The following is a 71,444-nucleotide window of genomic DNA, read 5'->3' on the forward strand; positions in this document are numbered from 1 at the left end:
AGAGTATGCTGGAAACGAGAGAGGAGAAGAAAGACATGGGTGTATTTGTCATCCCAGGATGACTGTGAGTCACGGATGTGATGCGGCTGTGAACAAGGCGCATGAGGTCCTAGAATGTGTTAGGCAAGATAGGGAATTATTAATATCACTATACAAGGCACTGGTGAGACCTCCTCTGGCAAACTGTGTAAAATTCTGGTCTCTCCTATGCTAGAAAGAAGAATTCATGCTGGAACAGGTGCAAAGATGGGCTGCTAGGATGGTCAGGGCAATGGAGGGCCTGGCTTATGAGGAGACTGAAGGAGCTTGGCTGGTTTAGCCCATCACAAGGCAGGCTGAGCACAGATCGGATTGCTCTATAAATACATCAGGGGAGTAAAAACCAAGTGGGGAGAGGAGCTCCAAAAGCTAAAGGTCAGTGATGGCACAAGAACAAATGGGGACAAGCTGGCCAGGAGCAAACTGAGGCTGGAAAGGAGAAGGAGGTTTTTGACCATCCGAGCAGGGAGGTTCCGGAACAGCCGCCCAACAGCAGCCGTGTGGGGCAAACAAGCCAGCTGGTTTTAACATGGAGCTTGACAGGTGCATGAACCAGGCAATATGCCAGGGTCATCTGCAATAGCAGGGAACTGGGCTCATGGATGGACTTCCAGACCTATTTCCCTATGGGTCACATTCACCCATTTTCACAGAATCATAGAATCATAGGACTAGAAGGGACCTTGAGAGGTCATCAAATCCAGTCCGCTGCACTCATGGCAGGACCAAGCACCATCTAGTCCATCCCTGACAAGTGTTTGTCTAACCTGCTCTTAAAAAGCTCCAATGATGGAGATTCCACAACCTTCCTAAGCAATTTATTCCAGTGGTTGACCACCCCGACAGTTAGGAAGTATTTCCTAATGTCCAACCTAAACCTCCCTTGCTGCAATTTAAGCCCATTGGTTCTTGTCCTATCATCACAGGTTAAGGAGAACAATTTTTCACCCTCCTCCTTGTAAAACCTTTTAGGTACTTCCAAACTGTTATGTCCCCTCTCAGTCTTCTCTTTTCCAGACTAAACAAACCCAGTTCTTTCAATCTTCCCTGATAGGTCATGTTTTGTAAATCTTTAATAATTTTTGTTGCTCTTCTCTGGACTTTTTCCAATTTGTCCACATCTTTCCTGAAATGTGGCGCCCAGAACTGGACACCATACTCCAGTTTAGGCCTAATCAGCACAGAGTAGAGTGCAAGAATTAGTTCTCATGTCTTGCTTAAAACACTCCTACTAATACATCCCAGAATGATGTTTGTTTTTTTTGCAACAGTGTTACACTGTTGACTCATATTTAGCTCATGGTCCACTATGACCCCCAGATCCCTTTCCGCAGTACTCCTTCCTAGACAGTCATTTCCCATTCTGTATGTGTTCAACTGATTGTTCCTTCCTGAGTGGAGTACTTTGCTTTTGTCCTTATTGAATGCCATCCTATTTACCTCAGACCATTTCTCCAGTTTGTCCAGATCATTTTGAATTGTAATCCTATCTTCCAAAGCACTTGCAACCCCTCCCAGCTTAGTATCATCCACAAACTTTATAAGTGTACTTTCTATGCCATTGTCTAAATCATTGATGAAGATATTGAAAAGAACCAGACCCAGAACTGATCCCCGCGGAACCCCACTTGTTATGCTCTTCCAGCGTGACTGTGAACCATTGATAACTACTTTCTGGGAATGGTTATCCAACCAATTATGCACCCACATCTACCGCTTCCCCCCATCCACAAGGCATGTTACACTCTCAAAGAAAGCTATCAGGTTGGTTTGACATGATTTGTTCTTGAAAAATCCATAATTACTATTGCTTATCATCTTATTATCTTCTAGATGTTTGCAAATTGATTCCTTAATTATTTGCTCCATTATCTTACCTGGTGCAGAAGTTAAGCTGACTGGTCTGTAATTGCCTGGGTTGCCGTTATTTCCCTTTTTATAGATAGGCACTATATGTGCTCTTTTCCAGTCTTCTGGAATTTTTCCCGTCTTTCATGACTTTTCAAAGATAATCGCTAATGGCTCAGATATCTCCTCAGTCAGTTCCTTGAGTATTCTAGGATGCATTTCATCAGGCCGTGGCAACTTGAAAACACCTAACTTGTTTAAGTAATTTTAAACTTGTTCTTACTCTATTTTAGCTTCTGAACCTACCCCATTTTCAGTGGCATTCACTATGTTAGGCATCCAAACACCACCAACCTTCTTGGTGAAAACCAAAACAAAGTCGTTAAGCACCTCTGCCATTTCCACATTTTCTGTTATTGTTTTTCCCTCTTCATTGAGTAATGGGCCTACCCTGTCCTTGGTCTTCCTCTTGCTTCTAATGTATTCGTAGAATGTTTTCTTGTTACCTTTTATGTCTCTAGCTAGTTTGACCTCATTTTATGCCTTGGCCTTTCTAATTTTGCCCCTACATACAAGTGTTATTTGTTTAAATTCATACTTTGTAATTTGACCTTGTTTCCACTTTTTGTAGGACTCTGTTTTGATTTTTCAATCATTGAAGATCTCCTGGTTAAGCCAAAGTGATCTTTTGCCATATTTCCTATCTTTCCTGCACAATGGAATAGTTTGCTCTTGTGCCCTTAATAATGTCTCATTGAAAAACTGTCTCCAACTGTCTTCAATTGTTTTTCCTCTTAGACTTGCTTTCCATGGGATTTTACCTACCAACTCCCTGAGTTTGCTGAAGTTTGCCTTCTTCAAATCCATTGTCTTTATTTTGTTGTTCTCCCTCCTACCATTCCTTGGACTCATGAATTCTACCATTTCATGATCACTTTCCCCCAAGCTGCCTTCCACTTTCAAATTCTCAGCCAGTTCCTCCCTATATGTCAAAATCAAGTCTAGAACAGCCTCTCCCTAGTAGCTTTCTCCACTTCTTATTTACAATGTCACCTGAAAGTGAGAGCAAGTGTTCTCCGGCATTGCAAGGTATTTACGTGCCCGATATGCTAAACATTCATATGTCCCTTCATGCTTCAGTCCCCATTCCAGAGGACATGCTTCCATGCTGAATTACATTTCTGACTGAACTCCTTAGGGGAGAATTGCATGTCTCCTGCTCTGTTTTACCTGCATTTTGCCATATATTTCATGTTATAGCAATCTCGGATGATGACCCAGCACGTTTTTCAATTTAAGAACACTTTCACTGCAGATTTGACAAAATGCAAAGAAGGTACCAATGTGAGATAGCTACAACACTCGACCCCAGGTTTAAGAATCTGAAGTGCCTTCCAACGTCTGAGAGGGATGAGGTGTGAAGCATGCTTTCAGAAGTCTTAAAAGAGCAACACTCTGATGTGGAAACTAGAGAACCTGAACCATCAAAAAAGAAAATCAACCTTCTGCTGGTAGCATCTGACTCAGATGATGAAAATGAACATGTGTCGGTCCGCACTGCTTTGAATTGTTATTGAGCAGAAACCGTCATCAGCATGGAAACATGTCCTTTGGAATAGAATCATAGAAGATTAGGGTTGGAAGAGACCTCAGGTGGTCATCTAGTCCAACCCCCTGCTCAAAGGCATGGTGGGAGAAGCATGAAAGGATACATTAATCTTTAATACAGCTGGCATATAAATATCTTGCAACACCTTGACTACAAAAATGCCATGCAAACACCTGTTTTCACTTTAAGGTGACATTGTAAACAAGAAACAGGCAGCATTATCTCCCATAAATGTAAACAAACTTGTTTGTCTGAGTGACTGGCTGAACAAGAAGTAGGACTGAGTGGACTTGTAAAACTCTAAAGTTTTACACTGTTTTATTTTTGAGTGCAGTTATTTTTTCTATATAATTCTATATTAGGTGAATTGTAAAATTAAGTGAACTAAAATACTATTTCCTTTGTGTCTTTTTTACAGTGCACATGTTTATAATAAAAATAAATATAAAGTGAGTACTGTAAACTTTGTATTCTGTGTTGTAATTGAAATCAATATGTTTGAAATTTTTCAGAGGGGCAGCCGTGTTAATCTGGTTCAGCAAAAACAATGAGGAGTCCTGTGGCACCTTAAAGACTAACAAATTTATTTGGGCATAAGCTTTTGTGGGCTGGAACCACTTCTGACTACCATGGCTATCCCTCTGAAACTTGTCACCATGCAAGGTACTGAATTTAGCCATATGAATTGGAAATCCATCAGCTTCATGAAAAAACTCGCAAAGTGGGTTCCAGCCCACAAAAGCTTACCCCCAAATAAATGTGTTAGTCTTTAAGGTGCCACAGGACTCCTCGTTATATTTGAAAATGTAGAAAACATCCAAAAATATTTAAATAAATGGTATTCTATTATGGTTTAACAGCACAATTAATCACGATTAATTTTTTAATCGCTTCACAGCCCTATTTAAACTCCTCTTATTCTCCCATGTTACACTTTATTCCCATTGTTCGGATTAAACAGTGTTTTGGTTCAAGGAGGCTGGCTGGTCACTCATCTCACCACTAGTCACAGCCTCCCAGAGGGAAGAACGACAGGTGCTGAACCCACTCGGACCTGCTGGGCAAGCACAGTCAACCTGCAGTGTGCTGGAGCCCAGGGCACAGTCTGAGGGTGAGAGGATCATGGGATTCCATCCCATGAGAAGGAAGGGTAGAGGTCACCAAATGAAGTTAATAGGTAGCAAGTTTGAAACAAACAAAAGAAAGTACTTTTTCACACAATGAACAGTCAGCCTGTGGAACTCATTGCCAAAGGATGTTGTGAAGGCCAAAAGTATAACTGGTTCGAGAAAAAAAAATAGATAAGTTCCTGGAGGTTAAGTCCATCAGTGGTGATCAGCCAAGATGGGCAGAGACGTAGCTCCATGCTCTGGGTTTCTCTGAGCCTCTGACTGCGAGAAGCTGGGAGCAGACAACAGCAGATGGATCACTCGATAATTGCCCAGTTCTCTTCATTTCCTCTGAAGCGTCTGCACCGAACACTGTCAGAAGACAGGACACTGGGCTACATGGACAATTGGTCTGACCCAATATGGCCTTTGTTATGTTCTTCATTTGTGCCACTGATACATGAGCTGCTGCAGATAAGCCGTTTCCAGCGCCACCCTCTGTTATAGAGCTGGCGTAGCCACCCTAGCAGATGTCCAGGGGCTGCTCAGTGTGGGAGACCGATGTGGGGCGAGTGATGCCATGGAGGGGTGTGGTCCTGTAGCACCAGGCACAGAGGCTCATGGTTTCAGTTATAGCTGGGCTGGAAAACAGAGTTTTTTTCCCCATGAAAAATTGTGACCCAAACTGAAATGTTTCCTTTTCATCCATGTTTCGGGCTGAGTTTTCATAGAAAATGGATCACTTTTCTTCGTATGCTCAGCTGCCATGATGCTGCCCAGCTGCAGCTGCCTGGATCACCAAGAGAAACTGGAGGCTTTTCATCTGCCTCTGCCTCGTAACGTAAATGAAGGTTGCACTCACGGAGTCTATGGCTGCACTCTGGGTATGGAAAGGTTGAAACCTCCCTACCAGTCTATGGCTGGGGTATTGTGCCCATCAACTACTCTAACCAGCCCTCCCATCTCTGTGCAGCCCCCTCCACCCTGTACAACTCACCCTTCAGCAGATCCTACGGACAGTGGTTGCTTTGACAGGCCCTGGTAGCAAATCTCTGATGAGCCTGTGCTAGCAAGGAGCTGGAGAGGGCCCTAGAGAAGTTGTGGAGAACCAGAGGTTGGGGGTGGGGGGCCTAGGTACCAGTGAATCACTGAGATCTGTGGATAACTTTGGGAATCCAGGGATCCTGGGTTCCTCTTTTCATTCCTCAGGGAGAAGTGAAGGGACCTCCCCTCATGGAACGATCCAAGGCAAGTTTCCATGTAGGGAGCCTTGTGGAATCTCCCTTCCCTGGCCTGCACCCTCGGTTTGTAATGCAGGAAAGGGGGCTGCCGGGGAGAAATCTGGTCCTATATTATTATTATATTATATTTTATTTTATTTCAGCAAGACCACAGCTGTGATAGCATCATCGTTACCCTCAGTGACCCTCGAGGTAGCCCTGTGACTAATCAGAACAATAGGAACAATGATGACAAGCCCGGATTCCAAAAATAGAGCCTGTAGCAGGGCTTGAGCTACAGTCCACTTGGGCAGCATCACCACACATCCCTGTGATTTGGCCTCGTGCAGTTTGCCATTGGTCGTGACGCGGGTTAAAGCTAGTGTACACTAAGCCAAGCAGCTGAGGTTCCCTGATGGCCAAGTGGCCCCCAAGGGAATGTGCAGGCATGCTTCATAAAGACAGTTGCCTCCCTATCTGAACAGATACTGTCTGCTGCCTGCACTACCTCTCGGATGGCTCCTTGTCCTTTAGGGTGAAGACCTCTGGTGTCAGTGACTCCCCTTCTAGCAGGAACTGAGTACGTTGGCAGGTTTCAGTATCTTTAAAATGCAAAGTGAAGGGGAAAGGCTGCAAGCTGTTTCCTTTTGCAGATGCTTTGTGCAGCGGCAGAGGACTCAGCTGGACTGTCAGTGTGACTCAGTGACGGGGCTGGAGGACAGGCAGCGCTAGGTAACTTGGGAACCCCTCCCCTACATCTGCCCATGCTTCATGGTGGGTTGTTCAAACTACACAGAAACCTGACATTCAAAGCGAGCTCAGAGTGTTAAAACCCTGATGTCCTGAGTCAGGATTTCTCAAGGGCTCCCATTTCTAGAGGTGAGCTCAATTGTGAACACAGGAATTCAGAGCTGTGTTGCTCTCTGGTAACAGGTCCAATAGGGAATATTTCTGTTTCCTGACTGGCTGAGGGCTCCAGAATTTCTGCCCTGTAGATACCAGGGCTACTGGCATCTCTACCCCCATCTGGTCTCTGAGTGCCAGAGGTCAGGCCTTGTAGCCTTCCCTCTCATGGGGTGGAGTCCCGCGATCCTCCCACCCTCAGACTGGGCTCTGGGCTACAGCACAGTGTGAGTCGAATGTGCTCGCTGAGCAGGTCTGAGTGGGTTCGGCTCCTGTGTGTCTTCCCTTTGGGAGTCCGTGAATAGTGGTGAGACGAGTGACCAGCCAGCCTTCTTGAACAAAATACTGTTTAATCTGAACAGTCGGAATAAAGAGTAACATGGGAGAATAATCATTTACAAAGTACGGAACTACAACCTAGATGAAGCTACTATAAGGTGGGTACATAACTGGCTGGAAAACCATTCCCAGAGCGTAGTTATCAATGGTTCACAGTCAGGATGGAAAGGCATAACGAGCGGGGTTCCGCAGGGATCAGTTCTAGGTTTTGTTCAATATCTTCATCAGCGATTTAGTTGATGGCATAGAGAGGACACTTATAAAGTTTACTGATTATACCAAGCTGGGAGGGGTTGCAAATGCTTTGGAGGATAGGATTATAATTCAAAATGATCCAGACAAACTGGAGAAATGGTCTGAGGTAAATAGGATGAAATTCAATAAGTGTTTAGGAAATGACTGCCTAGGAAGGAGTACTGTAAAAAGGGATTTGGGGGTCATAGTGGACCACAAGCTAAATATGAGTTAACAGTGTAACACTATTGCAAAAAAAAAAAACAAACCCATCCTTCTGGGATGTATTAGCAGGAGTGTTGAAAGCAAGACATGAGAAGTAATTCTTGCGCTCTACTCCGTGCTGATTAGGCCTCAAATGGAGTATTGTGTCCAGTTCTGGGCACCACTGTTCAGGAAAGATTTGGATAAAACTGGAAAAATTCCAGGGGAGAGCAACAAAAATGATTACAGTTCTAGAAAACATGACCTATGAGGAAAAATTGAAAGAACTGGGTTTGTTTAGTCTGGAAAGAGAAGACAGAGACGGGACATACCATGAGTGCAGGGCACTGGACTTGATGACCTCTTGAGGATCCTTCCAGACCTATGCTTCTATGATTCTATGAATAAGAGGGTTTTCAAACAACAGTCTGTACATGTCTCTGACCCCAAGCCTTCCCATTCTGACAGGGACCCAGGCAAGCCAAGGTCCTTCAGACTTCCCCAGTGCTGTCTGTGCTTCTCTGAAGAGCTTCTCAGCAACAAGTGCCCCATCTCTGGACAGACTCCCAGCACTGGCAAAACAAGCTGTGTAACGAGGCTGGAGCCCGGAAATAGGCTCTTCGCAGCTTGTAGCTCCAGTGTTGTCTCTGAGCTTCCCTGAAGTGGTTACTGAGAGATGACTACTTTCCTGTGGGAAATGAAGTTCCATTTCCATGAGTACTCATGCATTTGACTTTGAAATCCACTTCCTGCAAACCCTCATCGTGCCTGAATAACAGGTGCTGGGGTTACTATGTACTAGAGAGTGAGAGCTCCGGGAATGAATATTTTCTATACTGATCCCAATGCCTGTTACCAGCTACAGACTGACAGAACAGAACCTGAGGAGAACCAGTCAGCTACTAACCCAGGGACAGGGGACCTACTAGACTTTCGTTTGCTGACAAGTGACTGGACTGAGGTCTGAGATGCTGGGATCTTTTCAGGTTCCAAAGAAATCCAGATGACAGAGGCTACATTTTAAGTCCCACTCTAACCTGAGAAATCATCTCTGAAAGATGAGGCAAAATAATGGGTTCGCATCTGTGCACTAGAGTACAAATGTGTAAATGATATGCCAGAACTTTTCATTGTAATACAAATATTACAAACTAAACTTTCATGAATTGCTTGGATATCAAAAGCCAGCAGCAGAAGTCCTGGAATCTCTTCCGGAGGGAGCAGTGGTAACTTTACTTCTTAAAGGCTTTTGCTTTAGAAAGTATTTCAGAAGTACTCAAAATACTGTGTGCAATGGGTTTTGGCTATTAACTCTTTGTTCAGTGAACAGTATGATACTGTATCCTGGTAACTGACTAAAAGCTGTTTCGAAAATTTACATTCAGGGTCATGCATTCAATAAATCTTCAATACATGTGCAAGATTTACCAAAAAGTCTTAAGAGAACAGAAGCGCTGGTCTGTGTTTCAGCAAAGAGAAGAGCTGAGGTTCAGCAAAGGGGAGTGGTAGAGTGGATGATGTATATAATTTTCGCCCATCACCTGTTACGTGAGCATGGTTGTAGTAACTTGCACACTCAACTGTATATTAGTGAAAATATGCTGTTTGCACTATTCACCCATTTCTGACACTAACCCCTCCCCTGCCCAGCTGTAGTAATTGTCTCTGTTAGCTTGTAAATTGCCAAATATCTACAGACACTTCCATGGGGAGAGGATACAGGTCCTGTGAGGTCCTGTGAGGATGAAGAGAAGCCGGTAGAATGACCGAACTCTCTAGATTCAGTCAACTCTGGGCAGGCAAAGCACTTCAGCTTCTCTTGGAGGGATTCCTGGGTGTCAGAGTGTATCACCGGGAGCATTTGGTAAGGGAAACTTAATAGAGCCTGGTTCTGATCAAATTTACACATGTAAATCTGGAGTGACGCTGTTGAAGTCAATTTTATAACTCTCAGGAGTGGAGAAAATAAGTATCTATCTATCTATATATCTAATGAGGCAATGAAACATGTTTATAAATAGCTTCAATGGGGGAAAGATAAATGCAATGACCGTTTTCACCATGCTCTTGCAATGTGATTACCCACATGTCATGATACTGTGGGCCAAACTCAGAAGTGGAGGGCTAGAAAGGTGTGGGAAGGTCACAACTGTAAAATCACACAGTGCTCAAGTAGTCTGTGGAACTCCCAGCCACAAGGTATCCAGAGTGCAAGCGCTTAGCAGGATTCAAAGAGGGCCTGGATGTTTATATGGGTAACCAGAAAATCCAGTTACAGTAATGAGGATATTTTTGAAAAAGTCTTGAAGGGCTGTAAAGCTTCCCGATTTACAGCACAAAATACATCTAACTAGTGGGTGTCAGGGGGAAACTTTCCCTAGGAGCAGGTTATCTCATAGGTGCCCATCTTCCTATCGGTGATGTAAATCCAAGACTAGGTTTTTGCTCATCTTCCTTGAGCTCCTGGGAGTCTCTAGACTTGCACTGAGAGCAGAAAGTTGTCTTGTTAAATATCAGCTCATCTCCTTTTCTTTCTCCTTTCAGGAAGGAGAATTCTGAACTCCTGGGACCTGCCCAGTACATTATGTCAGCTGTCAATGACACCAACTTCAACTCTGCAGTGTTCCTTCTCACCGGGATACCTGGGCAGGAAGACGTCCATCTCTGGATCTCTATCCCCTTCTGCTTAGTTTATGTTATTTCGATAGTAGGAAATTCAGTCATTCTGTTCATTGTAAAAACAGATCCAAGCCTCCATGAGCCCATGTACATTTTCCTTTCCATGTTGGCCGTCACAGACCTTGGCTTATCAATAGCCACCATACCGACAATACTGGGCGTATTCTTGTTTAACTCTAGGAGAATCAGCCTTGATGCCTGTTTTGCCCAGCTCTTCTTCATCCACTCACTTTCATTCATTGAATCCTCTGTGCTCTTGTTGATGGCCTTTGACCGCTTTGTCGCGATCCGTGACCCGCTGAGATATGCTTCTGTCTTAACTCCACCGAGAATAGCTAAAATGGGACTGGTGTTTATGTTAAGATCAGTGGCCCTAATATTCCCACTCCCCTTTCTCCTGAAACGGTTCCGATACTGTCGAGCCAATGTCCTCTCCCATTCCTACTGCCTGCACCAGGAGGTCATGAAGATGGCTTGTTCGGACATCACAGTCAACAGTGTCTATGGCTTGTTCATAATTGTCTTCACAGTGGGGTTGGACTCATTGCTCATTTTTCTCTCTTATGTGATGATCCTCAAAACAGTGCTGAGCATCGCGTCCCGCGCAGAGCGCCTCAGGGCCCTAAACACCTGCGTCTCCCACCTCTGCGCCGTCCTGGTCTTCTATACATCATTGATCAGCCTGGCTGTGATACACAGGTTTGGAAATAGCTCTTCTCACTTGCTTCAGATTTTCGTGGGCTACGTCTACATGCTGGTCCCGCCCCTGATTAATCCAATTGTGTACAGCATGAAAAGCAAACACCTTCGTGCGAGGATTATCAGGGTGTTCATCAAGTGATGGATCAGTTCATCACCTGGCTCCAGCGCTGGTGATATGGGAGATGAAAAACACAAGGAATGGCAACAGCCACTTATTCCATCCTGGATCCTATTCCCCTGAGGCCTCTCCCTCATCCCCATCTCCTCCCTGCATCCCTACCTCTACTACTCCCCTTTACCCAAGGCTCTGCCCCCTCTGCAGGCGGGAAACCCAACCCTGACCCCAGGAAGCAGGGCAGTGGGGGGGTTCCCGAGTAAGGGATGAGAATGGGACCAGAGAGTAGGAAAGCCTGTGCTTTGGAGAAGAATGAATAAATGCGGCCCCACAAAGATGGCTTTTGTTTTAAGTATCCCAGGCTGAGAGTAAGTCTTTGCAAGAACCTTACAGGGAAGGGCAGCATCTCTCTGAGCCTCTTCACAGGTCAATAATAGCCCTGCCCTGACTCACAGTGGTGGCGGCGGGAGGATAAATACATGCAAGGTGCACAAATACTCTGAGACCCTAAGATCAGGGCTGTGTCAGGGTTCCACAGAGCAACACCTCTAACCTTAGCCTATAAAAGGGTTCTTACCACAGCCTCCTGTGACAGCTGGCTTCTGGGAAGCCCCATGACTCCGATCCCTTGGTGTCTCTGGCAGATGTGGGGGTGCTCGGGGTGACAGTGAGGGATAGGTTGTGGATTTCTGAGGGAGTGTTGGAGCATCACGGGATTGCTGGGAGTTTCAGTTCAGTCACCGGACCAGTGTTTGCCAGCCATTGAGGCTGAATGAGTCTAACTGCCAAACTATGGATCAACAGCCATGGGGGCCTCACCTTAGATGGTCTGGCTGGGAGAAAGCAGTCTGAGGACAATGGTCAGCTTCACACATTGGCCCTGTAACACAGACACAGCTAAGCACTATGGTGACTGGGTCCAGGCTCACACAGGTTTCAGCAAAGGCTGCTTCCACAAGAAAGGGGCAAACAGAGGGGAAGATGCTCTGAGAAACACAGGAAAACTAGGATGGATTCAAAGAGCTCCTTGGCTTCTCAAAAGAATGTAAGTTGGGCCAGTTCTGTTCCTGTATCTCCAGAGCAAAACCTGTCTAACTTAGCTTGTAGTGAGACGTGAGATGGATGAGCGTAGATGTCTGACAGCTGTTTGGTATTTAAAAAATATTTTCTCTAATCCTTTGTGCTGTTTGCTAATGAACTTTGTTTTAAGGAGGTCTGGTCACAAGCACCCAAAGGGAAGAGACTGATGTGTCCTGTCAGACCTGCTTGGTGATAAGCATTTAGCATAGATGGGGTGTTGTTCCCAGCTCAAAGTGTGGGACAATTGTGAGATTTCCCCCAAGACAAGAAAGGACCTGGTTTAGAGGGTAGAGAGACCATATATCCCAGTTTTACTGTGATGATCCAATTCTTCTTGTCCAGCGTCTATCCTTGTTGAGTGTCTATCAACATTCAGAGGAGCAACTTGTTCAAGTTGCAGCCAAGATAATGATTTAAGGCCAGAAAGAGACATTACATAAACTAGTCCAGAGGTTCTCACTTGGGGGGAGGGTTCTCACCCCTCCGGGGGTGAGAAATGTATTTGTGGAGGTGTGTGAGAAGCTTTAGGGAAAAAACTTTACTGTGCACATTTTCCACACAGCAACGAATAATTAGCAAATCTGGTTGCTCCAGACAGATCCAGTCATCAGATGGTGCTGCGGATTTGACTAGGTGGCACTGTGCATTTTCATGGTTTTCTACTTCAGCTTGAACAGCATTATACAAAGTTTTTGCCATCGGTACGTGGCTCCGTTTGCTGCGGCGCGGTGTGCACATTTCATTGTAAGCACGGATCACAAATGCATTTCTGCTTTTGCTCTTATTCCAGTGGATCATTGGATCGTTCATGCAACAGAAAAAATCCAACTCCACTGAATGAAGTGAAGCATTACCATGGCATAGACTAGTATATGCATTTGTATGGTGGGGCGGGGAATGGGGACATAAACTCTCACAGACACAAAGAGAAGAGGGCATGATCAAAGAAGTTTGAGAATCATTGATCTAGTCTGACCTCCTGTATATCACAGGCTGCAGAAATACATCCATTTATCCCCACATTGAAATTTTTCCACTGGTTAAGTGCCCTCGCTGTTAAAAATGTGTGCCTCATTTCCAATTTTCATTTGTCCGGCTTCAATTTCCAGCCAAAGGTTCTTGTTATACCTTTCCCTGATAGATTAAAGAGCCCATCAGTAGCTGTTTTTTTTGTTCCTGTGAAAGTGCTTGTCCACTGTCATCAAGTCAGCTCTAAGTCTTCCCCACTTCTACCCACTACACCTGTTTGTAGAGCCAAGGGTAAGCTGTAAATGACAGGTTTCAGAGTAGCAGCCGTGTTAGTCTGTATCCGCAAAAAGAAGAACAGGAGTACTTGTGGCACCTTAGAGACTAACAAATTTATTAGAGCATAAGCTTTCGTGGACTACAGCCCACTTCTTCGGATGCATTCTTTCTGTAAATGACAGAGGAGGAGAAAGACCTTTGTGTATTAGTCAGTCCCATGATGGCTGTGAGCCACTGATGTGATGCTGCTGTGAACAAGGCAGATGAGATCCTAAAATGTCTCAAGAGAGATAGGGAAGTTGTTAATATCCTTATACCAGGCCCTGGTGAGACCTTCTCTGGCAAACTGTAAAATTCTGGTCACGTGTATTCCAGAAAGAAGAATTCAGGCTGGGACAGGTGCGGAGAAGGGCTGCTAGGATGTTCAGGGCAATGGAGGGTCTGGCTGATGAGGAGACTGAAAGAGCTTGGCTAGTTTATCCTAATACAAGGCAGTCTGAGTGGAGTCAGATTGCTGTCTGAATACATCATGGGGAGGGTAAACACCAGGGAAGGAGATGAGGTCCTGAAGCTGAAGCACAGTGTTGGCAAAAGAAAAAACAGGGAGAAACTGTCCAGTAGTAAACTAAGGCTGGAAAGGAGAAGGAAGTTTCTGACCATCCAAGGAGGGAGGTTCTTGAACAGCCTCCCAACAGGAGCAGTGCAGGGTGGGGCAAACAATCCAGCTCATTTTAAATTGGAGCATACACAGGCTTACATAACGGATGATATCCCGTGGTCACAGTTGCCTGCCATAGCAGGGGACTGGGCTCATTGACCAAGGATGTTCCTTCCAGGCCTATGTGCCTGTGAGCAGTCTGAATGAGCTCTCTCCTGACATCTGGTGGTGAGCTGTGGAAAAGGACTTCAGGGGCTGATCTCATTTGCATGGGCACACCCACCCTGCCTTGGTGCTCAGCATGATGGGATTGGTGGCCTCAATGGTCACTTTGGCTGCTGTGGGATCCCCAGTCTCTTTTGTTATTGGGGCAGGGATAATAAAGCATCGTCATACTGGTTGTGTGAACGAAGGACAATAGAACTGTACTTGGCATTTTTCAATTGAGGGACTCACCGTCAACTGAACAGCACTCACTAGACAGGGGATATGGGTTCCAAAGACACAGTGAGTTACATTCCACTGTATAATAAAAAAGCTAATTTAGAGTCTGTTAAAAAGCAACAGAGAGTCAGATGAAGTGGGTATTTACCCATAAAAGCTTATGCTCTGATACATCTGTTAGTCTTAAAGGTGCTACAGGACTCTTGGTTGCTTTTTACAGGTCTAGACTAACATGGCTACTCCTCTCATACTTAGATTCTATTGAAAGTCTTGTTACATGGTGCACAGCAGCAATCACTGACATCTAAGTCTAAGTACTAGATCTGCTTTGGGACAGTATCTCTGATGCAAGAGACTTCCCCACTAACAGCTGAAATCACTGAGAGCTGTGATAAAGTGGGGGCCCTGAAGACATCTTGGTGCAGCCAGCAGGATGGCTGGCTGAGAGGCATAGCCAGCAGGTGGAGAGACATGGCAATTAGGCATTGGTGCAGTGACTGAGGGCCCAGGCAGCAGAGTGTGTAAGGTGTCTCCTTATTCCCCCACCCCTTCCGCCCAGGCTAGGAGGTGACTCTGAGGATGCACTTCTGAACTCTAGGTATGCATGATCCAACAACAGCAGCTGTGAGTGAGGTGCAGGGAAAGGATGGGCACATTAATGGGACTTTTGAGTAGCTGGACGACTTTGCTCATGATTTATGTTTATGCATCCTGTTTGTGGTGTTTCCCCAAAGTAATGCCACATTGTTTCCCTCCTTCATTAAAAGGTTTTTTGCTACACTCAGACTCTGTGCTTGCGAGAGGGGAAGTATTGCCACTTAGAGGCGCCCGGGGCTGGTGTGTAATTGTCCCAGGTCACTGGGTGGGGGCTCGAGCTGGTTTTTCATTGTGTTATTGTAAAGGAACCCCTACCTACAGAACCTGGCCCTTTTTGCTGACGGGCAGAAGTGTTACATGCCTATGGGTCACATTTCCCATTTTGTGTCTCGCTGGGAGCTCATGTGGAGTTGCTTGTCCACTGTGACCCTGCTCTGGGCCCTGGCCAATGGATTTGTCCCTCAATAGATTCAGGAGAAAGCACGACTTAGCATTATCTGGAAAAGGAATTGTTCTTGGGTTTCTGATTAGTGATGTCACAGGTGTTTAATTCCCTGAGTTTCTGGTAATCTCAGCATGCTGAGCTGCCAGCTGCCCCCTCTCCAACCCCTAGCTCCAGAGAGGAAGGATGGTTCAGTGGTAAAGTTCTGGCCTGGGGTTCAGAGGAACTGGCTTCAGTTCCAGGCACTTCCACAGACTTCTTCTGTGAGCTTGGGCAACTCGCTTAGTCCCTCTGTGCCTCAGCTACATGTGGTTTAATGCGGCTCAATGTGAATATGTACATCTAGGAAGAAGGGACGCAGACCAACCTTACTGGGTGGGGGACCCAATCATGGGAAGCAGTGACTGAAAAAGATTTGGGGGTGATACTAGATAATCAGTTGAACATGAACACCATGGCCGATAAAGCTAGTGCAATACAGCTTGTACAGGGGAATCTCAAATAGGACCAGAGAAGTTATTTTACCTCTGTACTTGACGCTGGTGTGAGCGCTGCAGGAATCCTGGGTCCGGTTCTGGTGTCTACAGTTCAAGAAGGACGTGGATAAATTTGAGAGGACTCAGAGAAGAGCCACAAGAATGATGAAAGGATTAGAAAACCTGCCTCCCAGTGATAGACTCACAGATCTCAATCTATTTAGCTTAACGAAGAGAAGGTGAAGGGGTGACTTGATCACAAGCTGTAAATACCCGTGTGAGGAACAAACGTTTAACGATGGGCTCTTCAATCTATCAGAGAAAGTTATAACATGATCCACTGGCTGGCAGATGAAGCTACACACATTAAGATCGGAATTAATGTATAATTTTTTTTAACAGTGAGGGTAATTAACCATTGGAACAATTTACCAAGGGCTGTGGTAGATTCTCTATCACTGACAATTGTTAAATGAAGGCAGGATGTAGTTCTAACATCTCTGCTTTAGGACTTATTTTTTGGCAGGTCTCTGGCCTGTGCTAGGCAGGGGTCAGACTAGGTGATCACAGTGGTGCCTTCTGGCCTTGGGATCTGCCCAGTGGTGTGCATATCACTGCCCTACTACACAGCATGTTGTACTGATAAATATGTTACATATTGCGAGGTGCTCGGACTCTACAATAAGTTGGGATATTGCTTAGTGCCTTAGAGGGATTTCAGTTCTGTGTGCCTTATAAGAGCAATTTGGGGCACTGGGTGGAGAACCTGAACTCTTCCCAACACCCCTTGTTGACGAGGGAGTTCTGGGCCCCTCCTGCAGCTCGGCAGGAAGAGGGGGAATCAGGAGGTGCTTTCAGAGAGCGAAGGATCTGGAGAGCATTGTCTGGTCAAACAGAGCCCTGCTGGGCTGCCCTTTGGTCTGATCCTGACCCCACCCTCTGCATGAGCACTGAGAGCCACTCTAGTGCTGGAGATAGACCTCACACCCTGCATCCAAAGCTTCAACATCATCAAGTTTGGGGGTAGCTGGATCTGGCAGAGAGGGTTGTTTGGATCCAAGAGAGAGCTAGCAGCAGACATTTGGAGCTGGGCTTGGGTCACACCCCTTTCTATTAAGAAAGTTTAAGGCCTTGCTTACGTGGCATGTGCATGTCTCATGCCTGAGTAAGGGAAGGAGACCCTCTGATCTATGACTGAGGTACCCGTGACTCCGCAGTCCCATCATTGTTCTGTCGGGATGTCTGTAATCTAACCCTGTTCCTTACGACTGGGGGCTCTGTAGCCTCTGTGATTAGTGTGCATAAGTCTTGTCAAGTAGTGTCAGGCTAAGCACTGTTAGGCCTCAACCTTCCGGAAGTTGTAAGAAGCGAGTACAGTTGAATCCTGCAAGCATAAGCATAATCTAGCTAGGAAGCTTTATAGACTAAAAAGGAAACTCTGTAAAGATAAAGCAACAGAGGGTCCTGTGGCACCTTTGAGACTAACAGAAGTACTGGGAGCATAAGCTTTCGTGGGTAAAAACCTCACTTCTTCAGATGCAAGACATCTGAAGAAGTGAGGTTCTTACCCACGAAACTTATGCTCCCAGTACTTCTGTTAGTCTCAAAGGTGCCACAGGACCCTCTGTTGCTTTTTACAGATTCAGACTAACACGGCTACCCCTCTGATCTGTAAAGATAGATACAGACTTGTGGTTACTATGCTCTGCAGCCAAATACCTAACTAAGTTTAAGCTAACTCGAGTATTTCTGAGGCTAGCAAATTGACCACAATTAGCCGCATAGAGAAGAGATGAGCTGAGCACAGGTACACAGTTCATAAGATCAAAACAACCGCAAATACTACACTGAAACATTTGGCCACCTTCATTGGTTGACCTGTTTTGAAACACGGCCAGCAAATACCATATAAAAAAGGTGCAAAGATGCAAGTGTGTGTGTGTGTGTGTGTGTTGACCTAAAAGAGATCACTTTTTGTCAGGCTCACATACACCCCCTGAACCAAAGGGACTTGCGCTTCACCGACTATCTGTGCCTGGCCAGTGCAGGAAACGGTCGACTGAAGGTAATGTATCTTTGGAAGAACGCAGGGTAAGGTTTCAGAGTGAAGAGGTCTGGTTGTGCTCGAGTTAGTTAATCTTAAGTCTGTATTAATACTATAGTTTAATTATATTAGTAAATTGTTTAAGTTGTTTAAAAAATGGTAGTAGTCAATAGTTAATCAATATATAGTAACTGAATATGTTTTGTGCCTTGCTGGAAGCGGGTACAGCGCTGGTGAAGTTAGTAGTTTATAAATCATAATAGCTTTACAAGTTGCTGTGCCTGTCTTCAGTATAAGTTACCATCAAGTTTATCATAAAAGTCAATAAAAGTTTATAAGTTGTTATATAAGGTTATAGGTAGGTTAAGATTAGTAAAATATCGTTAATCACTGTATTAGTATTGCCTATAGAATTGTATTTGTTGAGGGTGGTTACAGTACATGTGAAGTTGCTAGGCAATCAGTAATAGTAGCGTTGCATGTGCTTGTGACTATTTTCAATATTATTTACCTTTTATAGGTGCACTTATAGGAATAGGTAGTTAATGCATAATATTACTTGTACTTGTGCTTGTCTCCAGTATAACTTGCCATTTGTATTAATCCTCACTCAATGCTGGTCTTTAATTCTGTTTTTCTTATTCTGTCTGTGTTGCCTTTATAGTCGTAAGTCATTAAAAACCTTTCTTGAGGAATAATTAGTTGTTTAGTTTCTCTTTTGCGGACACTGCTCAACCTCATTACATCTGTGTTGGGTGGTGGGAAGTAGCAATCACCCAGAGCCCCCCTAGGACCCTGACATGAGCCCCCCTAGGGATCTGACGTGTGTCTCCTCCTTCCCGAGCAGAGGGAAAATGATATCTGCCACTGATGGACTGTGTGACCAGAAATGTCCACTAACCCACCCTCAGTACCTTCATTTGTGGGTGCTCCCCTTGAGATACATCCAGCAGCGCCCCCTCGTGGGATTTTATTGGGAGTCTCGCACTATTTCCTGTCTCTCTTAAAGCCCCAACTTCTGGGATCAAGACACTGCGTGGGAATCTCAGCTTTCAGTTTGCCTAAGAAAGATTTTTATAAAAGTGCGTTGCAGAAAGGCTAGAAAACCCAAAGCAAGTGCACCCACTGGCTCAGACACCAAAGGCAAATGAAAACGAACTCCACATTAGTATATTTTAAAATCTCATTATTTTTAAAGTAACTCATGACTTTTGCGGAGGGGTGACATAATTTTTGAATGGGGCTCGGCGATACTGGTACTTACTTCAAGAGATCTGAAGAGCAAGTAGCAAAAGACAAAAATTAAGAGCAATGTTTTACAAAGTACATCAGAAGCAGGAAGGCTGCCAAACAATGAGCAGTGTCGCTGGATGACTGAGGTGCTAAAGGTGCACTGGAGGAAGATGAGGCTGCTGCAGAGAGGCTAAGTTAGTTCTTTGCATTGGTCTTCACTGTAGAGGAAGGGAGAGAGAGATTCCCACACCTGAGCCATTCTATTTAGGTGATAAATCTGAGGAACTGTCCCACACTGAGGTATCAGCAGAGGAGGCTTTGGAACAAACTGATACATTAAACAGTAATAGGTCACCAGGACCAGATGGGATTCACCCAGGAGTTCTGAAGGAACTCAAATACCAAATTGCAGAACTACCAACTGTGGTATGTTTCAGAGTAGCAGCCGTGTTAGTCTGTATCCGCAAAAAGAAGAACAGGAGTACTTGTGGCACCTTAGAGACTAACAAATTTATTAGAGCATAAGCTTTCGTGGACTACAGCCCACTTCTTCGGATGCATATATGCATCCGAAGAAGTGGGCTGTAGTCCCATATATGCATCCGAAGAAGTGGGCTGTAGTCCACGAAAGCTTATGCTCTAATAAATTTGTTAGTCTCTAAGGTGCCACAAGTACTCCTGTTCTTCTTTCAACTGTGGCATGTAACCTATCACTTAAACCAGATGACTGGCAGAGAGCTAATGTGATGCTGATTTTTAAACAAGGCTCCAGTGGCAAGCAATACAGGCCAGTAAGCCTATCTTCAGTACTAGGCAAATTCGTTGATACTATAGTAAAGAACAGACACATAGATGAATACACTTTGCTTGGGCAGAATCAGCCCAGCTTTTCAAAGGGAAATCATGTCTCACCAATCTATTGAAATTCTTTGAGCCAGTCAAACATGTGGGCAAGAGTGATCCAGGGCATATAGTGTACTTGGACTTTCAGAAAGTCTTTGACAAGGTCCCTCACCCAAGGCTCTTAAGAAAACTAAGCAGTCATGGGAGAAGAAGAAAGGTCCTTTCTTGGATCAGTAACTGGTTAAAAGACAGGAAACAAAGGTAGCAGTAAAGGGTGAGTTTTCAGAAAAGAGCTAAATAATTGCATCCTCAGGTCTGTACTGGGATCAGTGCTGTTCACATAGTCATAAATTATCTGGAGCAAGGAGTAAAGAGTGAGGCAGCAAAATTTGTAGATGAGACACAATTATTCAATATATTTCAATCCAAAGCAGATTATGAAGAGTGACAAAGGGATCTCACAAAACTGGGTGACTGGCAACAAAATGGTAGATGAAATGTAATGTTGATGAATGCCAAGTAATGCACGTTGGAAAACATAATCCCAGCTATACATTCAAAATGATAGGATCTAAATTGGCTGTTACCACTGAAGAAAGAGATCTTGGAGTCATCCGAAAACACCCACTCGATGTACAGAAGCAGTAAACAAAAGGAAAACAGAATGTTAGGAACCATTAGGAAATGGACAGATAATGTGGCAAATGGCCCCACACTTCCCCTTGGTGAGGTGGGTCAGGGTGCTGCTCCTTGCCCTTATTCTTGGGTGTTGCACGCTCTGCTTGTGCCCAGGTGGGAGAGAGGGGGGAGTGGAGAAGGGATCTGGGTCTGAGCCCCCACCTCTCTCAACCTTTGCAGGTTTCTTATCCTCTTCCTCCCCCCGCCCGTGTAGGGTTAACCTCATTCCTTGACGCTGAGGCAGGGTCTTCCTTCCTCCAGTCCTCTGGCCTTTCAAATCACAGTGCGCACACACCTCCAAGCTCCAGTCCTCTCTCCTTTCTCACTCCACCCTCTCTGCCTGAAGCAGGGGACTTTTATTAGATTCCTGACAGGGCCTTAATTGACTACAGGTGCTTCAATTAGCCTGTAGTAGCCTTCCCTAGTTTACAGGGAACCACGCCTTAACTAGCCTAGGGCTTATATATCTCCCCTCAATGACTCTTATGCTGCTCTGTGGCCCTGCTGTATCACAATAATAAGACATATAAATTCATGTTACACCCGCACCTCTAATACTTCATGCAATTTGGTCACCCCATTTCAAAAAAAGATATATTAGAACTGGAAAAAGTACAGAGAAGGGAGACAAAAATGTTTACGGGTGTGGGAACAGCTTCCATATGAGAAGAGATTAAAAAAGACTGGGAATTTTCTGCTTGGAAAAGAGATGACTAAGGGGAAATGTGATAGTCTATAAAATTATGACTGGTGTGGAGAAAGTAAATAGGGAAGTGTTATTTACCCTCCCCCCCCCAAGATAACACAGCAACCAGGAGTCACCCATGAAGTTAATGAGAATTCACACAACAAACAGTCAGCCTGTGGAACGCATTGCCAGGGGATGTTGTGAAGGCCAAAAGTATAACTGGGTCCAAAGAAGAACTAGTTAAGTTCCTGGAGGACAGGTCCATCAATGGCTATAAGTCAAGATGGTGAGGGATGTAGCCCATGCTCTGGGTGTCTGTAAGCATCTGACTGCCAGAAGATAGGAGCAGACGAGGGAGGATGGATCACTCAATAATTCTGTTGCTTTCTTCATTCCCTCTGAAGCATCTGCACTGCCCACGGTCAGAAGACTAGACAGGACTCTGGGCTACATGGGCCATTGGTCTGAATCCATATGGACATTCTTAAGTTCTTAAATTGTTCCTCTGATGGCTGGGCTGCTGCAGACGAGCCATTTCCAGGGGCTCCCTCTGTTATAGGGCTGCTGTAGCCACCTAGAAGACGTCCATGGAAGGGTGACCATATGTCTAGTTTTGGCCAGGACAGTCCCTTTTATAAGCCCTCTCTCAGCTGTCCCGACTTTTTTTGTCAAAAGGAGGCATTTGTCCTGTTTGCTCTTGCTGACTTGATCAGTTGGCAGCAGCCAGCGAGACTAATGCGCATTTCTGCCACAAAAGCGGGGAAGTGGTGAACAGAGGAATGGTCGGGGGAGGTGAGTGGAGACACCAGCCTCCCTGTATGGGGTGAGGCAGAGCTGGGGGAGGGAGGGGGCAGCATTCCAGCCACAGGTGACAGCCTCCTGAGACCTGAGGGGGCCCTATAGGATTCCAATGATGTGCGACAGCCTCTCACAGGGGTGGTGGGGGACTCAGTAAAGCAGCTGGGGGGTCTCCTGTTTTCTCTTTGGGAAATATGGTCACCCTAAGAGGAGGCTCAATATGGGAGGCCGATGGGGGGTGAGCAGGGCCAGCTCTAGACTTTTTGCCGCCCCAAGCAAAAAAATTTTTGGCTGCCCCCCACCCTAACCCTGGGCTCTCCCCCCCCACCCGTGCCCTCCCCCACCCGCACCCCCTGCCACCCCAACCTTGGGCTCTCTCTTCCCACCCCCACCCCCTGCCGCCCCAGCCCTGGGCTCCCCCCTCCAAACGTGACCTCCTCGTTCACCACAGCAATCCCCATTTACACTTGCAGTGGGGATCAAACCATTTCTCCTATTTTTATTTCACTTTAGTATAAATCTTGCCCCCCCCATCCCCCGCAACCCCATCTTTAGTGCTCCAAATGCACATGGAAGGCATAGGGACTAACCCTCAAACCTTGTACCCAGAAAGGGATGGGGAGCTAGTAAAGAGGGTTCAGGCAGAGGAGTGGGTGTGGGGGTGCCTGGGGGCTCTACACTGGCAGAGAAGCGGGGTGTGATGTACTCGCGGAGCAGGGTGGAGGAGGAGAGGGGGTATCAGGAGGGTTGTGGGAGAAGAGGTGTAGGGGAAGGGGGAGGTGTGGGAGGAGAGGGCTGGGGGAGGGAGAAGTGTGGGTGAAGGGAGAGTACAAGGGAAGGGGGTGCGGCGAAGGAGTGATCGGGGGAGGTACAAGTGGAGGGGCTGCAAGCGGGATGGGGGGTGCAAGGGCTGAGAGGGGCAGGCGCTGACAGCTGCTTCCACAGCCCTGTGCAGGCAGAGCTGAGAGGATGGACACTGACCTCCAGGTGCCCGAGCAGCAGGGGTCTCCCTGCATCCTGGGCCCCGCTTCCCTCCCTCCCTGGCTCCTCACACACTCCGGGAACCCCTCTCGCTGCTGCAGCCTGGGCTCGGCTCCAGGGGCCGGTGCTCTGGCTCTCCAGCGGCAGGGCTCTGGCCAGGGCCGACTCACGGCTTTTTCCCGCCCCAAACAAAAAAAAGTAATAAAAAGGGGGCCGGAGTGCCGCCCCTTGAAAAGTGCTGCCCCAAGCACATGCTTGGAGCGCTGGTGCCTAGAGCCAGCCCTGGGGGTTAGTGCTGCCACCTAGGGGTGAGGTCCTGTAGCATGAGGGACAGAGGCTCATGGGTTGAGTGAGAGCTGGGCTGGAAAACAAGAGTTTTTTCCCCTTACAAACAATTTTGACCCAAATTAAATTGTTTCTTTTCCATCCATGTTTTGGGGTGAGTTTTCATAGAAAATGGATCATTTTTCTCTGAAAGCTCAGCTGCCATGATGCTGCCCAGCTGCAGCTGCCTGGATCCCCAAGAGAAATTGGAGGCTTTTCATCTGCCTCGTCCTCATAACGTAAATGAAGGTGGCACTAACGGAGTCTATGGCTGCACTCTGGGTATGGAAAGGTCAAAACCTCCCAACCAGTCTATGGCTGGGGTATTGTGCCCATCCGCTACTCTAACCAGCCCTCCCATCTCTGTGCAGCCCCCTCCACCCTGTACAACGCCCCTTCATCAGATCCTGCGGGCAGTGGCTGCTGTGACAGGCCCTGGTAGCACTTCTCTGATGAACCTGTGCTAGCAGGGAGCTGGAGACAGTCCCAGAGCAGTTGTGGAGGCCCAGAGATTGTGTGTGGGGGGCCTAGCTACCAATGGATCACTGAGATCTGTGCCTAACTTTGGGGATCCAGGGATCTTGGCTCCCTTTTCATTCCTCGGGGAGATGGAATCTAGCCACCTGGAACGATTCAAGGGAAATTTCCATGTAGGGAGCCTTGTTGAATCTCCCTTCCCTGGTCTGGACCCTGGGTTTGTAATACAGGACAGGGCACTGCCGAGGAGAAATCTGGTCCTGTGTTATTATTATTCTATGTTTTAAATTTTATTTCAGCCTGATCACAGCTGTGACAGCCTCACCGTTACCACTCGGCCGCCCCTGAGGTATCCCAGTGACTAATCGGAACCATATGAACAGTGATGATGAGCCCGGATTCCAGGAGTAGAGCCTGCAGCAGGGCTGGGGCTGCAGTCCAGTTATGTAGCATCACCCCACGTCCCCTGTGATTTGGCCTCCTCCAGTTTGCCATTGGCCGTGATGGGGTTAAAGCTGGTGCACACTAAGCCAAGCAGCTGAGGTTCCCTGATGGCCAAGTGGCCCCCAAGGGAATGTGCAGACATGCTTCATAAACACAGTTGCCTCCCTGTCTGAACAGATACTGCTGGCTGCCTGTGCAACCTCTCCGATGACTCCTTGTCCTTTACAGTGAAGACCTCTGGTGTCAGCGGCTCCCCTTCTAGCAGGAATTGGGTATGTTGGCAGGGGAAAGGTTGCAAGCTGTTTTCATTTGAAGGCAGGCAGGGCTGGTAGCTTGAGAACCCCTCCCCTACATCTGCCCATGTTCCATGGTGGGTTATTCAAGTTGCACAAAAATTTGACATTCAAAGTGCTCTGGGCCCTATCCTGTCAGTGGCTGAGTGAGAGGAGACACCACAGAATATCAGTGATTACTTCCCCAGTCGCCTCAGGTTTATTTGCTAACAGCTCCAATATTTCTGTTTCCTGAGTGGCTGAGGGCTCCAGCCATTCTGCCCTGTAGACACCCCTCTGAGTTACAGGGCTACCTGCATCTCTGCCCCCTCGCAGGTCTCTGAGTGGCAGATGTCAGGCCTCGTACCCTGCCCATTCATAGGGTGGAATCCTACAATCCTTCCACCCTCAGACTGGGCCCTCGGCTACAGCACACAGCGGGTTGACTGTGCTTACCTAAGTGGCATGTTCAGCTCCATGTCTGTCCCAATGCCACTCCCGGGTACTACAGATTTTATGAATACAGGACAGAGACAGTCAGAGAGAGAGCGAGCAATAGACTACTTTTGTGTGTGAGATGAAGTTCCATTTCCATGAATACTCATGCATTTGACTTTGAAATCCACTTCCTGCGAATCCTCATCGTGGCTAAATAACAGGTGCTGCGGTTACTATGTACTAGAGAGTGAGAGCTCAGGGAATGGATATTTTCTCTACTGTCCCCAAGGCCTGTTATCACTCCAGATACAGGCTACAGACTGACAGAACCGAACCTGAGGAGAACCAGTCAGCATTTAACCCAGGGACAGGGGAGCTTAAAGGCTTTTGCTTTAGAAAGTATTAGAGAAGTACTCAAAATACTGATTGCAATGGGTTTGTATTATTACCTCTTTGTTCAGTGAACAGTTGTATGATACTGTCTCCTGGTAACTGACCAGAAGCTGTTGCTCACAGTTACATTCAGGGTCCTGCATTCAACCATTCTGCAATACCTGTGCAAGGCTTTCCAAAACATCCTGAGGGAATAGAACCGCTGGTCTGTGTTTCAGGAAAGAGTACAGCTGAGGTGCCAGAAAGGGGAGTGGTTTAGTGGTTGTATGTTATTTATGCCCATCAACTTTTACATGAGCATGGCTGAAGTAATTTGGATATTAGTGGAAACCTAATATTATCACTATTCACCCATTTGAGATGCCAACCCCTCCCCCGCCCAGTTGAAGTAACTTGCATGGGGAGAGGATGCAGGTCCTGTGAGGATGAAGAGAAGCCGGTAGGATGAGAAAACTCTTTGGACTCAGTCAACGCTGGGCAGGCAAAGCACTTCAGCTCTTCTTGGTGGGATTCTTGGCGGTCAGAGTGTATCTCCGGGAGCATTTGGTAAGGGAAACTTCATATGGCCCAGTTCTGATCGAATTTACACATGTAAATCTGGAGTGATGCTGTTGAAGTCAATGTTATTGAATTCAGAACCTGGCCCTGAGAATTTATGCCACCTGCTGGAAAGAGACAGTAGCATAATTTGAGCTCTTAGGGGTGGAGAAAAAAAAGTACATATATAAGGCAATGAAACACGTTTATAAATCGCTTCAATGCAGGGCAGATAAATACAATGACCATTTTCACCATGCACTTGCCATGTGTTTACACACACGTTACAGTACATTGGGCCACACTCAGAAGTGGAAGCCCAGAATGGGTGTTGGTGTGAGCATCCTAATTGTAAAATCCCACAGTGTTCAAGCAGGCTGCAGAACTCCCAGCCACAAGCTATCAATGGGACAAGAGCTTAGCAGGATTCAGAGGGGGACTGGATGTTTGTATTGGTAACCAGAAAATCAATTACAGTATTTAAAACAAAAAACTCTTGGAAGGGCTCTAAACCTTCCTGATTAACAGCACAAAATATGTCTAACTAGTGAGTGTCAGGGGGAAACTTTTCCTGGGAGCAGGTTATTCATAGCGGCCTATTGCAGGGCTTCTTCCACCTTCCTCTGAAGCATCAGGAATTGGCCACTGAATACTGAGCTAAATGGACTACAGGTCTGATCCAGTCTGGCAGTGCCTATCTTCCTATCGGTGGTGTAAATCCAAGACTAGGTTTTTGCTGATTTTCTTTGAGCTCATGGGAGTCTCTAGACTTGCACTGAGAGCAGAAAGATGTCTAGCTATTTATAATCTAGTCTCCTGTTCTTTTTCCTTTCAGGAAGGAAAGCTCAAAACTCCTCGGACCTGCCCAGGACATTATGTCAGCTGTCAATGACACCAGATTCATATCTGCAGTGTTCCTTCTCACCGGGATACCTGGGCAGGAAACCATCCATCTCTGGATCTCTATCCCCTTCTGCTTAATGTATGTCATTTCGATAGTAGGAAATTCAGTCATTCTGTTCATTATAAAAACAGATCCAAGCCTCCATGAGCCCATGTACATTTTCCTTTCCATGTTGGCCATCACAGACCTTGGCTTATCAATATCCACCATACCAACGATATTGGGCGTATACTTGTTTAAATATAGGGAGATCAGCCTCAATGCCTGTTTTGCCCAGCTGTTCTTCATCCACGCGTTTCAATTCACTGAATCCTCCATACTCTTGTTGATGGCCTTTGACCGCTTTGTCGCAATCTGGGACCCGCTGAGATATGCTTCCACTTTAACCGTGCCAAGAACAGCCATGATGGGACTGGTGTTTGTTCTAAGAGGAGTGGCCGTAGTATTCCCATTCCCCTTTCTCCTGAAACGGTTCCAATACTGTCGAGACAATGTCCTCTCCCATTCCTACTGCCTGCATCAGGAAGTCATGAGGCTGGCTTGTGCGGATATCACAGTCAACAACGTCTATGGTTTGTCTGTTACACTCTTAACTGTGGGGTTGGACTCACTGTTCATCTTCCTCTCTTATGTGATGATCCTCAAAACAGTGCTGAGCATCGCGTCCCACGTAGAGTGCCTCAGGGCCCTGAACACCTGCGTCTCCCACCTCTGCGCTGTCCTGCTCTTCTACACACCAGAGATTGGCCTGACTGTGATACACAGATTTGGGAAGAACTCACCTCCCTTGCTTCAGGTTCTCCTGGGATACATTTCCCTGCTGGTCCCACCACTGATGAACCCAATTGTGTACAGCGTGAAAAGCAAACACCTTCGTGCAAGGATAATCAGGGCGTTCGTGAAGTGAAGGGTCAGTTCATCATCTGGCTTCAGCACTGGTGGCACCAGAGATGAAAAACACGGGCCATGGACACAGCCACCTATTCCATCCTGGATCCTCTTCCTCCGAGGTCCCTCCCTCTGCTCCATCTCTTCTCCCCAAACCCCACCCCCTGCTCCTCCTTTTCCCTGAGGCATCACCCCCTGTCCATGCTGCAATCCAGGGCCAGGCCATGATGAGAGCTTCCTAGTGAGTCAGCGTCACTCTGAGGAGCCCAAATCCTCCACTTTTCCCCCTCCGCCCCAGATGTAGAACCCAGGGAAGGTGGAGAGTCCGAGAATCCCCACAGCAGCCTGGGGTCCCAGGGCTGCTTTTACCATGGCTTGACCCTAGCCTGGCTGGGGGGTGGAGCCTGGGGGGAAGTGGAGGAGCAGGGGGCTGGACCTCAGGGGAAACATAGGAGCAGGGGATGTGGTAAATCTTAACAAGGATGATGGTCGGGGGTTCCTAAGTAAAGGAGGAAGATGGGGCTTGAGGGACAGAGAACCTGTGTTTTGGAGGAGACTGAATTAATGTGACCCCACAAAGGGGGCTCTTAAGTATTCCAGGATGAGCCTAAGTCATTGCTATGACCTTAGAAGGAAGGACAGGGTGTGTGCAGGGCTACCTCAGGCCACCAGGGGGCACTCTGGGGTGGCAACTATCCGCAGGGATGTGGTGAGAGTGGGCTGTGTTCTTGGAAGCTGTTACCAATGGGTGGAGGTCAGCCCAGCCCCCAGGCTGCTCTAAACTCCGCTGTGGCAGGGGGACAGCAGGCCAGAGAATCAAACTCCTGTAACTGGCTCCTTGCCATCCCCGCTTTCTGCAGCACTGGGGGGAGCACTATGGTGACTGGGCCCAGGCTCACACTGCTTTAGTTCCGCAAAGGCTGCTTCCACAAGAAAGAGCCAAACAGATGGGAAGATGCTCTCAGAGACACAGGGAAACTTGGCTTGGACCCCAGAGCTCCTTGGCTTCCCAAAAGAATTTAAGTTGGGCCAGTTCTCTTTCTCTATCTCCAGACCGAAGCCTGTCTAACTTAGCTTGTAGTGATACGTGAGTTAGATGAGTGTAGACATGTGACAGCTGCCTGGTATTTTCAAACAATTTTCTCCAATGCTTTGTGCTGTTTGCTAATAAATCTACTAGTTTTAAAGAGACTTTTTTAAAGGAGGCTGGGGATGACTGTGTAGCCCTGGTCACAAGCACCCGAAGGGAAGAGACTGAGGTGTCCTGTCAGACCTGCTTGGTGATAAGCGTTTAGCATAGATGGGGTGTTGTTCCCAGTTCGAAGAGTGGGACAATTTTGAAACTCCCCCCCAAGACAGGAAAGGACCTGGTTAAGAGGGTAAAGAGACCATATATCCCGGTTTTACTGTCGCGGTCCCGATTCTTCTTGGCCAGTGTCTGTCTTTGTTGAAGGCCTGTCAGCATTCAAAGTAGCAACTTGTTCAAGTTGCATCTAAGATAACGACCCACTCAAGACAATGATTCATAGAGTCATAGAATTTAAGGCCAGAAGGAGCCATTAGATCATCTAGTCCAGAGGTTCTCAAACTCGGGGCCGGGCCATCTTGGGGGTTTGGAATGTATTTGGAGAGGGGGGCATGAAACGCTTAGGGAACAAACCTTCCTGTGCACATTTTACCCACAGCAATGAATAATTAGAAAAATGGATTCTTCCAGACAGCTCCGGTCCTCAGCTGATGCTGTGCATTTGACTCTAGACGTTGCTGTGCATTTTGCTGGATTTCTGTTAAGCTCGCACAGCACGGTACCAAGTCGTTGCCCTCTGTACATGGATCCATTTGCTACAGCGAGGTGTGCACATTTCACTGTAAACAGGGGCCACAACTGCAGTTTTGCTTTTGCTCTTACGTCAATGCACTGTTGGCTCATTCGTGGAACACATAAAAAACTCAAGTGAAAAACAAAGAAGCCGAAACTGATTCAGTTGAAGCCCTGCCCCCGCATAGATCAGTATATGTGTTTGTGTGGCGACAGAGTGTGTGTGTGTGTGTGTGTGTGTCTGTGTGTGTTAACTCTTACAGACATAAATAAGGGGGGGGGGGTGATCAAAAATGTTGAAGAACCACTGATCCAGTCTGACATCCTATATAGGCTGCAGAATTTCACCCATTTACCCCTGTATTGAGCCCAATGACTTGTGTGTGACTAACGCATCACTTGTGCTCCTCTAAAGCATATCTTCCAGGAAGGCATCCAATCCACTGGTTAAGCACCCTCGCTGTTAAAAAATGTGTGGCTCATTTCCAAATTTAATTTGTCTGGCTTCAGTTTCCAGCCATTGGTTCTTGTTACATCTTTCCCTGCTAGATTAAAGAGCCCATCAGTAGCTGGTATTTTGTCCCTTTGAAAGTGCTCGTACGCTGTCATCAAGTCAGCTCTCAGTCTTCCCTAGTCACTACTCCTCTTCACTATGCTCCTGTTTCCAGCCAAGGGAAAGGGTTGAAGTGCTGGCCTGGGACTCAGAAGAACTGGCTTCAGTTCCAGGCTCTTCCACAGACTTCTTCTGTGACCTTGGGCAATTCACTTAGTCCCTCTATTCCTAAGCCATATGCATTTTAATGTGGCTCAATGTGAACGTGTACATCTAGGAAGAAGGGACCCAATTCTGGGAAGCAGTGAGTTGGAAAAAGACCTGTGGGTTCTAGTGGATAATCATCTGAACACGAGCTCCAAGTACAACACTGCAGCCGAAAAAGCGAGTGTAATCCGGGCTGTACATGCAGCGGAATCTCGAGTAGGAGCAGAGAGGTTATTTTACCTCTGTATTTGGTACTGGTGCGAGCACTGCTGGAATATTCAGTCCAGTTCTGGGCTGCTTCCCCCCAGAGCGCTGCTTTCGCAGCTCCCATTGGCTGGGAACCAATGTGGCCACTTTCGGGGAGCCCCCCAGTTAAGTGCTTCTCAGGACTCACCTCCCCTCATCCCATGCCCCAACCCCCTACCCCACCCAAACTCTGCTGCTGCTGGGAGGGGGAGGCGTAGAGCCATTATGGAGCCAACCCCTCCCCCCAGCACCAGCAGGGGTCCCGGGCAGCGCACCACTCCCCCCCCAAGCAACCTGGTCGCCCTCCCCCATCACCCACAGAGCCCACAAGAAGCTCCCGCCCCAAGTTTTATTCACTGGTATTTTTATTAAAAGTCATGGACAGGTCATGGGTCATGAATTTTTGTTTACGGCCTGTGACCTGTCCCTGCGTTAATTATCAGAATTTTTTAAAAAACAACATTAGAAGCACTAAGCCTGCCAAACAATGAGTGGGGCCACTGGAAGATCCAGGGGTTAAAGGAGCACTCAAGGAAGATGAGGCTGTTGCGTTGAGGCTAAATGAATTCTTTGCATCGGTCTTCACTGCAGAGGATGTGAGGGAGATTCCCACACCTGAGCCATTCTTTGTAGGTGACAAATCTGAAGAACTGTTCCACACTGAAGTATAAATGGAGGAGGTTGTGAGGCTGCACCCCATATTCAACATATTGGCATGATGAATATGGCCCTGGGCAGCACAGCATGGGGAGGAGATGACCAGCCCTCTGTGGAGAAAGAAGTGGTTCAGGACTATTTAGAAAAGCTGGACGGGCACAAGTCCCTGGGGCTGGATGTGCTGCATCCGAGGGTGCTAAAGGAGTTGGCGGATGTGATTGCAGAGCTATTGGCCATTATCTTTGAAAACTCATGGCGATCGGGGGAGGTCCCGGATGACTGGAAAAAGGCTAATGTAGTGCCCATCTTTAAAAAAGGGAAGAAGGAGGATCCGGGGAACTACAGGCCAGTCAGCCTCACCTCAGTCCCTGGAAAAATCATGGAGCAGGTCCTCAAGGAATCAATTCTGAAGCACTTAGAGGAGAGGAAAGTGATCAGGAACAGTCAGCATGGATTCACCAAGGGCAAGTCATGCCTGACTTACCTAATTGCCTTCTATGATGAGATAACTGGCGCTGTGGATGAGGGGAAAACAGTGGACATGTTATTCTTGGACTTTAACAAAGCTTTTGATACGGTCTCCCACAGTATTCTTGCTAGCAAGTTAAAGAAGTATGGGATGGATGGATGGACTTTAGGGTGGATAGAAAGCTGACTAGATCGTCGGGCTCAATGGGTAGTGATCAATGGCTCCATGTCTAGTTGGCAGCCGGTTTCAAGCGGAGTGCCCCAAGGGTTGGTCCTGGGGCCGGTTCTGTTTAATATCTTCATTAATGATCTGGAGGATGGCGTGGACTGCACTCTCAGTAAGTTTGCAGATGACACTAAACTGGGAGGAGTGGTAGATACGCTGGAGGGTAGGGATTGGATACAGAGGGACCTAGACAAATTGGAAGATTGGGCCAATAGAAACCTGATGAGGTTCAACAAGGACAAGTGCAGAGTCCTGCACTTAGGACGGAAGAATCCTGTGCACCGCAACAGGCTGGGGACCACCTGGCTAAGCGGCAGTTCTGCAGAAAATGACCTGGGTATTACAGTGGACGAGAAGCTGGATATGAGTCAACAGTGTGCCCTTGTTGCCAAGAAGGCCAATGGCATATTGGGCTGCATTAGTAGGAGCATTGCCAGCAGATCAAGGGAAGTGATTATTCCCCTCTATTCAGCACTGGTGAGGCCACATCTGCGGTATTGCATCCAGTTTTGGTCCCCCCACTACAGAAGGGATGTGGACAAATTGGAGAGAGTCCAGCAGAGGGCAACAAAAATGATTAGGGGGCTGGGGCACATGACTTACAAGGGGAGGCTGAGGGAATTGGTATTGTTTAGTCTGCAGAAGAGAAGAGTGAGGGGGGATTTGACAGCAGCCTTCAACTACCTGAAGGGGGGTTCCAAAGATGATGGCGCTCGGCTGTTCTCAGTGGTGGCAGATGACAGAACAAGGAGCAATGGTCTCAAGTTGCAGTGGGGGAGGTCTAGGTTGGATATTAGGAAACACTATTTCACTAGGAGGGTGGTGAATCACTGGAATGGGTTACCTAGGGAGGTGGTGGTATGTCCATCCTTAGAGGTTTTTAAGGCCTGGATTGACAAAGCCCTGGCTGGGATGATTTAGTTGGGGTTGGTCCTGCTTTGAGCAGGGGATTGGACTAGATGACCTCCTGAGGTCTCTTCCAACCCTAATCTTCTATGATTCTATCCTCCATGAATTTATCTAGTTCTTTTTGAACCCCATTATACTTTTGGCCTTCACAACATCCCCTGGCAATGAGTTCCACAGGTTGACTCTGTGTTGTGTATAATACTTCCTTTTCTTTGTTTTAAACCTGCTGCCTGTTAATTTCCTTTGATAATTTCCTTTCTTGTGTTATGTGATGTAGTAAACAAGACTTCTGTATTTACTTTCTCCACACCATTCACGATTTTATAGATCTCTACCATATCCCCTCTTTGTCGTCTATTTTCCAACCTGAAAAGTCCCAGTCTTTTTAATCTCTCCTCAGCTGGAAACTGTTCCACACTCCTAATAATTCTGTTGCCCTTCTATGTACCTTTTTCATTTCTAATATATCTGTTTTGAGATGAGGCGATCAGAACTGAACGCAGAACCCATACCAGGGGATTAAATAGTGGCATTATTATACTTTCTTTCTTCCTATCTATCCCTTTCCTTATGGTTCCTAACATTCTGGTAGCTTTTTGTTTTTTCCCTGCTGCGGCACACTGAACTGATATTTTCTGAGAATTATCTATGATGACTCCAAGATCTCTTTCTTGAGTGGTAAAAGCTATTTTAGAGCCCATCATTTTGTATGTTTTCTAATGTGCTTTACTTCTATCATTTGAATCTTTTAAAAGCCTAGGAGCGGATCCTCCTCAAAACCTCATTGTTACCCTGTACCCCATATTCTTCAGAATTGTATGATTATCACATAATTATGATACATTTTGTACAAGTAATGTCTTGTCAGGTGTCATAGGATAATCCTTTTCAGTGTGCATGTATCATTTTTTGCATCTGAGGTTATGAATATAGACTATGTATCTGTATTTCAAATGTAGTTATAACCGGGTGACACCCACTAGGCAAAATGCTTCCAGGCTAGATTGCTGGATGTGAAGGGCCTATAAAGGGTAATGGGCCATTAGGGGACACAATAGGAGGAGCAGCTTATCAGGAAAATTCCATGGCTGTTTCCTCGAAAAATGTGGGGTACTATGTGAGATGAATTCCAGGTCATTTTACCATGGGGAGAGCTGAAGGAATCACACAGTGAGTGGAGAAGTCCCATTGTACTAGTTCTGACCAAGGATATCCTAACCCTTTTCTGCATCAGTTTGTGAAAGATCAACACAGTAGTGAAATTTGATGTATTGAACTTTAGACCTCACAAAGGCACACTGGCAAATACCGTTGATGCCAGAATCCTAGGAGAAGAAAGCCTTTTACATGCCCTTCGGCTTGCATAAATTCAGGATCACGTAATTTGGCCTTTCCGGGGTGGCACTGATTTTTCAGAGGCTAATGGAATGGATATTACAACTGCATGGGTGGTGTGCAGCAATATACTGCTACAATCAATTCAAAATTATTTTTGGTCCTACTTCTGGCAGCAGTCCTACTCAGAGTGCCGATGGCAGTCCATTACACACAGAAAAGAAAGCTATCATCAATTGCTAGTCAGAATAGTTTGCAAGATGCAGTTTGCCCTGAAAATCTGAGTCCCCGTTAACAGCGAATCATTTCTTCACTCCTGGGGGTGGCTCTCCAGGGTCTATTTTCTGCTCTTCTCGCTGCTCACAGAGTCCGGGGAATTGTACGGGAGTCCTGGCCAACCTGAGAGTCCACAGGGACTGTTCAGGGGAATCATAAAGGTCGCTGTGCAGCTCGCCAAGTGTCAGACATGTGACAGTCATACACTGATTCTCAAAACTCTGCCTTGCTGTCGCAGTAAAGAGATTTCCTTTGTCTGCTGAGCGGGATTTCGGTGAGTTGCCTCTTTCCGCATTAAAGATAGTGCTGAGGGCTCAGGAAGGGCTCCAGGGTTCAAGTCAAGAACCATCTGGGCAGGAATTTGCCACCACGGTGACTTGAATTGTTTAGGACTGTCAGAAACACCAAGGGATTTACCTGGTAAAGTTGAAATTACAAATATATTGGAAATACTTTAGACAAATATCTGTTTTTAAGTTCAGTTCCCTTTCTCTTACTGTGTCCTTCTGTCTGTCTCAGTAGCTTCCTTTTCTGTGCTGTGTGGTTTTTTCTGTGGTTCACTCAAGTTTTCCAGTTCAGCAACTTCACTGCCCTGTTAGGTAGTACAGCCAAAGCCTCTGCAGTGGGTATCTGTGTTACCAGAGGGTTCACAACAAGAATGGGTCACACACTGGCCAGATTCTGCTCTCACATTCTGCCTTCACTGGGTCACTCCAGATTAACACTGGCCTCCCTGAGAGTAAAATCAGGGCCCCTGTGTTTTGAAATTCCCAACTTTCATTCCCGGTCTCAGAACACCACATGAACTGGGGGTTTCCTAGCCTCTTTCAGCACCATAACAGAATAGTGCTCTCTGCAACAGGACCCAAAGCCGTGATTTTCACAGCCGGGAGCCGAAAGTTAAACACTGAGGGTGAATCTGGTCCCCTTGAGATCAAAGGCAAAATTCTCAACAGAGCCAGGAGTTCCCCCTAAATCCACATGTAGGGACTTAAATAAATGCCTTGATTTACATCGGCCATGAGTCTCCATCTGGAGTCGTCCCGTGGCCTCTAAGGACGGGTGAGCTTCTTCGGACCCAAGAAGAACTGACCGGAGAGTTGCTGAAATCTCAAACTCATAGTCTTAAACCTTCAAAACAATTAGGATAACCATTTTTTTTCAAGGTGGGAGAGGGGTCTGCTCTCTCTGAGCCCCTGCATCTGTTTCTGGAGAGGATGAGAAGCACAAAAGGCAGTAAAATTAAAAGCATGTTTCTGGCTTAGAGGTGGTGTTGCAAATGTCACCAGGGGAGGTGCAGAAACACACAGTGTGTGGGGGTTGGGGACAGAACAGCGGGACATGCAGTATCCAGATCACAGTGACTCGGAGTCCTGAAACTATGCAACATGGGGAATGGACGTCCTCCCCGATGCACAGACCAAAGAGGTGTCATGAGGCCTCCTGGGTCTGGGAGGTGTCTCAGAGTGCAATGTAAAGTGGACCACACTGTAGCAGATTGTCTCTGACACCATCCCCCATCCGGACCTCCTTCCTCCTGTGAGAAAGCCCTCTACAGTTTCGTGGCAACGTCAGCAATTGCCAACATGGAAAAGCAGCCTCAGGAAGGGGTTTCTGGGTTTCTAACTGGCCGCAATACATCAAAGGTTTGTGTCTTTTTGAAGAAGAGTTACTCGCACTGGCTCCTTTTAGTCCCATGTCCTCTCTTCCTCCTGCTGGGTCTGTCCCTGCACAGGCTGAGCTGCTGCCGGGGTTCCCTTTGCCCCCAGAAAAACAGTTCAGTCTCATCTCCCCCTTTTCCCCGGTGCAGGCAGACGCTGAGTTTAACCTCCTCTGAGGAGGTATTTCTGTGAGATGTCACTGTGGTGTCTGGCACCTGGTTTTGGTTCTGGGTGAGGGGTGTCCCTATGTGGCAGGGATGGAAGTTCTGGGGGTGGGGGATCTACATGGACCGGTGACCAGCACCAGGTGTTGTGGGGCAGGAAGAGGGGTGTACACAGGCAGGCTGGCAGTGCTGCAGGCTGTGGGGGCAGGTAGGGGGTGTACACAGAGAATTGGGCCCTGCTGAGGGATGTGGAGGAAGGCAGGGGGTGTGCAGTGACAGGCGAGTTGCACTGCGGCTTTGTGGGTGCTGTGACATTCTATACCTTGGGGGAGCTTACTGTAACCCCCATATTCCTCATTTTCAGATAATTGTGATCTTACATATAGAGCAGGGATGGGCAAACTTTTTGGCCCGAGGGCCACATCAGGATTGAGCAACTGTATGGAGGGCCAGGTAGGGAAGGCTGTGCCTCCCCAAACATCCTGGCTCCTGCCCCGTATCCGCCCCCTCCCACTACCCACCCCCTGACTGCCCCCATCAGAACCGCCAACCCATCCAACTTCCCTCGGCTCCTTGTCCCCTGACCGCCCCCTCCCGGGACCCCTGCCCCTAACTGCCCCCAGGACTCCAGCCCCTTATCCAACCTCCCCTGTCCATTAATTTCATTTGGTGGCCCCTAGTTCTTGTATTATGGGAATAAGTAAATAACTTTTCCTTATCTACTTTTTCCACATCACTCATGATTTTATATACCTCTATCATATCCCCCCTTAGTCTCCTCTTTTCCAAGCTGAAAAGTCCTAGCCTCTTTAATCTCTCCTCATATGGGACCCGTTTATGTTCTTCTATGTGTCTGACAATTTTATTCTTTACTATTGTTTCAACTAATTTGCCCGGTACTGACGTTAGACTTACCGGTCTGTAATTGCCGGGATCACCTCTAGAGCCCTTTTTAAATATTGGCGTCACATTAGCTATCTTCCAGTCATTGTAGCTATCGTCCAGTCCTTATATTTTATTTTATTTTTGGTAACCACTTTGACTTTTTGGCTATTATGTAATATCAATCTTTGTAGTTAATAAATCTGTTTGTTTGTTCTACCTGAAGCAGTGCGCTTAGTTTGAAGCATGTCAGAGACTCCCCTTGGGATAACAAGCCTGGTGCATATCAATTTCTTTGTTAAACTGATGAACTCATATAAGCTTGCAGCGTTCAGCGGGCATAACCGGACACTGCAAGACGGAGGTTCCTAGGGTTGTGTCTGGGACCGGAGATATTGGCTAGTGTTATTCGGTTGCACAATCCAAGGAGCAGCTTACATGCCAGAGGCTGTGCGTGAACAGCCCGGGAGTGGGGGTTCTCACAGCAGAGCAGGGTCAGGCTGGCTCCTGGAGTCAAGGATTGGAGTGACCTAGCAGATCACCGGTCCGGATAACACCAGGGGAACGTCACAGGGTCACAGAGCGGCATGTAGACAGACAAGTGGGCAGTGCTGCTGAAATAATTTTTTTCTCTGTGATTGTTGGTCCAAGGCCAGCTTTGGGACCTTTCCTGGTACAGAGTGCGTTTGGGGAGTTTCAGGGTCTCTTTGCCCTGGCAAGCCACAGAACTGCAGTCTGGGTGACACAACCTTTACTCAGTTTTGCTTCCAATTGTTCTTGTTATGTAACTTCAGGCATTTCACTGGTAGAAATAACCATTGATATTTTTGTGACACTGTACTCCATATTGTTCATAGGGATATTACTATGATATGATTATAGGTTATAGCATAATTATGATACATTTTATGCAAGACGGGTCATGTACTATGTCACTGGAAAAGTTATGACTTTCTGAATATGATTATCCTATTTATATGAATGTATGATTTTTGTCTGAAGTTATGAATATTGACTACTTATCTGTATTTCAAATGTAGTTACAACTGGGTAACGCCCACTAGGCAAGATGTTTTCAGTCTAGATAGCTGGTTGGGAAGGGCCTCTTCAGGGCAATGAGCCATTGGGGGAAACAATAGGCCATAAGAGAAACTGATCTCCCATCTGAGAATGCATCAGACAGCCTATAAGTCATGGATGGAATTATAAGATCATCTAGTCTGACGTCCTGCATAATTTCACCCAGTTACCTCTATATTGAGCCCAATGACTTGTGATCGACTAATGCATTTCTTGAATTAATCTAAAACTTATCTTCCAGGAAGGCATCCAGTCTTGATATGCAGGTGTCTGTAGAATCCACCACCTCCCTTGGGAGTTTGTTCCACTGGTTAAGCACCCTCACTGTTAAAAAAGTCTGCCTCAATTCCAAATTTATTTTTTTCTGGCTTCAGTTACCAGCCATTGGTTTCTGTTATACCTTTCCCTGCTAGATTAAAGAACCTGTTAATAGTTGGTATTTCATCCCTGTGAAAGTGCTTGTACACAGTCATCAGTTCAGCTTTCAATCTTCCCTATTCTATTTACGGTCCTATTTATATAGTGTCATAACTATAAAGGGAAGGGTAACAGCCCTCCTGTGTACAATACTATAAAATCCCTCCTGGCCAGAGACTCCAAAATCCTTTTACCTGTAAAGGGTTAAGAAGCTCAGGTAACCTGGCTGATACCTGACCCAAAGGACCAATAAGGTGACAAGATACTTTCAAATCTGGGGGTGGGGGGGGCGGAAGGCTTTTGTTTGTGCTCTTTGTTTTGTGGGTTGTTCGCTCTTGGGACTAAGAAGGACCAGACATCAATCCATGCTCTCCAAATCTTCTGAACAAGTCTCTCATATTTCAAACTTGTAAGTAACAGCCAGGCAAGGTGTGTTAGGTTTATCTTTGTTTTCTCAACTTGTAAATGTTCCTTTTGCTAGAGAGTTTACCTCTGTTTGCTGTAACTTTGAACCTAAGGCTAGAGGGGGTTCCTCTGGGCTCTTTGAATCTGATTACCCTGTAAAGTTATTTTCCATCCTGATTTTACAGAGATGATTTTTACCTTTCTTTCTTTAATTAAAAGCCTTCTTTTTAAGAACCTGATTGATTTTTCCCTGTGTTAAGATCCAAGGGGATTGGATCTGGACTCACAAGGAATTGGTGGGGGGAATGGGAGGGGAATGATTAATTCCTCCTTGTTTTAAGATCCAAGAGGTTTGGATCGGTGTTCACCAGGGAATTGGTGGAGGAGTCTCTCAAGGCTACCCAGGGAGGGAAAGGTTTTTTTGGGGGGGAAGACAGAGTTTCCCAAATAACTCATAAATCATTTGGACGGTGGCAGCAAAAGCAGATTTAAGCTGGTAGTTAAGCTTAGAGGTTTTCATGGAAGTGCACACATCTGTACTCTAAAGTTCAGAGTGGGGAAGGAACCTTGACAGATGCTATGACTCTACAAGGGCATGTGACCTGGCCCCATAACTCTGGACTCCATCTTGGGGAGTCTGTAATTTTCCCACAAACTGGTCTGGGAACCAAGTTTTGAAACAAAGGGTTCCCGCCCTATGCTAAAGCTATATAAAGCAGGAAGTGACATCATCGGTGGTTCTTCACTCCACACTCAAGAGGACTCCTAGATTGTTAATAACGATAAAATATTTACCATACTATTTGTTATAAAGCATGTAACCCCCCTAGCTGTGCTTCTCTCCCTTCACAGGCACCTTGAGCATTTCTGAGTCAAATCAACGCATCAACCACCTCATGGCAGCTTTCAACCTCACCCCCTCTGACCCTTCAACATTCATCTTAATGGGCATCCCTGGGCTAGAAGCTGCTCACATCTGGATTTCCATCCCTTTCTCTACATTCTACATTATCAGCCTCTTGGGAAATTTCACACTTCTGTCTATTGTAGGTAAGGAGCAGACCCTGCACAAGCCGATGTACCTGCTGCTCAGCATGCTGGCGCTCACAGACATCGCCACACCTACTTTCGTCGTGCCAAAGGCACTGTGTATATTTTGGTTCAATTTGAAAGGCATTACTGCAGTTGGCTGCCTCACCCAGATGTTCTTCCTCCACATGGTTTCTGTTATGCACTCAGGCACCCTCGTGACAATGGCCTTTGATCGCTACATTGCCATATGTAATCCTCTGAGATACGCCACCATCCTCAGCAGTGCACGACTAGCTAAGCTAGGGCTTGTAGGTTTGATAAGAGCTATTCTCTTCATTCTGCCCCTACCCCTGCTCATAAGTCAGCAGCCATTCTGTGCCAACCGCATTATCCCCCACACGCAGTGCGAGTACATAGCTGTGGTGAAGATGGTGTGTGGGGACATCACAGTCATCAGGATATATGCCATGGTGCTAATGTTTGTAATCAATGGGTTTGACCTGACGCTTATTGCCCTGTCCTACGGTCTGATCATCAGGGCAGTCCTCAGAATCTCCTCTGAGAACGGCCACCAGAAAGCCCTCAACACCTGCACAGCCCACATCTGTGTGATGCTGACATATTATATCCCTGGCCTCTTCTCCAATCTCACCAACCGGTTTGGTCAAGGCATCGCTCCCCATGTTCATATCATCTTGGCCGACCTCTATCTCCTCATCCCTCCCATGCTCAACCCTATAATTTATGGGGTCAGAACCAAAGAGCTTCGTGACAAAGTAGTAAAATCCACCTGCAGAAGGTGATTGCCTGTGGCCACTGACTTTAAACCTGTGTGACAAGAGGGGGGGAGCATATCTCCTCATTAATCAAGGGCACCCTGTCTCAGTTTGGTTGAGCTAAGCATTGTGGAAGTTCATAGTCTGAGAAGTTCCTCCCACACAATATCTTATCACTCCATCACTAAGCACTGCTCTTTCTATTGCTGAGTTCCCTCTCTTTGACCATCACCTGACCTCTTTCATTGTCACCCATCAGCCTCCATCCCCACACACCCTGTTACTCAGCCTTTCCGTAACTGTAAGGCTATGTCTACACTACCGTGGTAAGTGAACCTACTCTCCGCAACTCCAGCTACGTGAATAACGTAGCTGGAGTCGACATACCTTAGATCAAGCTACCGCAGGGTCTACACCACAGGGCAGTCGATGGGAGAAAATCTCCCGTCGACTTATCTTACTCTTCTCATTGGGGGTCTGCAGTCGATTTGGTGGGTCTTTACTAGACCCGCTAAATCAACCGCCGGTGGATCAATCTCAGAGCGACGATCCCATCTGTAGCGTATACCTGCCCAAAGACTACCATAAAATACTGTAGCATTTTGATGCAAAGTGGTTTTCCATTAGTCCCTATGCGGTCATGGTTCTTGTTCAGTTTTACAAACAGAAGCTACACTATCAGATAGCCAAAGAGAAAAAGAAAGAAACGGCAATGCTGAACTTCTTTATCATATGAACAGTGATCCTGTGAGCAAAATTTGCCTGATTTTTCTACGCCGAATCCATCAGGAAACCTGGAGGATAATCCTAATGTTTCAGGTGGAAAGACCTAATACAGGAAAGCTGCTGTAGGAATTGAGGACATTCTACTAGAACTTACTGGTGAGAGTTGTGAAACCGTGTGTTTTTGAGAACTGGACTGCTGTATTTAACTACTACATCATCTTTGAGTACAAATAACTTACTGCTTTGCACAGTTGATTTTGGAGTGGAACAGACTATGAACTTTCCTTACGTCCCAGAGAGGGCTCTTTGTGATATCCCCATGCCCACAGAGCGGGGTTTCTTGTTTTCATGAACCTTTCCCATTCTTTTGTTCATTGTTCTTACAGTTGATGTTTAATACATTATATTTGGTTTGAACTTAATTTAGTGATCAGTGGGTCAGGGAAGCGTCCGGTGAGAGTACCCTGGAGTGGGGACACCCTAGCCCCTGTCCTAAGTGACCACGATGAGACTGGGGGTTTAGCCTCCCAGGAACCTTGGGTCCAGCCGTGTCACCATTATGAGGATTCTACCACACAGGAGAGTCCTTGAGGTCAGACAGGCCTGTGGGAAAAGGGAGTGGGGCCTCAGACCTTTTCCTCAGCGAATTCCCCTGGGGTAATGCAGAAGCCAGGAAAGTTCCCAACAATAGTTCCCCACTTACATTAGGGAACTGGGACAAACAGATGGGTTGGATTTTAGTGATGTGTAAAGAGATGTGTAACTTGTGAAATCTTCATATAAATGATAAAATCTGAAATGTGTAACTTTGCGGGGCACACTTTCTGAGTAAGGTGAATGTAACATCACTGCACAAAGCAACAGAGGGTCCTGTGGCACCTTTGAGACTAACTGAAGTATTGGGAGCATATACTCCCAATTCTTCAGTTAGTCTCAAAGGTGCCACAGGACCCTCTGTTGCTTTTTACAGATTCAGACTAACACGGCTACCCCTCTGATACATCACTGCACAAGACGGCTTCCCAGAGACTGGTATCGGATAAAAGCGTTTTCCTGTACTGTTTTATTATGGGGCTAGAACAGTAAACCTGACATTGTTTATTTGGCCTCTTGAACATTTGAATATTTCATAACAAATGAAAGCTTGGTCAAGCAATTGACTACACAATTGATCAATAACCAGTATCAATCACTCCTTCCTCTCAGATTCAGTATTTAGACCCAATGAAGGCACCCATGGAAATAATTCTCCTGAGCAAAAATCCCGATGAAGTTTATGAGCCTCCAGCATTAAAGAAATTAATAGAAAAAATGAGTTTTGTTTTTCTCATCGTGCTCCAAAGAAAGATTCTGGATACGGTAAATGCTGGTTCAAAATGGCTACGATCTAAAGACAGAGATGTATACGAAGCAGCAGGATTACTTCCCAATGTCAATGAGTTTGTAGCTATATTTCAAATTGAGTTAAAAGAAGCCAAACGTTCAGCAAGTAAATTAACAGGCAAATGGGAAAGAGAAATCACGTCTGACGAGAAGTGCTTGAGAAGGGCAAAAAGTCAGGGGAGCAGCTTGTTTTATGGTAGACCAGGGAGGAGAGCAGTCCTGCTCCCAGCAGCTCCAGGGGAGATGAGCTGAGGGAAGGCAGAATCTCCCCCTGAAAAACTGCCCAAAGGTCCCTCTCTGAGGGAAGGGAGGGCCTGCTTCAGGGACAGCCTGAGAGGGAAGCACTAATCTCTCATATGAATGCGGGACTTGATTGATCCCCTTGATTGAGGACTGAGCTGGCCCTCGGAGGTTAGGCCGTACCACAGGAAGAGGCAGTTGCTGCCTGAGAAGAAAGGAGTAAGACCTTGTTACATGCAACCACGAGAAGGTTCCTTGGGGTGAGCAGACACCCTTCATGCTGCTTTACCCCAGATGGAGACCTTGGGATATTGGCAGGGAAGTGGTAGCAAGTGGCCTGGGTAGGCAGCAGGTCTAATAGGCCAGGGTAGGTTAAATCTCCCTAGGCCATGCAGCCCCCAACCTTTGAGAGAGGAGAAACCTGGTCCGTGGTGTCCTGGCCTGCGCTCCACCTCCGATGTCCCCTCCTGCTTTTTCCTATGGCCCCTCCCACACTCCACCTCTTCTTGTCCCTGCTCCACCCCTCTGCCGAGGCCCCCTTTGCTTATCACTGAATCCTTCCTCTCCTCCCCCAAGAGGCCCCCACAGCCCACCACTCACCAACCTCTCCCCTCCTCCACTGGCCCGTGGGGTCCTCCGTTCCCCATGGTGTTGGCTCTAGTCCAGACTCCCTCCTGTCCTCCACCCCCTCCTCCATGGCCCCACTACCTGCAGCTCACTGAGTCCCTCCTGTCCTCCATCCCCCTCCCTCATGCTCCCCTCACCTGCCATTAGCTGTGTCCTTCCTCTCCTCCACTCCCCGGCTCACTAAATATCTCCTCTCCTCCACTCTCCTTTTCCCATGCCCCTTTGCCCACTGTTTGCTGAGTCCCTCCTCTCCTACAGACCAGCCTCCCCTCCCCTGAGGCCCCTACCATCTGTTGTTTGCCAGTGAAAAACTGAACCACGTTTCAAAGTGGGCCCTGGCCCCCCGTGTTCCAGCCCCCTTAGCTGAGTTGCTCCAGCATCAGCAGACATAACAGCAGGAGGAATCTCACAGCTGGGGCAGGTATAGGAGCCAGACATCAACCAAAGAGCAGAGGCATGCAAATGCCATAGGTGAGTAAGTGGCACAAAGTCCAAAGAAGGAAAAAAAGTGAACTAGGGACACTAGAATAAGCAAATTTATGTCTTGGTCTTTCTCATTTATATCGGAATATTCCAAGACATGGTCATTTTTACATTACAGTGAACCGGCAGATGCAGGTTTCTGCTTTACTTACAGATTTCCAGTGGTTTGAGAGACCCTGCATTCACTGAAAATGGAGTAAAATACAGGGAAAATATAGGAAAAAAGCTTCTCTCATAAATATAAAGGGAAGGGTAACAACATTTATTTATGCAGTAACATCAAATCCCTCCTGGACAGAGGTACAGAATCACTTACCTGTAAGGGGTTAATCAGTTCAATTAACCTAGTTGGCACCTGACCAGAAGGACCAATGGGGAAATCTGGAAGGGGGGGGGGGGTTGTTTGTGCTCTTCGTTTTGTTCCCTCTCTGGACAAAGAGAGAGACCAAGCAGGTAACCCAGCTCCTAAAAAGATCATGAACTGATACATCTAAAATTACAGAAATTGTAAGTAATAGCAAGGAAATGCATTAGATTATCTTTTGTTTTAGCTTGTGAATTTTCCCTATGCTAAGAGGGAGTTTTATTGCTGTTTTTTTTGTAACTTTGAAGCTAAGCCTAGACGGGAATCCTCTGTGTTTTAAATCTTTTGATTTACGCTGTAAAGTTACCTTCCATCCTGATTTTACATAGGTGCTTCTTTCACTTTTTTCTTTATAATAAAGTTCTTTTAAGAACCTGATAATTTTTAATGTCTAAAAATAAATGGTCTGGTCTGTACTTTTATTAAAGGCAATTGGTTGGTATATTATTCTCAAGCATCCCCAGGAAAGGGGTGGGGAAGGGGCTTGGGGGGATATTTTGGGGAAATAGGAACTCCAAATGGTCCTTTTCCTGAATCTTTGTCTAAATCACTTGGTGGTGGCAGCAATACCGTCCAATAACAAGGAAAGGATTTGTGCCTTGGGGAAGTTTTTAACCTAAGCTGGTAGAAATAAGCTTAGGGGGTCTTTCATGTGGGTCCCCACATCTGTACCCCAGAGTTCAGAGTGAGGAGGGAACCCTGACAGCTTCATAAACATATACAATCTGCCTGCAGGGCATTTTGGCCCTGAGAGTGGTGAAGGAATCACACAGTGAATAGAGAAGTCCCATGGTTCTAGTTCTGATGCAGGATAGCACAACCCATTTCTGCATCAATTTCTGAAAGATCAACACAGTATTGAAATTCGATACTTACCCGAACTGGTCACCCTTGCAGGGAAGTGGCACTATATTTAAAAGAATGCATAGAATCAACTGAAGAAAAAACCTTACACGAACCAAACTATACCATAGAATAATAATAAGAAATTAGCAGTATGGATATCACCTGACCAGGATGGTGATACTGACTGTGAAAACCTCAGGGAGTTTAGAGAGGCTATACAAATAAAAAACTCAGTAATAGTGTGTGTGTGTGTGGGGGGGGTGTTCAGCTATCCCTATATTGATGGGGTACATGTCACCTCAGCACGGGATGCAGCGACAAAGTTTCTTGACACCTTAAATGACTGGTTCTTGGAGCAGCTAGTCCTGGAACCCATAAGAGGAGAGGCAATTCTTGATTTAGCCCTAAGTGGAGCACAGGATCTGGTCTAAGGGATGAATATAGCTGGACCACTTTGTAATAGTGACCGAACATCATAAAATTTTACATCCTGTTTGGGGTGGCACATCCCAGCAGCCCACCATGGTAGCATTTAATTTCAGGGGCCTACACAAAATTGAGGAAGTTAGTTAAACAGAAATGAAAAGGCACAATGCCAAAAGTGAAATCCCTGCAAGCTGCATGGAAACTTTTTAAAGACATCATAATAGATGCTCAATTGAAATGTATACCACACATTAAAAAATACAGTAAGAAGACCAAAAAAGGCCGTTGCGGAGAAAATTAATGAATTCTTTGCATCGGTCTTCATGGCTTGGAATGTGAGGGAGATTCCCAAACCTGAGCCATTCTTTTTAGGTGACAAATCTGAGGAACTGTCCCAGATTGAGGTATCATTAGAAGAGGTTTTGGAACAAATAGATAAATTAAACTGTAGTAAGTCACCAGGACCAGATGGTATACTGAGGCAACTACTGTTTAGCATATTCTTAAATGATCTGGAGAAAGGGGTTAAAAGTGAGGTGGCAAGGTTTGCAGATGATACAAAATTACTCAAGATATTTATGTCCTAAGTAACTGCGAAGAGTTACAAAGGTATCCTGCAAAACTGGGTGACTGGGCAATAAAATGGCAGGTGAAATTCAGTGTTGAGAAATACAAAGTAATGAACATTGGAAAACATAATCTCAACTACACATATATAATGATGGGGTTGAAAATAGCTGTTACCATTCAAAAAAGAGTTCTCAGAGTCATTGCGGATAGTTCTCTGAAAACATCCACAAAATGTCTAGCAGCACTCAAAAAAGCTAGCAGAATGTTGGGAATCATTAGGACAAGGATAGGTAATGAAATAGAAAATAGCATATTGCCTCTATATAAAGCAATGGTACACCCACATCTTGAATCTGCATTCAGATGTGGGCACCCCATCTCAAAAAAGATAGATTAGAATTGGAAAAGGTACAGAGAAGGGCAACAGAAATGATTAGGAGTATGGAACACATATCATATGAGGAGAGATTAATAAGACTGGGATTTTTCAGCTTGGAAAAGATACAACTGAGGGGGGATGCGATAGAGGTCTATAAAATTATGACTGATGTGGAGAAGGTAAATAAGAAGCTGTTAATTATTCTTTCTCATAACACAAGAACTAGGGGTCACCAAACTAAATTAATAGGCAGCAGGTTTAAAATGAACAAAAGGAGGTATTTCTTCACACAACACACAGTCAACCTGTGGAACTCTTTGCCAGAGGATGTTGTGAAGGCTAAGACTACAACAGGGTTCAAAAAGGAACTAGATACATTCATGGAGGATAGGTCCATAAGTGGCTATTAGCCAGGATGGGCAGGGATACAAAACCATGCTCTCAAGTGTCCCTAGCTTCTGTTTTCCAGAACCCGGGAAGGGGCAACAGGGGTGGATCACTTGATGATTACCTGTTCTGTTCATTCCCTCTGAAGCACCAGGCATTGACCACTGTCACAGGACAGGATACAGGGCTAGATGGGCCATTGATCTGACAGAGGATGGCCATTCTTATGTTCTTATAAAGAGTAATTTCTTAAGGGTTCCTTTGTCAGAGGTTTTCCTTACCCCTCTGGAGTCACGCCATGATGGGAATGTATTTCCTGATCCTGAGCTGGATATTTAGCTAATGCATATCACTGTATGGTTGCTAGAATGTAACATATAAGTGTGTATCTGCTTGTAATTGTATTTTCGATGAAATCAGCACCAAGTTCCCTTTGGACTAATAAAGGAATCCTTGTGTGGAAACTTATTTGTGCTAAACCTGAATATATTTAGTAGGGAAATTATTTCCAATATCTGGCTTTCTGGTCATATTGCGCAGGGACTGGAACCACTTTAAGGAAGTTCTGAAGGAACGGGGAGAATGGCTGACCGAGAAGATGGAGGCTGACACCCCGGTGACAGTATGCGTAGAACCAGCAGAGTTGGTAGGAACAGGGGAGGAAAAAGATGATGCTGTGGAGGACACTTCCAGCCAGTTCACTGGGCGTGCGACAACCACAGCCCTTGATAGCATCCAGAATGCATTCACACAGGGAGTGGCTATCCTGACCTGCAACACAATTGAGGAACGAGGGGCAGACCAGATGATCAGTCATGACTAAGGTTAAGATTTTGTCAGAGTTATTTTTACTTAAAGTCACGGACAAATTGCGGGCAATAAAGAAAAAATCATGGATGTCCGTGACCTGTCTGTGACTTTTACTACAAATAAGGCAGGGGGACTTACAGAAGGATTATTAAAGCCCGATCACGAGGATGAGAACCCGAGCCTCATTTCTGGAGGTGGGAAGGTCCAGCACATGTGGCCGCCACAGCTAACAGCACTGTGGCCCCCGCAGCAGCCCCAGCAACACAGAGATCCGGGGCCCCAGAGAGCTGAAAGCTGTTGGCTCCTTGGCCACCCATGAGATCTGAGAGATCGGGGGCCCCGCCGGCTGACAGCTCTGGCACCGCCGCCCCGGGGATAAAGTGGAAAATGTCCTGGAGGTCTCTGAAAGTCACAGAATCCGTGACTTCCATTACATAATGTTATCCTTAGCCAGGCCTATGAATAACTCTCTGTGGTGGAACCCCAGTGACTGGGGCAGTGGCCACACGTTTGGCAGGAGGTACAACAGATCCAGACAGTAAAGCTGTTCACCCCTGGGCTCAGAGTGTCAGCTGGCTGCTGTTAAGTGCTGAAGGCTGGAAAGTTGTTGCCTCCGTAACGCTGTTCAGGCTGTTCAGAGCTTCTGTCCTTGGAGCTCCAGTGTAATCAGGATGCACAGATAGGGCAGCCAGCTAATTCAGCAGACATCGATGTTACTCATAAAGAAAGACCGCAGGCACGGTTCGGTGACAAAGGCACTTGGCCAGGTTTATTGCCCTCTAGGCATAGTCCTAGCACCCTGGCTATGAGCCAAATGAGCAAATAAGCTTATGGAATTCCTTTCCCGGGTGGTAATATTCCAAGAAATCCTTACTGATCAAAGACCTAACTCCACTATACAACTAATGAAAGAACTGTGCAATCTACGAAGGGTAAAGACATTAAGAACGTCGATCTACCATCCCCAAAGTGATGGGTTGGTAGAGTGATTTCACATAAGTTTGATTGCGACATTAAAGAAGTTCGTAGCCCTGGATTGCAAAGACTGGGACCAACTCTTCCCCCACCTTATTTTGCTATCAGGAAGGTGCCTCGAGCCTCCAAGTTTTCTCTTTGAACTGTTGAATGGTAAGAAAATTGCTCAAGGCTTTGTGAGCATTCGCTAGAAGAATTTTGCTAAATGTATAACAGGTACAAGAGAAGGCCTAGAACAAAGGGGTTCAGCTGCGAGTGTTGAGACTGGGGGACTGAATGTTGTTACTATCAAGTTTGCTGTTCAAACTACTGGTTCAGTGGCAGGGACTGTTTGAGGTAGTGGGGCATGTGGGCCCCGTTGATTATGAGGGCCAGCAACCAGAGAAGAAAAAAGAGACTGAGATAAGAACATAAGATTGGCCATAGTGGGTCAGACAAATGGTCCATCTAGTCCAGTATCATGACAGAGGCCAATGCAAGGGGCTTCAGAGGGAAAGAACAGAACAGGGTTATTACCGAGGGATCCATCTCCTGTCGTCCAGTCCCATCATCTGGAAATCAGAGGCTAGGACTCCCAGAACATGGGGTTGCGTCCCTGAACATCTTGGCTAACAGCCATTGATTGACCTATCCTCCATGAACTTATCTAGTTGATTTTGAACCCCATTATATTTTTGGCCTTCACAACATCCCTTGGCAATGAGTTCCACAGGTTGACTGTGTGTTGTGTGTAGTATTTCCTTTCTTTGTTTTAAACCTGCTGCCTATTAATTTCCTTGGGTGACTCCTGGTTCTTGTGTTAAGTGAAGGATAAACAAGACTTCTGTATTCACTTCTTCCACACCATTCATGAATTTATAGACCACTATCTTATCCCCTCTTATCGTCTCTTTTCCAAGCTGAAAAGACCCAGTCTTTTAAATCTCTCCTCAGATGGAAGCTGATCATTTTTGTTCCCCTTCTCTATACATTTTCCATTTCTAATATGTCTGTTTTGAGATGAGGAGAACAGAATTGCACGCAGTACCCATGGTGGGGGACTAAATAGAGGCATTATTATACTTTCTATCTTCCTATCTATCCCTTTCCTAATGGTTCCTAACATTCTGTTAGCATTCTTGACTGCTGCTGCACACTAAGTACAGATGCCCCCCGGGTTATGCAAAACCCGATTTACGCAAATCTGCAAGCTAGAAATAGTTTTTTTTTTTTGCGTAATGGTTGGGTATATGTTTCCGACTTATGCAAAATTCAAATTACGCAAGGCATTCTGGAACGGAACACTTGCATAAGTCGAGGAGTGTCTGTAGATGTTTTCAGAGAACTATCTATGACGACCCCAAGATCCCTTTCTTGAGTTGCAAGAGCTAATTTAGACCCTATCGTTTTATATGTATAGTAGGGATTATGTTTTCTAATGCACATTACAGATATCATTTGAATATTTAAAAAGCCTAGGAGGGGATCCTCCTCATAAGCTCATTGTGACACTGTTCCCCCTATTCTTTATAGTTTTATGATTATGATATAATTATAACATAATTATGATTGATTTTGTCCAAGGTATGTCTTGTCAGTGTCACTGGAAAAGTTTTGATTTGCAGAAAAGGATTATTCTATTTCTGTGCATATATCATTTTTGTATCTGAGGTTATGAATATTGACTATGTATCTGTATTTCAAATGTAGTTACACCTGGGTGACACCCACTAGGCAAAATGCCTCCAGTCAGGACAGCTGGTTGTGAAGGGCCAATTCCGGGTACTGGGCCATTAGGGGAAACAAGAAACCTTAAGGGGAAGCTTATCCCCCACCTGGTGAACCTTCCTGAGAGCGCTCCAGACAGCCTATGGGTAATGGCTGCTATGACTCAGAAGGGCATGCAAGGGCATGTGACCAGACCACATGATACTGAACTCCATTTTGGTGCCTGTATTTTTCCACAAACTGGACTGGGAACTGTTTATGGAACAAAGGATTCCAGGCCAGAGGTTAAAGCTATAAAAGGTGGGGTGTGACATCACTTAGTGGCCTCACTCCCCACACAAGAGAACTCCTGGCAACACATGAGGAAGAAAGACCGAACTGGGGAAAGTGCTTGTCCCAGGCTAAAAACATTTCTAGCCTGTATATGGAAACCTGGTGGACTGCTTGTATCACCAGCCAGGGTGAGAAATTGTTAATTCATATCCAAACTAACCAGCATTTTAGGCTTAGTTTGTGTTTTTGTTGATTTGCTAGCTAATCTGCTTTGATCTGTTTGCTATCACTTATAATCACTTAAAATCTATCTTTTTGTAGAGGGTCCTGTGGCACCTTTAAGACTAACAGATGTATTGGAGCAATGTATTGCTCCAATACATCTGTTAGTCTTAAAGGTGCCACAGAACCCTCTGTTGCTTTTTACAGATCCAGACTAACACGGCTACCCCTCTGATACTTATCTTTTTGTAGTTAAACTTGTTTTTTTCTTTCTCTAAACCAGTGTGCCTTTGAGTGAAGTGTCTGGGAAAAATCTCTGCGTGGTTAACACAGGTGCTTGTTGAATATCTTTCCCTCATCAAGGGGAGGGCAAACTCTGGTGATGAGTTTATACTGTACAGATCTCTATGTAGTGCAAGATAGTATAATTTTGGGTTTATACTCTACCGGGAGGGGGGCAGTGAGCCTGAGACACTGGGAAATTGGCTGGTGTCTGCTGTTTGTATTTGGGTGGCCTAGGTAGGTCCGTTTGGGATTATGGTGTCATCCGCTAAATACTAACCAGTATTTTAGGCTTAGTTTGCATTTTTGTTGATTTGCTAGATAATCTGCTTTGATCTGTTTGGTATCATAATTGCCTAAAATCTTTCTGTAGATAAACTTGTTTTTTTGCTTCACCTAAACCAGTGTGCCTTTGAGTGAAATGTTTGGGGAATATCTCAGCTTGGTTAACACATGCTTGTGGCATATCCTTCCCACATCGAGGGACAGATGAACTCATAAGAACAGAAGAACAGAAGAATGGCCATGCTGGATTGGACCAAAGGTCCATCTAGCCTAGTATCCTGTCTTCCGACAGTGGCCAGTACCAGGTGCCCCAAGAAGGAATGAACAGAACAAGTAATCATCAAGTGATCAATCCCCTGTCGCCCATTCCCAGCTTCTGGCAAACAGAGGCCAGGGACACCATTTCTGCCCATTCTGGCTAATAGCCATTGATGGACCTATGCTCCATGAATTTATCTAGTTCTTTTTTGAACCGTGTTATAGTCTTGGCCTTCACAACATCCTATGGCAGGGAGTTCCACAGGTTGACTGTGCATTGTGTGAAAAAATACTTCCTCTTATTTGTTTTAAACCTACTGCCTATTAATGGAATGGATATTACAACTGCATGGGCGGTATGCAGAGGTACACTACTACGATCAATTAAGAATGGTTTTTGGTCCCGTAACTTGTGGCAGCATTTCCACACAGAATGCAGATGGTGGGAGCCTCTGGTATCAGCGAATCATTTCTTCACTCCCAGAGGAAGGCTCTCAAACTGAAGATCTCCAAGGGTTTCTGCATGCGGCTGACCATGGGAATATTATCCTCAGTAAGGTCTAGCCTGCCATTGAGACACCTCCAGCGAGCTTTCAAACGGCCAAAGGCACATTCAACTACCATACGGCACCTGCTCAGCCTGTTGTTAAAACGCTCCTTGCTGCTGTCCAGGTGCCCAGTGTTAGGTTTAATGAGCCAGGTCTGTAAGGGGTAAGCTGGATCTACCAGGATTACTATGGGCATTTCCACATCCCACACTGTGATCTCGTGATCTGGAAGGAAAGTCCCCGCCGGCAGCTTTCTGTACAAGCCACTGTTCCTGAAGATGAATGTGTCATGCACCTTTCCAGACCAGCCTGCATTGATGTCTGTGAAACGCCCACAGTGATCCACAAGCACTTATAACACCATGGAGAAGTATCCCTTCCTATTGCTGTACTCTGATGCAAGGTGGTCTGGGGCTAAAATTGGAATGTGTGTGCCATCAATTGCACCGCCACAGTTAGGGAAACCCATCTCTGCAAAGCCATCCACTATTTCATGCCCATTTCCCAGAGTCATGGTCTTCCGTAGCAAGATGCGATTTATTGCCCTGCACACTTGGAGTAATACAGCCCCAACAGTGGATTTCCCCTCTCCAAATTGATTTGCAACTGACCGGTAGCATTCTGGATTCACCAGTTTCCACACAGCGATTACAACACACTTCTCTACTGAAAGGGCAGCTCTCATTCTGGTGTCCATGTGCCGCAGGTTGGGGGCCAGCTCAGCACATAGCTCCAGGAAGGTTGCTTTACTCATCCTAAAGTTCTGTACCTACTGGTCTTCACCCCACACCTCCTTGACAATGCGATCCCACCAATCAGTGCTTGTTTCCCTAGCCCAAAAGCGACAATCTACCATGTGCAGCTGCTCTGTGAATGCACAAAGCAGTGATAAGTTGCTGCTGTCCATATCAGGCAGAATGTCGGGCACCTACGAATCGTCCTCTTTCAGTAACTTCGTGAGTAACTGTGCTGCCATACGCGATGTCCTCACAAAAGTTAACAGCGCATAGGAGAAAAGTGTGGGATCCATCCTATCTCAGTGCACATGTTGGTGCACACTACAAAGACTGTTTGGAAAAACAGCACGAAAGGAAGCCGGAAACCATTGTAGGGCTGGGACACAAAGAAGTGCATGACAGGACATTTTGCATGTCCCAGGATGCGCCACGCTCCGTTTGTGCCTTTGCACAACACCTAGCGACACATGGTTGTGACAGGTTGGATCACAGAAACTCCCTTGGGGACTGCCAACTGATGTGTTGAGACTACCTCTGAGCCTGTTTTCCCTTGGGACTTCAGTGCCCTGCCTGGTTTGAGCCAGACACGCTAGCTTGCTACGAACACAGCCCCAGGTCTGAACAACATCCCACAAAAGCTGCAGACTTAACTGAAAACAGCCTAAGAAGTGTTCCTGTCTCCAACACTCAGATGCCCAGCTCCCAATGGGGTCCAAACCTCAAATAAATCCGTTTTCCCCTGTATAAAGCTTATACATAGTAAACTCATACATTGTTAACCCTCTACAACACTGCTAGAGAGGTATGCACAGCTGTTTGCTCCCCCGGGCATTAATACATACTCTGGGTTAATTAATAGGTAAAAAGTGATTTTATTAAATACAAAAAGTAGGATTTAAGTGGTTCCAAGTAATAACAGACAGAACAAAGTGAATTACCAAGCAAAATAAAATAAAACACACAAGTCTAAACCTAGTACAGTAAGAAAATGATTACAGATGAAGTCTCACCCTCAGAGGAGTTCCAGTAAGCTTCCTTTTACAGACTAGCCACCTTCTAGTCTGGGTCCAGCAATCACTCACACCCCTGTGGTTACTGTCCTTTGTTCCAGTTTCTTTCAGGTATCCTTTGGGGGTGGAGAGGCTATCTCTTGAGCCAGCTGAAAAGAATATGGAGGGGGTCTCCCAGGGGCTTAAATAGACTGTGGTTAGAGACCCACTCCTCTCTCCAATGCAGAATCCAGCTGCAAGCTGGAGTTTTGGAGTCACATGGGCAAGTCACATGACCATGCATGACTCAGAACTTTACAGGTGGCAGCCATTGTTCACAGGCTACTTTGACCGTCCCAAGTTCAAAGTCAGGAGATAGCCGCTCCACCCCCAAAGGATACCAATGTGGATTGGAGTTTTCTAAGGTGTCATTGTCTGCTAAGTGTTTCTTGACTGGGCACTTAACTTGCAAATTCCTTTTATAAGAAACTGACCAAATGCCTTACTAAGGCTACTTAAAATCAAACAAGTATACAGCCAATATTCATAACTTCGACTACAAAAATGATACATGCATACAAATAGGATGAATAGATTCAGTAGATTATAACCTTTTCAGGGATATGTTACATGGCATATGTAGCATAAAACATATTCCAGTTATGTCATATTTACATTGATAAGCATATTTCCATAAAGCATTATGGGGTGCAAAGTCATAACGGTGTCACCAGGCACTGTGGGATACATACTCACAGTGCATTGCTCACGCTGTCGTCAATGGTGCCCTGAATGTGGACATGATCGGTTGACAGAGGAAGCAAATGTAGACTAGCTTTGGCGACTTTGCTTTTGTCGATTTTTTCATGTCGACATTAGTTTCAGCGACAAAACTTGGTAGTGTAGACAAGCATTGTAAATGCTGCTGACTGCCTTGGTCTCCATCCCCCAGTGAGCTGTCCCCCCTCAACAGCCCCTCTCCCATTGTTCCAGCCCTTAAACACTGTCTGAACCTCTCTCTAGAGCGTGGAGATCAGTAGCTCATGTTGTCTCATATGTAAGGGTCCAGCAAGGAATAGGTGGCTGGTGTTTTTCAACTCCCAGGTCAGCAGCACTGGAGCCAGCACTGATCTTTCACTTGATGAACACTCTGATTATCCTTGCCCGAAGGTGTTTGCTTTTCACGCTGTACACAATTGGGTTCATCAGGGGTGGGATGAGCAGGTAGATGTAGCCCAGGACAATCTGTAGTAAGGGAGAAGAGCCCTTCCCCAATCTGTGTATCAAAGACAAGCCGATATCTGGTGTGTAGAAGAGCAGGACAGCGCAGAGGTGGGAGACACAGGTGTTCAGGGCCCTGAGGCACTCCGTGTGTGATGCAACACTCAGCACAGTTTTGAGGATCATCACATAAGAGAGGAAAATGAGCAGTGAATCCAATCCCACCGTGAAGACTGTAAGAAACAAGCCATAGATGTAGTTAACTGTGATATCCGAACAAGCCAGCTTCATAACATCCTGGTGCAGGCAGTAGGAATGGGAAAGGACATTGGCTCGACAGTATTGGAACCGTTTCAGGAGAAAGGGGAATGGGAATGATACGGCCACCCCTCTTAGCACACACACCAGTCCCATCTTGGCTATTCTCGGCAGGGTTAAGATGGAAGCATATCTCAGAGGGTTAGAGATCGCGACAAAGCGGTCAAACGCCATCAGCAAGAGTATGGAGGATTCAATGAATGCAAATGAGTGGATGAAGAACAGCTGGGCAAAACAGGCATTGACGCTGATCTCGCTAGAGTTAAACAAATATATGCCCAGTATTGTAGGCATGGTGGATATCGATAAGCCAAGGTCTGTGGCAGCCAACATGGAAAGGAAAATGTACATGGGCTCATGCAGGCTTGGATCTGTTTTTATGATGAACAGAATGGTTGAATTTCCCAATATTGAAAAAACATAAATGAAGCAGAAGGGGATGGAGATCCAGAGATGGATGTTTTCCTGCCCAGGTACCCTGGTGAGAAGGAACATTGCGTATTTGAGTTTGGTGTCATTGACTGTTGACATAATGTACAGGGCAAGTTTCCAGGAGTTTTGGACCTTCCTTCCTGAAAGGAAAAAGAACAGGAGACAAGGTGATATTTAATGAGACATCTTTCTGCTCTGAGTGCTAGTCTAGAGACTCCCAGGAGCTCAAGGAAGATCAGCAAAAACATAGTCATGAATTTACACCTCCAATAAGAAGATAGGCATTGCCAGACTGGATCAGACCTGCAGTCCATCTAGCTCAGTATCTAGCGGCCAGTTCCAGATGCTTCAGTGGAAGGTGGAAGAAGCCCTGTAATAGGCAGCTATGAGATTGATTACCTGCTCCCAGGAAAAGTTTCCCTCGACACCCACTAGTAATACATATATAGTGGTGTAAATCAGGAACGTTGTGGGCCCTTCCAAGACTTTTTAAAACAATCCTCAATACTGGAATTGGATTTTCTCATTACCCATATACACATCCAGCCACTCTTTGAAAGGTTCTAAGCTCTTGGCCCCATTGATATCTTGTGGCTTTGAGTTCTGCAACCTACTTGAACATTGTGATTTTACAATTGTGACCTGCACATAGACACCCTTTCTGGTTCTAAACTTCTGATTGTGGCCCATTGTATCATGACGTGTGTAAACACATGGCAAATGCGTGGTGAAAATGGTCATTGTATTTATCTGCCCTGCATAGAAGCTATTCATAAACATCTTTCATTACCTCATTATATATTATTTTCTCACCTCCTGAGAGTCCAAATTATGCTACTGTCTCTTAAGGTACATGGGGTAAATTCTTAGGGACAGTTCCTTAATTCAATAATGGTGACTTCAACTATGTCACTCCACGTTTAAATGTGTACATTTGATCAGAACTGGGTTCTATTAACTTTCCCTTACCAAGTGCTCCCAGTGACCCCCAAGAATCCCTCCAAGAAAAGTTGAAGTTCTTTGCCTGGCCTATGTTGTCTGAATCCAGAGATGTGGATCATCCTACAGGCTTCTCTTCGTCCTCACAGTATGACCAGTGCAAACACTAGGTTTCCCTTAATATCCAGTTGAGTGTCCAAGTTACTCCTGCCATGCGTGTGTAAAGAGGTGATGTGTGTAAATTTCATACAACCACTATAACACTCCTCTTTCCTACACCTCAGCCCTATACTACTGAAACACAGACTTGGAGAGGTATTGCAGAGGGATTGTGTACATAACCCTAAATGTAAGTGTTAGAACCAACTTCTGGTCAGTAACCAGGAGACAGTATCATCCAACTGTTCACTGAACAAAGAGTTAATAGCACAAACCCATTGCACACAGTATGTGGAGCACTTCTGAAATACTTTCTAAAGCAAAAGCCATTAAGCAGTAAAGTTTTCACTGCTCCTTCCTGTAGAGATTCCAACAACTCTGCTGCTGGCTTTTGATATACAGGCATGTCATGAATGTTTGATTTGTAATATCTGTATTACAATGAGAAGCTTTGACATAACATTCACACACCTGTACTTTAGTACACACATGTGAACCCATTATTTCCCCTCTGATCTGCTTTCAGAGGTGATTTCTCAGGATAGAGTGGGACTTAAAATGTAGCATCTGTCATCTTGTTTTTCTCAGAATCTGAAAAGATCGCAGCGTCTCAGCCCTCATTCAGTCACTTGTCAGTAAACAAAAGTCTAGTAGCTCCTCTGTCCCTAGGTTAATAGCTGACTGGTTCTCCTCAGGTTCTGTTCTGTCAGTCTGTAGCCTCCATCCGGAGTATCTGCAGCACTGAATTCCTGCATTCACAACTGAACCAGGGAGTAGCATCTTTGAAAATGGCTCTGGGAAACCAGAGATCACAAGGTCTCAGCCCTCATTCAGTCACTTGTCAGTAAACAAAAGTCTAGTAGCTCCTCTGTCCCTAGGTTAATAGCTGACTGGTTCTCCTCAGGTTCTGTTCTGTCAGTCTGTAGCCTCTATCCAGAGTATCTGCAGCTTTGAATTCCTGTATTCACAACTGAGCCAGGGAGTAACATCTTTGAAAATGGCTCTGGGAAACCAGAGAGGGGGCAGGGATGCTGGTTGCCCTGTAACTCTGATGGGTCTCTACAGGGCATTCTAGATCCCTCAGCCAGTCAGAAAACAGACATACGCCCTATCAGACCTGTTACCATAGAGTTACATAGCTCTGAATTCCTGCCTTCACAATCGAGCCAGAGAATAAAACCTTGAAAATGCATTTGCTGATTAAATTTCCAGGAGCAAATAAACCTGAGGTGATTTGGGAACTAGTCAGTGATATTCTGTGGGGTCTCTTCTCCCTCAGCCCCTGGAGGGATCGGGCCCAGAGCACACGGCACCTCGAAAAGTAGGACCGATTGAGAAACCCTGACGCGGGACATCGGGATTTTCATACTCTGAGCTCGCTTTGAATGTCAGATTTCTCTGTAGCTTGAACAGCCCACCATGGAGCATGGGCAGATATCGGGGAGGGGTTCCCAAGCTACCTAGTGCTGCCCTCCCACCCACCCAACAACCCAGCTGAGTCCTCTGCCACTGCACAGAACATCTGAAAAGGGACGCAGCTTGCAGCCTTTCCCCTTCACGTCAGGTTTTAAAGATAGTGAAATCTGCCAACGTACCCAATTCCTGCTAGACAGGAGCTGCTGACACCAGAGGTCTTCACCCTAAAGGACAAGGAGTCATCGGAGAGGTAGCAGGGCAGCAGGCAGTATCTGTTCAGATAGAGAGGCAAGTGTCTTTATGAAGCATGTTCACAAAGTCCCTTGGGGGATACTTGGCCATCAGGGAATGTCTTGCCAATACTTGGCTTTGTGTGCACCAGCTTTAACCCCTGTCGTGACCAATGGCAAACTGCAGGAAGCCAAATCACAGGGGACATGGGGTGATGCTACACAACTGGACTGCAGCGCCAGCCCTGCTGCAGACTCTATTCCTGGAATCTGGGCTTCTTGTAACCAGTGGTGGATTTAGAGTTAGTGCGACCCCATGCGTAGCTTTATTTTTCGGTTCCCCTTTTGGGACCCAGCCAAGGAAAAGAATATTCTCTCTTATCCCCCCTCCCATTTTTCATTCTGTTTTTCTTCATCCTCCTCCTATATTATAAGTAGTAGGAAGTAAATGAAAATAAAGTGAGGGATCTTTATCGGCGCTGGGGGTTACAGATTGTGAGGCGCTCGGACTCTATAATGATTGGGGTCAGAGCTAAGTGCCGTAGAGAGATCTCAGCTCTGTGTGCCTCATAAGGGTGTGTAGCAGGGTGGACACCTGCTCCTGCCTGGAAGGGCTGGGCTGATTGAGGAAAGTGGCTGCAGCTGGGGCCACGCCCCAAACAGACTCAGCAGGCCCTATAAAGGCAGGGAGCCAGGAGCTCAGGCCAAAGTCACTCTCTGCCTTCAGAGAGAGAAGGGCCTGGCTGCAGGGAGCTAGACACAGGGTACCTGTAGTGGAGCAGGGCTGGGGAAAGGCTGGGGAGCTCCAGCCTGAAAAGGCCCAGGCTGCGGCCTAGCGGAGGGCCAAGGGGAACTGGGGGTTGCAGAGGACAGCCGATGGGTAGGCCAAGGCAGCAGGTCCAAACTCCCCTTGCCAGTGATGAGTGGCCTATACTGCAGTCTGCCCAGGGAGCGGGGGCTAGTTGGTGACTGGCAGTGGCCTAGTGCTGAGGCAAGGTGGGGATAGTGGGTGGGGGTTCCCCAGGGAGGGGAGACCCAGATCTGTGGGGTACTGCCAGGGGGCAGCATCCCAGTAATAGGGGCACCGGATCCTGGGAGGGACACAGGTGCCAGTAGAGGAAAAGGCAGATTACCGGCCTGCAGAGGGTGCTCCAGAGGCTGGTGAGCTAATTCCCTGGATGACCAGTAGGAGGCGCCACAGGGGTGAGTCTGTACCCTTTACAGGGTGATTTGGGGCACTGGGTGGAGAACCTGAACTCTTCCCAACACCCTTTGGGGATGAGGCCTGTCATTAGCACAGCCCCCTTTGATGAGGGAGTTCTGGGCCCCTCCTTCCCCTCAGTAGTAAGAGGGGGAATCAGGACATGGTTTCAGAGTGACGGATCTGGAGAGAGTTGCCTGGCCGAACAGAGACCTGCTGTGATGTCCCTCAGACTGATCCTGACCCCCTACCCACTCCATGAGCAATGAGAGCTGCTGTAGCGCTGGATAGACCTCCCAGCCTGCATCCACATTTCTATCATCACCAAGTTTGGGGGTAGCTGGATGTGGGGGAGGCAGCTGTTTGTGTCCAACAGAGAGCAGCAGCAGGCACTTGGAGCTGGGACTGGGTCATGACCATTTCCATGAGGAAGAAAAGGAGTTCTTGTGGCATCTTAGAGACTAACAAATAATTTGTTAGTCTCTAAGGTGCCACAAGTACTCCTGTTCTTCTTTTTGCGGATACAGACTAACACGGCTGCTACTCTGAAACATTTCCATGAGGGATGTGCATGGCCTTGCTTACCTGGCGTGAGCGTGTCTCATGCCTGAACAAGAAGAAAGACCCTCGGAGCTGTGCCTCAGGTATCCAGTGACTCTGCGAACCCGGCACTGTCATGTCTGGCTGGCTGTGGTGTAACCTTGTTCCTTACAACAGGAGGCTCTGTAGCACAGTAAAGAAGGAAACAATGTCTTTGCCGCTGATGGACTGTGTGACCAGAAAAGTCTACTCACTCTCAGCTCCTCTGTTTGTGGGTGCTCCGCATGCAATATGCCCAGCAGCGCCACCGCTGGAGATTTTCTTGGGAGTCTTGCGTTATTTCCTGTCATTTTTAAAGCCCCAACTTCTGGAATCAAGAGAGTCCCCAGAAACCTCAGCTTTCAGTTTGCTTCAAAAAAGTTTATTTGAATGAGTGCGTTGCAGAAAAGCTAGGAAATCTGAAGCAGGTGCACCTGAAAGGCAAATGAAAACCAACTCCACATTAGTATATTTTAAATCTCATTATTTGTAAACAAATCTCATTATTTTTGGTGGCTGTGGCAATTTTTTTTAAAGTACATCAGAAGCAGGAAGCCTGCCACACAATGAGTAGGGCCACTGGATGACTGAGGTGCTAAAGGAGCACTCAAGGGAGATGAGGCTGCTGTGGAGAGGCTAAGTAAATTCTTTGCATTGGTCTTCACTGCATAGGACGTGAGGGAGAATCCCACACCAGAGCCTTTCTTTTTAGATGACAAATTGGAGGAACTGTCTCAGACTGAAGTGTCTGTATGGGAGGTTTTGGAACAAACTCATCAAGTCAACAGTAATAAGTCACCAGGACCAGATGGGATTCACCCAGGAGTTTTGAGGGAACTCAAAAACCAAATTTCAGAACTACTACATGTGGTATGTGACCTTTGGCTTAAATCAGCCTCTGTGTCAGATGACTAGCTGTGATGCTGATTTAAAAAAAAAAAAGACTCCAGAGGTGATCCTGGGAATACAGGCAAGGAAGCCTAACTTCAGTACCAGGCAAATTGGTTGAAACTATACTAAAGAACAGAATCATCAGACACAAAGATGAACACACTTTGTTGGGGAAGACTTAATACAACTTTTCAAAAGAAAATCATACCTCACCAATCTATTAGAATTCTTCGAATGTGTCAAGAAAAATGTGGTCACGGGTGATCCAGGGCATATAGTGTACTTGGACTTTCAGGCAGTCTCTGACAAAGTCCATCACCAAAGGCTCTTAAGAGAAGAAGGCAGTCGTGGGGGAAGAAGGAAGTTCATCTCATTGCTGAGATGATTTGGTTGGGCTTGGTCCTGGTTTGAGCAGAGGTTTGGACTGGATGACCCCTTGAGGTCTCTTCCAACCTAATCTTCTATGATTTTATGATCAGTAACTAGTTAAAAGATGGGAGACAAAGGATAGGAATAAATAGTCAGCCCTCAGAAGGGAGAGAGGTAAATAGTGGTATCCTCCTGGATAAATAAGACAGAGAATATCATATTGCATCTACATAAATCCATGTTAGGACCACATTTTGAATACTTTGTGCAGTTCTGGTTGCCCCATCTCAAAAATTATATATTAGAATTGGAAAAGAACAGAGAAGGGCGACAAAAAGGTTTAGGGGTATGGAACAGCTTCCGTATGAGGAGAGATTAAAAAGACTGGGACTTCTCAGCTTGGAAAAGAGATGACTAAGGCGGGTTTTGATAGAGATCTATAAAATCATGAGTGGTGTGGGGAAAGTGAATCAGGAAGTGTTATCTACCACTTCACATAACACAACAGCCAGGGTCACCCTTGAAGTTAATGTGCAGCAGGTTTAAATCAAACAAAAGGAAGTATTTCCTCACACAGAAATATAACTGATCCAAAAAACAACTAGGCAAGTTCATGGAGGATAGGTCCATCAGTAACTAGTAGCCAAGCTGGTCAGAGATTCAGCCCCATGCTCCGAGTGTCTCTAAACCTCTGACTCCCAGAAGCTGGAAGCAGATGACGGAGGATGGATCACTCGATAATTGCCCTGTTTTGTGCATTCCCCCGAAGCGTCTGCACTGGCCACTGTCAGAAGACAGGACACTGGACTTGATGGACCATTGGTCTGAATCAATATGGCCGTTCTTATGTTCTTAAATTGTTTCTCTGATGGATGGACTGCTGCAGACCAGCCTTTTTCAGGGACTCCTTCTGTTACCCTAGCAGACGTCATAAGAACATAAGAACGGCTATAATGGGTCAGATCAAAGGTCCATCTATCCCACTATCCTGTCTTCTGACAATGGTCAATCAATGCCAGGTGCCCCAGAGGGAATGAACGGAACAGGGAATCATCAAGTGATCCATCTCCTGTCACTCAATTCCCCCAGGTTCTGGCAAAAAGAGGCTAGGGACACCATCCCTGCCAATACTGGTTAATATCCATTAGCTATCCTCCACTCTTTTGGTACAGAAGCAACAGAGGGTCCTGAGGCACCTTGGTACAGAAGCTAAGTGATAGGTTACAAACCACAGCTGATAGTTCTGCAATTTTACATTTGAGTGTGTGGTAGGGTGCCCATTGGTCCTGTTTTGGCTGGTACAGTCCCTTATTTAAGTCCTGTCCCAGCTGACCTGACATTTTTTGGAAAGGAGGCTTTTGTCCCATACAGGGCCAGTGCAACCATTTAGGCCGCTGGCATTTAGGCGCAGGGAGCAAGGGCAGTGGAGCGTGGGGAGGGCAGCATGCAGCAAGGGGGGGCGGCATTCAGGGGAACTCCCCGCCCCAGCTCACCTCTGCCCCGCCTCCTCCCCGAGCACGCCGTGGCTGCCTAATCTGATTGGCACCACAAGCCTGGCAGGCGGGAGAAGTGAAGCAGCCACAGCGTGCTTGGGGAGGAGGCGGGGCAGGGAGGAGCTGGGGCCGGGGCGGTGCCTCAGGGTAGCGGGTGGGGAGCTGCCATGGGGGGGGGGCGCCTCAGAGCGGAGGGAGGGAGCTGCTGCGCAGGGGGGGCGCCTCCGGGCGGGGGTTCGGGGACGGGGAGGGGGGCACAAGGTGCAAGTTTCGCCTAGGGCGTGAAACATCCTTCCACCGGCCCTGGTCCCATAGGCTCTTACTGACTTTAGAAATTGGAGGTTTTCATCTACCTCTTCCTCGTAACATATGTGAACGTAATACGGACTGAGTCTATGGCCGCATTCTGCGTATGGAAAGGTCAAAACCTCCCGACTATGGCTGAGGTATTGTGCCCATCAGCTACTCAATCAACCTTCCTATCTCTGTGCAACCCCCTCTACCCTATACAACACCCCTTCAGCAGATCCTGCGGGCAGTGGCTACTGTGGCAGGCCCTGGTAGCACATCTCGGATGAACCTGTGCTAGCAGGGAGCTGGAGAGAGTCCTAGAACAGATCTGGAGTCGCAGAGATTGTTGTTGTGTGAGCCCAGCTACCAGTGGATCACTGAGATATGTCCCTAACTTTGTGGATCCCTGGATTCTGGGTCCCTCTTTTCATTCTTCAGGGAGAAGGGAAGGGAACCCCCCCACCCCAGAACAATCCGAGGGAAATGTCCATGTAGGGAGCCTTGTGGAATCTCCCTTCCCTGGTCTGCACCCTAGGTAGGTAATGCAGCAAAGGGGACTGCTGGGGAGAAATCAGGTCCTATATTATTATTCTATTTTATTTTATTTCAGCAAGATCACAGCTGTGACAGCATCATCGTTACCACTTGGCCTCCCCCAAGGTAGCCACGTGACTAATCGGAACCATATGGACAGTGATGACCAGGAGTGGAATTACCATGAAACAAGCCGTGTGGTGGCAGGGAGCCCCCAACGACAGGGGAGCCCGAAAAATGCAGGAGAAATGTCATCTGACAATCTGCCCCCGAGTCCCCGCCGGCGGCGTAGCAGGTCTCAGGCAGGCAGCCTGCTTGGATGCTGTAGCTGGTGGCCCCATGCCAGGCCCAGAAGCGGCTGACTTCTGGCACGTCCCTGCGCACCCTTTGTGCGGGACAGGAGGCAGATCCGTGTGCTGCCCCTGCCCCGGAAACCTGCTGCCCCCTCCCCACCAGGGGCACACAGAGATGTTCCAGCAGCAGCGCGGCAGGCCGGGGCTCAGGCGGCTCCCTGCCCTCTCTGCCTCCCTCCCTCCACCCCGCTCCCAGAAGCAGCCGGCATGTCCCTCCGGCCCATGGAGGGGTGTCACCGTATGCTCCCCCACGCAGAGCGCCAACTCCACAGCTCCTATTGGCCAGGAACAGCAGCCCCCTGCCCTCCTACACCCACCTAGAAGCCTCTGCCAGAGGGGTGTGAATGCCAGCAGCTTTGGGAGCTGCGCCACTCTAGGGAAGTGCCACTCCCTGACCCCCTTCTGCACCTCAAGGCCCTGTCTCATCCCAGAGCCAGCACCCCACACCCAAACTTCCTCCCAGATCCCGACCCCATGCACTTCCTCCCACACCATAACCCCCTGGCCAGCCCAGAGCCCGCTCCCCACACCCAAACTTCCTCCCAGAGCCCGACCCCCTGCCCTTGCTCCCACACCCCAACCCCCCGGCCCAGCCCAGAGCCCGCATCGCAAACCCAAACTTCCTCCCAGAGCCTGACGCCCCGCATCCCCTCCCACACCCCAACTCCCTGGCCCTGCCCAGAGCCCGCATCCCAAACCCAAACTTCCTCCCAGATCTCGAGCCCCGCACTCCCTCCCACCATGGAGAAGTATCCCTTCCTATTGATGTACTCCAATGCAAGGGGGTCTGACGCTAAAATTGGAATGTGTGTGCCATCAAGTGCACCGCCACAGTTAGGGAAACCCATCTCTGCAAAGCCATCCACTATTTTATGCCCATTTCCCAGCGTCACGGTCTTCTGTAGCAAGATGCGATTTATTGCCCTGCACACTTGGAGTAATACAGCCCCAACAGTGGACTTCCCCCCTCCAAATTGATTTGCAACTGACTGGTAGCAGTCTGGATTGACCAGTTTCCATACAACGATTGCAACACGCTTCTCTACTGAAAGGGCAGCTCTCATTCTGGTGTCCATGTGCCGCAGGTCGGGGGCCAGCTCAGCACATAGCTCCAGGAAGGTTGCTTTACGCATCCTAAAGTTCTGTACCCACTGGTCTTCATCCCACACCTGCATGACAATGTGATCCCTCCAATCAGAGCTTGTTTCCCTAGCCCAAAAGTGTTGGTCTACGTATGCAGCTGCTTTGAGAATGCCAAAAGCACTGATAAGTTGCTGCCGTCCATATCAGGCAGAGTGTTGGGCGCCTGCAAGTCGTCCTCTGTCAGTAACTTAACGAGTAACTGTGCTGCCATGCGCAATCTCCTCACGACAGTTAACAGCACATAGGGAAGAGAAAGAGAGAAATACACGATCCATCCTAGCTCACAGCAGATGCTGGTGCGCACTACAAAGACTGAGAGTTGGAAAAACAGCATGAAAGGAAGCTGGAAACCACTGGAGGGCTGGGACACAAAGCAGTGCATGATGGGATATTTTGCACATCCCAGGATGCACCACGCTCCGTTTCCGCCTTCCCACAACACCTAGAGACAGATGGCGTCACCAGGGACTGTGGGATACTGTAACGATGCTGCCCTTGGTGGGACACTTCTGAGAGTGCCAATTCAGGATAAATTGCTTAAAGCAGGGCAGTTACTGCCCAAGGCTGGGGTTCCTTTGCACACCAAGGCACCAAACCAGCCAAACAGAGAAGACTCTGGTTTTACCCCACAGGCTAACCATAAGTTATACAAGCGATTCCCTTAGACTCTCCTGTTTCCCAGTATCCCCATCCGTGCCACTCCTTATGGGGATGAATGGTTATGAAAACCAACACCCCAGTAAAAGAAAAAATGTTCTTCCGATCCGAAAGGACCAAGCCCCAGACCCAGGTCACTGTACAAATCAGATCTTACTCACAAATCACGCTGTTGCCAATCCTTTAGAATCTAAAATCTAAAGATTTATTTATTCATAAAAAGAAAGATATATAGATGAGAGCTGGAACTGGTTAAATGGAATCAATTACATACAGTAAAGGGAAAGTTCTTGGTTTAAGACTTGTAGCAGTGATGGAATAAACTGCAGGCTCAAATCAGGTCTCTGGAATACAAACATCCACAGCTGGGATGGGTCATTCAGTCCTTTGTTGAGAGCTTTAGTTTGTAGCAAGGTCCCTTCAGAGGCAAGAAGCAGGATTGAAGACAAAATGGGAGAGTTTCCAGGGCTTTTTATAGTCTCTGCCCTGTGGAAGGACACTTCTCTGTTCTTACTGTGGAAATTTACAGCAGCAAGATGCAGACTGGAGCCACATGGGCAAGTCACATGTCCATACATGACTCAGTTCCTTACAGCCTGACGCCGTTGTTTACATGTTAGTTTGAACGTTCACAGGAAAGCTCAGTTGTGGATTGGCGTCTCATAAAGTCCATGGTCAATTAAGTGCTTCTTGATTGGCACTTACTGAGAATAGTCCCTTCTCAAGAAGTTGACCAAATGCCTCACTGAGGCTACTTAGAATTAAAACACATTAAAATACAAGTACACAGCCAATATTCGTAACTTCAACTACAAAAATGATACACACATACAGACAGCATAATCATAATCAGCAAATCATAACCTTTCCATAGACAACTTACACAACAACCTTTGTACAATACTTGCTGCAAATATATAAGGGTGGTTGCAAAAATGATCTATACGGTCACAGGTTATGTCAGTAACATCACAGATACATACTCACAGTGCATTGCTCACGCTGTCGACAATAGTGCCCTGAATGTGGACACAAACTATCGACAGAGGGAGAAAATGTAGACTAGCTTTGGCGACTTTGCTTTTGTCGATTTTCTCATGTCGACATTAGTTTCATGGACAAAACTTGGTAGTGTAGACAAGCCCTTTGTAAATGCTGCTGACTGCCTTGGTTTCCATCCCCCAGTGAGCTATCCCCCCTGACACAAGGAAGAAAGGAGAGCAGCAGAATACGGACCCTGGACTTCAGAAAAGCAGACTTTGACTCCCTCAGGGAACAGATGGGCAGGATCCCCTGGGAGAATAACATGAAGGGCAAAGGGGTCCAGGAGAGCTGGCTGTATTTTAAAGAATCCTTATTGAGGTTGCAGGAACAAACCATCCCGATGTGTAGAAAGAATAGTAAATATGGCAGGCGACCAGCTTGGCTAAACAGTGAAATCCTTGCTGATCTTAAACGCAAAAAAGAAGCTTACAAGAAGTGGAAGATTGGACAAATGACCAGAGAGGAGTATAAAAATATTGCTCAGGCGTGCAGGCGTGAAATCAGGAAGGCCAAATCACACTTGGAGTTGCAGTTAGCAAGAGATGTTAAGAGTAACAAGAAGGGTTTCTTCAGGTATGTTAGCAACAAGAAGAAAATCAAGGAAAGTGTGGGCCCCTTACTGAATGAGGGAGGCAACCTAGTGACCGAGGATGTGGAAAAAGCTAATGTACTCAATGATTTTTTTGCCTCTGTCTTCACAAACAAGGTCAGCTCCCAGACTGCTGCACTGGGCAGTACAACATGGGGAGAAGGTGACCAACCCTCTGTGGAGAAAGAAGTGGTTCGGGACTATTTAGAAAAACTGGACGTGCACAAGTCCATGGGGCCGGATGCGCTGCATCCGAGGGTGCTAAAGGAGTTGGCGGGTGAGATTGCAGAGCCATTAGCCATTATTTTTGAAAACTCATGGAAATCGGGGGAGGTCCCAGATGACTGGAAAAAGGCTAATGTAGTGCCCATCTTTAAAAAAGGGAAGAAGGAGGATCCGGGGAACTACAGGCCAGTCAGCCTCACCTCAGTCCCTGGAAAAATCATGGAGCAGGTCCTCAAGGAATCAATTATGAAACATTTAGAGGAGAGGAAAGTGATCAGGAACAGTCAGCATGGATTCACGAAGGGGAAGTCGTGCCTGACTAACCTAATTGCCTTCTATGATGAGATAACTGGCTCTGTGGATGAGGGGAAAGCAGTGGATGTGTTATTCCTTGACTTTAGCAAAGCTTTTGATACGGTCTCCCACAGTATTCTTGCCGCCAAGTTAAAGAAGTATGGGCTGGATGAATGGACTGTAAGGTGGATAGAAAGCTGGCTAGATCGTCGGGCTCAACGGGTAGTGATCAATGGCTCCATGTCTAGTTGGCAGCCGGTTTCAAGCGGAGTGCCCCAAGGGTCGGTCCTGGGGCCGGTTTTGTTTAATATCTTTATTAATGATCTGGAGGATGGTGTGGACTGCACTCTCAGCAAGTTTGCAGATGACACTAAACTAGGAGGCGTGGTAGATACACTAGAGGGTAGGGATCGGATACAGAGGGACCTAGACAAATTAGAAGATTGGGCCGAAAAAAACCTGATGAGGTTCAACAAGGACAAGTGCAGAGTCCTGCACTTAGGACGGAAGAATCCCATGCACTGCTACAGACTAGGGACCGAATGGCTAGGTAGCAGTTCTGCAGAAAAGGACCTAGGGGTCACAGTGGACGAGAAGCTGGATATGAGTCAACAGTGTGCTCTTGTTGCCAAGAAGGCTAACGGCATTTTGGGCTGTATAAGTAGGGGCATTGCCAGCAGATCGAGGGACGTGATCGTTCCCCTTTATTCGACATTGGTGAGGCCTCATCTGGAATACTGTGTCCAGTTTTGGGCCCCACACTACAAGAAGGATGTGGAAAAATTGGAAAGAGTCCAGCGGAGGGCAACAAAAATGATTAGGGGTCTGGAGCACATGACTTATGAGGAGAGGCTGAGGGAACTGGGATTGTTTAGTCTCCAGAAGAGAAGAATGAGGGGGGATTTGATAGCAGCCTTCAACTACCTGAAGGGGGGTTCTAAAGAGGATGGAGCTCGACTGTTCTCAGTGGTGGCAGACGACAGAACAAGGAGCAATGGTCTCAAGTTGCAGTGGGGGAGGTCCAGGTTGGATATCAGGAAAAACTATTTCACTAGGAGGGTGGTGAAACACTGGAATGCGTTACCTAGGGAGGTGGTGGAGTCTCCTTCCTTGGAGGTTTTTAAGGCCCGGCTTGACAAAGCCCTGGCTGGGATGATTTAGCTGGGAATTGGTCCTGCTTTGAGCAGGGGGTTGGACTAGATGACCTCTTGAGGTCCCTTCCAACTCTGATATTCTATGATTCTATGATTCTAACAGCCCCTCTCCCAGTGCTCCAGCCCTTAAACCCCGGCTGAACCTCTCTGTACTGAGTGGAGATCAGTAGCTCATGTTGTCTCAGATGTAAGGGTCCAGCAAGGAATAGGTGGCTGGTGTTTTTCATCTCCCAGGTCAGCAGCGCTGGAGCTAGCACTGATCTTTCACTTGACGAACAATCTGATTATCCTTGCACGAAGGTGTTTGCTTTTCACGCTGTACACAATTGGGTTCATTAGTGGTGGGACGAGCAGGTAGATGTAGCCCAGGACAATCTGTAGTAAGGGAGATGAGCCCTTCCCCAATCTGTGTATCAAACCCAAGCCAATATCTGGTATGTAGAAGAACAGGACAGCGCAGAGGTGGGAGACACAGGTGTTCAGGGCCCTGAGGCACTCCGCGTGTGATGCAACACTCAGCACAGTTTTGAGGATCATCACATAAGAGAGGAAGATGAGAAGTGAATCCAACCCCACCGTGAAGACTGTAAGAAACAAGCCATAGATGTAGTTGACTGTGATGTCCGAACAAGCCAGCTTCATGACATCCTGGTGCAGGCAGTAGGAATGGGAGAGGACATTGTCTCGACAGTATTGGAATCGTTTCAAGAGAAAGGGGAATGGGAATGATACGGCCACCCCTCTTAGCACACACACCAGTCCCATCTTGGATACGCTCGGCAGGGTTAAGATGGAAGCATATCTCAGTGGGCTAGAGATTGCAACAAAGCGGTCAAATGCCATAAACAAGAGTATGGAGGATTCAGTGAATGCAAATGAGTGGATGAAGAATAGCTGGGCAAAACAGGCATCAAGGCTGATCTCCCTAGAGTTAAACAAATATATGCCCAATATTGTAGGCATGGTGGATATCGATAAGCCAAGGTCTGTGATGGCCAACATGGAAAGGAAAATGTACATGGGCTCATGGAGGCTTGGATCTGTTTTTATAATGAACAGAATGGTTGAATTTCCCAATATTGAAAAAACATAAATGAAGCAGAAGGGGATGGAGATCCAGAGATGGATATCTTCTTGCCCAGATATCCCGGTGAGAAGGAACACTGCAGATTTGAGTTTGGTGTCATTGACAGCTGACATAATGTACAGGGCGGGTTCCAGGAGTTTTTGACTTTCCTCCCTTAAAGGAAAAAGAAAAGGTGACAAGATGATATTTAATGAGAGACCATTCTGCTCTCTGTGCAATTCTAGAGACTCCCAAAAGCTCAAGGAAGATCAGCAAAAATATAGGCTTGGATTTACACCCACAGATAGGAAGATAGGTATTGCCAGACTGG

General features: G+C 46.7%; 5 protein-coding genes across 5 annotated transcripts; 3 read left to right on the forward strand and 2 right to left on the reverse strand.

Moving 5' to 3' along the window:
* The first annotated feature begins 10,089 nt into the window (after positions 1–10,089).
* LOC101934321 (olfactory receptor 51G2-like) lies at positions 10,090–11,025 on the forward strand. Its single transcript, XM_005313556.3, has one exon. It carries the CDS (start codon positions 10,090–10,092, stop codon positions 11,023–11,025), a length of 936 nt encoding a protein of 311 aa, XP_005313613.3.
* Positions 11,026–26,968: 15,943 nt separating this feature from the next.
* Positions 26,969–27,904, forward strand: LOC103307090 (olfactory receptor 51G2-like). Its single transcript, XM_008177227.3, has one exon. The coding sequence runs from the start codon at positions 26,969–26,971 to the stop codon at positions 27,902–27,904; it is 936 nt and encodes a 311-aa protein (XP_008175449.3).
* A 12,182-nt stretch (positions 27,905–40,086) lies between these two features.
* LOC103307089 (olfactory receptor 52N2-like) lies at positions 40,087–41,025 on the forward strand. Its single transcript, XM_008177226.2, has one exon. It carries the CDS (start codon positions 40,087–40,089, stop codon positions 41,023–41,025), a length of 939 nt encoding a protein of 312 aa, XP_008175448.2.
* A 14,396-nt stretch (positions 41,026–55,421) lies between these two features.
* Positions 55,422–56,585, reverse strand: LOC135984199 (olfactory receptor 51G2-like). Its single transcript, XM_065598733.1, has one exon. It carries the CDS (start codon positions 56,583–56,585, stop codon positions 55,650–55,652), a length of 936 nt encoding a protein of 311 aa, XP_065454805.1. The 3' UTR covers positions 55,422–55,649.
* Positions 56,586–70,311: 13,726 nt separating this feature from the next.
* On the reverse strand, positions 70,312–71,247 carry LOC101933226 (olfactory receptor 51G2-like). Its single transcript, XM_005315229.2, has one exon. It carries the CDS (start codon positions 71,245–71,247, stop codon positions 70,312–70,314), a length of 936 nt encoding a protein of 311 aa, XP_005315286.1.
* Positions 71,248–71,444: the final 197 nt, after the last annotated feature.

This window comes from Chrysemys picta, chromosome 1 (assembly GCF_011386835.1).
Source record: "Chrysemys picta bellii isolate R12L10 chromosome 1, ASM1138683v2, whole genome shotgun sequence".
In the NCBI taxonomy this organism is placed as follows: domain Eukaryota; kingdom Metazoa; phylum Chordata; order Testudines; family Emydidae; genus Chrysemys; species Chrysemys picta.

Coding starts and splice junctions, on each gene's coding strand:
- LOC101933226 (XM_005315229.2), bottom strand. CDS start 71,247: ATGTCAGCTGTCAATGACACCAAACTCAAATCTGCAGTGTTCCTTCTC.
- LOC103307090 (XM_008177227.3), top strand. CDS start 26,969: ATGTCAGCTGTCAATGACACCAGATTCATATCTGCAGTGTTCCTTCTC.
- LOC101934321 (XM_005313556.3), top strand. CDS start 10,090: ATGTCAGCTGTCAATGACACCAACTTCAACTCTGCAGTGTTCCTTCTC.
- LOC135984199 (XM_065598733.1), bottom strand. CDS start 56,585: ATGTCAACAGTCAATGACACCAAACTCAAATACGCAATGTTCCTTCTC.
- LOC103307089 (XM_008177226.2), top strand. CDS start 40,087: ATGGCAGCTTTCAACCTCACCCCCTCTGACCCTTCAACATTCATCTTA.